The sequence below is a fragment of the Canis lupus genome, chromosome 13 (assembly GCF_003254725.2).
Source record: "Canis lupus dingo isolate Sandy chromosome 13, ASM325472v2, whole genome shotgun sequence".
Taxonomy (NCBI): domain Eukaryota; kingdom Metazoa; phylum Chordata; class Mammalia; order Carnivora; family Canidae; genus Canis; species Canis lupus.
The window spans coordinates 32,041,954-32,114,042 of NC_064255.1; the positions used below are offsets into that span (position 1 = coordinate 32,041,954).

Here is a 72,089-nt window from a genome sequence, read left to right on the forward strand (position 1 = left end):
TATGGCCTCTCTGTCTAGGACTTAAGTGAAGAGAAGAAGCTAGAGAGGTCTGGTATTAGGAGATTCACAGAACTCATGATCCTTAGAAGTTAGGACCCTAAACTGGGGAGCTAATATTTATTGACTACTTATTATGTGCTAAGTGATGTGCCAGTTCCTTATATGGTAACTTGCTGCCTTTTAAAAATGTCCCTATTAAACCAATATGATTACTTCCATTTTTCAGGTAAAGATACTAAGGTTCAAGAAAGGATGAGTGAGGGGATCCCTGGGTGGCTCAGCGGTTTAGAGCCTGCCTTCAGCCCAGGGTGGGATACTGGAGACCTGGAATCAAGTCCCGAGTCAGGTTTCCTGCATGGAGTCTGCTTCTCCCTCTGCCCATGTCTCTGCCTTTCTCTCTCTCTCTCTACATCTCTTGTGAATAAATGAATAAAATCTTAAAAAAAAAAAAAAAAAAAAGGAAAGGATGAATGACTTGGCCAGGCCAAGTAGATGGCAGATCCAAGTACTGATATTAGATTTGTCTGATCTTAATACTCATATTCATTTCTGCTTAATAAGGTTTTACTAGTTTGAAATGAAGTATATCTTGGATGCCTTTGAGGTGAAAAGCATTGAATAACTTCTCTGATTTATTTTCTTCAGCTAAGCCTCATTCAAGATTAATTTTCACATAGGTTCTCTGAGCTCTGTCCCACTAGGGAAAAAAAAAGAAAAAAAGGAAATAAGAATTGCATTTTAAGGCTTTATTGGGAGGTGTAATATCAGGGCAGCAAGAAAAAGGGTAAAGGGAAAGTGGGACAAGAAGGCGAAAAAGCAAGTACAAGGCGGTTCATTGGAGCTGGCCAATGAACCTGTGGGTTCATAGGAAAACATAGCTCATTTTTGGCACGGAGGACATCTTTAGGTAGGCAGAACAGCAGTGTTTCCCTGCAGGAAGTTAGTCTGGGAGGGAGCAGGACATTGTCTTGCTGGTCAACATTTACCTTAGAGAGTGTTACATTACCTTCCAGGTGGTGTTGTCTTACCTCTCTCCAGGTAGACAGTGAAAGAGCTGATCATGTGTCATGGTAAAACCTTTCATCTGAGATCAGAAGGGGCCAGAAGAGTCAGATCTTATGTGGGTCCAGTTGGGTGGGATCTGATATGGGAGGTACAGTGGTAGGTGTGACAGAGGACATGCCAGGGCCTGACCCACAGCCAAGTAAGGATGAGACATCCAATAGCATTAGGAGATGAGATACTGGGAGCTAGCATCCTACACCTGGGACGTAGGTGAGCCATAGGAATCTGAGGAAGTAAATAAATGAGGATATGTAAATCTATCTTCTGTGTGCTCAGATCCATTCGCTACCTTAGAACATCTGGATCTCACACTATGATAGTAGAACAAGACGGATTCATTTCTTCCACTTCTTCAAGGTGGTGGCCAGTTGTAGTCTCCTTAAAAGATTTAACTAGAACTAACAAATCATTTGCAATCCCTGGTACCATAGCTGATCCTGGAAACATAAGGGATGTCCATCATCTCTTTCCCTATCACTCATTTAAGATTTTCCTTATATTTGGACAGCACTTCAGCTATCCAAGGTTGCTTGACTAGTGACCCAGATCTTCATTCCAGAGGGATCTGAGCCTTTAATTCCTAGTCTTTAATAGGTCATGACTACCAGTTGACCATTTACAATGCACAAGAGTATCAGAGGACACCACAGTGAATACTTGATGTCTAAATAAACTCTTCCTATCTCTCATTAGGTAGAAATCCTGGAACTCAGGGTCAATTACACTCAGCAGGTCAGCGTCTCCTTTCTTTTCCTCCTGGTTTATGGCCATGGGTGTGTGTTGGGGGGGGGGGGGCAAACTGTCCATGTAGTAGTCACAGATTCCTGTTCAGTTTTCTGCTTGGAACTAGGACATTAAACCAGGTAGAGCCTAAAGTGGGGGGGATAGGAAGCAGGTGGCTCACTGGCAGTAACTGCATCAGGGGCAGCCTGTGGTTCCTGTACCCATTTGTTATAGCTATTGAGGACACAGAACTGTATAGCAGGTTGATGCTGGAGCAGGTGAACTTTTTCTTTTCTTTCTTTCTTTCTTTCTTTCTTTCTTTTTTTTATGTTAAAGATTTTTTTTTTGTTTGTTTTTGTTTTTTTTAGATTTCCTTATTTGAAAGAGAGACAGCATGGGAGGAGGGGTGGAGTGGCAGAGGCAGAGGGAGAAGCAGACTCCTGCTGACCAGGGAGCAGGATGCCGGGCTCGATCCCAGAACCCTGAGATCATGACCTGAGCTGAAGGTAGAGGCTTAACCAACTGTGCCACCCAGGCGTGCCCTTAATTTTTTTCTATAAAGGGCCATCTAATAAACATGTTTGACTTTGTGGGCCATACCATCTCTGCTACAGCTTCTCATAGTGACCATGTGAGTATGAAAGTGGCCATAGACAAAGTGCAAACAAGTGAAATGGCTGTTTCAATAAAACTTTATTTACATAGCGACATCTGAACCATGCCTTGGGTCAGACTTGACGTGCAGAGAGTGGCTTGCCAACCCTTAATTAGACACAAATACCAAATCTCAGAAACAAGCATTCAAACTCCATGAGACATTGTCTCCAGGTTGATGTCTTAGCTTTGCCTTTGAGCATGTAAGCACTGAATCTTTCAGATCACATGTTTTTGGTTATGGCACACAGGGTTAGACCATGGAAGCTTATGGCTCTGGGCCCATCGTTGCCTCTTCATATTGAATGGCTCCTTTGGTCTACTTCAAGGTGGTGTGAAATAATATGGATTGTAAGTTCTGGGCTGCTGCTGCTGCTGAGGGAGGCATGGCAGCCATGAAGGAAAACTAATATCTGGAGTGTGCATCAATTCCAGGAAGGACAAATCACTACTCCTACAGGGTAGAAGGCATCTGATATAATCAACCACCCATTTAATAGTTCACTATCTCCCTGAAGAATAATGCCATAGAGAGGATTTGTGTTGGTTTCTGCCGGCGTGTCGGGCATCCAATAGTATCAGTGGCTATCCCCCTAGATAGAGGAGACCTGTAAGTTCCTGCATAAACCCCATCTGTGTCACCACAGACAATATGTTCATGGGCCCACAGTGCAAGAATTTGGAGCCATACACAAGATAAGTTATTCTATTCACTGGATTATTGAGTGATTCCTATGTGGTGAATGAGCTCTGAGCATTAATTTGAAACATAAAGATCCACCTGCTTTGTAGCCAGTCCTATTAATTCATCCACATGGTATTTCCCAGAATTTCATTTCCATATTCTTTGGGTCATGTGTTTACCGAGCTCCTGACCAATTATCCAAGACATTAACCACTACCCAGGAGGCAGTGTACATCCGTACCTTGGTTCCTCCTCCCTTTGAGTAAAGTGGACGTATGGTTACATATCTGCACGTCTGCTTCTCCTCTGTGGCTTTTCAGAGCCACCCCCGAGTGAGGCCTTAATAAGGCAGCTAAGTTCTTTTCTTGTCTGTCACAGGATCATAGGAATATCTCTCCCCCTTCCTATTGGATCACTGTGAGATCAAGAAGAGATGTCAGTGTAACAGATATTGGTGGCCTAGATGTCTGGTCCATCTTCAGTGAAATTTTCTCAGACACTATGGATCTGCTCCAGTCTGGTTCTGAGCATACCCCACTCACCATGCAATAAATCCTGCTTGCCTGCCTGCACTTATAACTTTATATGGTCAGGTCAGATAGCAGAAGCACTTAGTGTTTCATGGTCGTATTATTGTCTCTACTGCCAGGAGGCAATTTTCAAATGCAGAGTATTTCTTTGAGGCAGAGATTATGGCACTGCTCCAGGGTTTTAGGAGTGTGCCTGTGACTTTCCTAATGGGGCTAGTCAGAGATCCTAGACACCAGCGTTATCTGCTATTATGGAGACCCCAACACTGTGGGATTTGCCAGGTCATAAAGCTCAAGTGATAGAGAAGTTTATACTGATTTTTGGGCCTGTTACACAGTCTTACTCTGGCCTTCAATCAAAAGTGGAAATGTTCACATTGTTCAATCCATGTTTCAGCACCAGATCCCCCAGGGTAATACATACTGCCCCCAAATTAAAAAAAAAAAAAAAAAAACATTGAATGCTGTGTGTTTTCTTTTCTTTTTCTTTCTTTTCTTTCTTTCTTTCTTTCTTTCTTTCTTTCTTTCTTTCTTTCTTTCTTTCTTTCTTTCTTTCTTTCATTCGTGATGAAATTTCTAAGTGGGAACAAATGTGCCCTTTCATTGGAGGGAATGCTCTGGTATATCCCTGAACACTGGACTCCTAAAAGACTTCATGGGGTCATCTTGGAGTTTTTCTCTAATCTTTTGGCTCACATGTAACCCACTAGCTACCTGCAACACTTGCCACTTCCTATTCATTCAGTCTGGTTAGCAGGATGTGCTTAATATGGTGAGCCAGTTTGATGCCTGAGTTGCCAAGATGATCAAAGGCCTAGCAGAATATTTTTGACAGAAAACCGGAGGGTTATAACTTTGAGGTGGGAGATGATGATCTTCTATCTTTGCATATATATGAATTACATTGGATCCTCTTTACCTTTTTTTTAAAGATTTTATTTATTTATTTATTCACGAGAGACACACATACACACAGAGGCAGAGACATAGACAGAGGGAGAAACAGACTCCATGCTGGGAGCCCGACGTGGGACTTGATCCTGGGATTCCAGGATCATGCGCTAAACTGCTGAGCCACCCAGGCATCCCTGGATCCTCTTTACTAATGCTGTAGAGAGTAAAGTTCACCCAATCAACGGCCATGTATCAAATTGCATAAGCCGTGTTGCCCAGCTTCAGTATCCAGCCTCGTCATTGTGAATGAGACATAGAATAATCTCTAGACACTATTCCCCCACTGTTAGTCCCCTAGCCATTCCTCCCCCATACCCATCTCTGGCATCGTTCATGTCCCAATGCCAAGATTACATTATCTTCCCTTTATTTTGCAAGCTGTTACCCACTCTTCAGGGCTCTATCTACCCCATGGAGGCTGAAGTTCTCTTCTCTCAGATCCTATTGAAATCTTGTCCATTGCACCATTACACTGTATACATTTATCTAAGTCCTGTCTCTTCTAATTTCTGAACTTCAAAGGAGCATGAATATATCTTAGTCATCCTGAAATCCTCAAGGAATAGCAGAAGGGTTGACATAAATTAGGTGCTCACTCAACATTTGTTGAATAAAATCAATGAATGACTTTATGATGTTATACAGGAGTTTACCTTTATGATATTCAGGGTATTATCTTTTCTGTTCAAAACTAGGGATGAGAAAGGACTTTATAACAATTTAGGATATGCCCACTCTATCTTAAAAGAATATTGGCCAAATTAAAATGACAAGCTAAGCCATTCAGGTTCAGGGTGTAAGTCAACTCCAGCAAATTGAAGGGGAGAAGAATTGATACTATTTGTTTTGAAACCTATAGTAATTAAAACAGTATGGTGTTGACATAAAGACAGACATATAGACCAATGGAACAGAGGGCTTAGAAATGAGTCCATGCCTATATGGTCAGTCATTGACAAGCTGCTGAGAACACACACAGGGAAAGGATAGTCTCTCCAACAAATGGTGTTGGTAAAATTGGATGTCTACTTGCAAAAGAATAAAATTGGACCCTTATCTTACACCACACAAAAATCAAATCAAAATGTATTAGACTTACATGTAAGACCCAGAAATGTAGAAAAAACAGGGAGAAAAGCTTAATGGCTTTGGTCTTGTTACTGTATTTCGTGGATTTGACATCAAATGTAGAGGTAAAAAATGCAAAATTAGACATGTGGGAATACATGAAAGTAAAAGAGCTTTTGTACAGCAAAGGAGACTATTGACAGAATGAAAAAACAACCTGTGAAATGGGAGAAATATTTTCAAATCGTGTATATATATATATGTGTGTGTGTGTGTGTGTGTATATATATATATATATATATATATATATATATATATATATGATATGATATAGCATATATCTGATACCTGGTTAATGTCCAAAACATGTAAGGAAAACCTACAACTCAATAGTAAAAACAAAGATGAAAACACAAACAAAAACAAACCCAAACCAAACCAAAGCCTAATAACCTGACTTTAAAAATGGACTAAATATTTTAACAGAAATTTCTCTAAAAAAGGTGTACAAAATGACAAGATGCTTAATATCACTAATTCAACATCATCTTCTGGGGAATGCAAATCAAAATCACAATGAGATGTAACCTTACACATGTAGGATGGCTATTATCAAAAAACCCCAAACACCACAAGGATTGGCAAGGATGTGGAGAAATTGGAACTCTTATAACTGTTGGTAGGAATGCAAAAAGATATAGCCACCAAGGAAACAAGTATGAAGGGTCTTAAAAATTAAAAATAGAACTTCTGTGTGATCTAGCAATCCCACTTTTGAGTATTTGCCCAAAAGACTTGAAATCTAGCTCTCAAAGGCATTTCTGCACTTCAGTGTACATTGCAGCATTATTCATAATAACCAAGTTATGAAAATAAGCCAAATGTCTATCCACAAATGAGTGGATAGAATAAAGTGGCATATACATACAATGGGATATTTTATTCAGCCTTAAAAAAATAAGAATATCTTGCCTTTTACAACAACATAGACAAATCTGGAGGACATTATGCTAAGTGAAGTAAGCATGCATGGAAGAACAAATACCGCATGGTTCCATTAATATGAGGTATCTAAAATAGACCAACTCATAGAAGCAAAGAATAGAATGGTGGTTGCCAGGCACTGAAGGAGGAGGAAATAAGAAGTTGCTAATCAATATGTATAGAGTTTCGGTTATGCAAGATGAATAAGTCCTAGGGATCTAATGTGCCAATACATAACACTACTGTATTGTGCACTTAAAAAAAAAAACTGCTAGGAGGGTAATCTGTTGAATGTTCTTACCAAAATAAGAAAAGTAATTAAAAATTTTAATTAAAAAGAGAAAAACTGGAAGAGGAATCTAAATCACTCATAAGTGGTCTTTTCATTTACTTGAACCTAGCTGAAATCCTTGCTAATCTATTCACTTCAAATTTGGTCTTCCCATTGAGATTGTGACATTTTAGCATACGCTAGAAGGAATGTAGGAGTTTGGAAGCAGTGAGTTGCATGTATGTGGAACCGGAGGTGGGAAAGGACAGGTTATCAGTATAGAATTTACACAGAAGGCTATTTCTGGGTGCGGACGCAGAGATTCGTGGATCCGTATTCAGAGGGACCTTAGAGTGGTTCTGTATGGCTGAGAGGTCATCAGAAAGTGGGGGGATGGTAAGAGAGATTGGTAGACAGGTGGGGAGGGGTCACATAGGAAAAGTCTTTTTTCCATTATTCATAACAATTTGAATTTGATCCCAAGTTTAGGTCTTGGGGACATATTGAAATATTTAAGCCATCCAGCAACATCATGGATTTCAGTACTGAGAATGAAAAGCAGAATTAGTGTTGGAAATCTGTGGATGCCAACCACTTGCCCCTCCTTCCCATGGGTATCTAACAACATAAGAAGTGGACTTGGAGGTCAGAGTGCGATCTCACTTGTGATTGGGTCAGATTAGTTTCCATTATTTCTTTGTGTTCAGACCTCCCTGTTAGAACTAAATTCAAGAAGACAGCTTGAATCCATGTCAGAATGAGGCTTCCTCCTACCTCCCCCAACTCACAAAGACAAATCTAAAGCGGCGAGAGCGTGCCCTACCAACAAGACACTTGTCCAGTCCTTGAAATACAGGAGATACTCTTGTTCACACATCCACAGTCTGATGGAGCAGAGGGGATGAGACAGCCAATGTCCAGGGCTCTTCTGGCTTTTTAGGGCAGTGACTCTGCCCTCAGCTCCCATGGTCTAGTGTGCATGATGCCTCTGAGACACATTAGTCGGGTCACTCCCTTTCCAATGGGATGAGTAGGCAAAGTAGGTGGGCCTAGATGACCTGGAACACATGTCAATGCTGGGAGTGATATGAGGATCTCCTCATCTTTACAGAGACTGAGCTGCTATAAGGACAGAGGGGGAAGGGTGGGGGACACATAAAAGTGGTGTTCACAGACTTAGAAAGGCCAGTGGAAAGAATATGGCATCCATAGCCTGCCCAAGAGATGACAAAGCCCTCAGTTAGGGTACATGTTACTGAACGGTGACACTGTATCAGACAAAGAAGCAGGTGCACACACTCACAAAAGTAGCATCATTGGAATCTGCCTTCCTGGATGATAACCCCATCTTTCCCATCAACTCATCATGTGACCACCCCGTGTCTTCATCTACCCAACAAGCAGATTCCAGCTGATAATCTGTAAGGTCCCTTCTCACAAACACTTCAGCTTGTTGACACTTTTTCCCTGAGTCAAACTTTTTGAATGTTCTCCTGCTATCAAAAGCTGTACAGCATAAAACTTAAATGACCAAGAACCTATTAAAAAATTAGTAGTTGCAGCCCCAAGGAAATGAAAAGTTTAACAAGGGTACAGCCGGAGCTGGTGTTGAAATGGAGGAGAAGCGTTCACACAGAACCCTTAATTGGTAACTGGGGCAGCCAGAGTTACGCAGCTAACAAGCTAAACAATTTTGATGACATAAAATTAACACCAGGACATAGGAAAAGCCTGTTTTATTTGCTATTTTATGTGTTATGTGACAATTTAATTAAACTTTGAAGGAATCCAAGCAGTTAATTCCCCAGAGAAATAAACCAAGAATGACATTCAGGCCTGTCTCCCAAGGAGTTAGGCAAGGGAGTATTTCTGCATTTTATAATGCTATAAACCCAACTTTTACTTTGAAATTAATGAGTGTGATTAAATACTCTTGGCTTTGCCTACACCCCTTCGTCTTTCCCCTTCAGGGATTGACTTGAGGCTGGGGTCTTAAATAGAATATGGTAAAGGCAATTTGAATCACATGTCCTGGTCTGTAAAATGAATCTCCAATTTGGGTAGCATGGAGGCCTGCCCTGAGCACTTCCACTTTCTCCTTACAAATACTTGTGAGGTGGTGCAACATAATGATAGTCATGATAGCAACAATAGCAGCAACAAAAACACTGGCCAGGAGAGGGTAGGCTTTGGTGCAGAAATAAGCAACCCCAACATCTCGATGCTTCAAACAGCAAAAGTCTATTTCTCACTCATACTTCTCATCTACCCAGGGATTCCAACATCTCTCTAGGACCCAGGCAGATGGAACAGCCATTACCTGGGTCGTTTTGGTCTCAATGGTGTAAGGAAAGCAAGAACACTGAAGGAGGTACCGGCTATAAAATCTTTCTTCTGGAATTGACATATGCCAATTCTATTCACATCTCATTGGCTGAAGCCAGTCCTGTGATCAGCCCTAGCCAAGGATTTACAGAGGATTCTCTCTTCTGTGTGCCTGAAGGAAGGAAAAATGAAAATATTTGGTGGGCAGCACTTCCTGCGTGCCAGGCTTTATCCTAGACAACATATGTATGAGCGTGCATATGTGTGCATATACATGTGTGTATCTAGATAGCTCATATACGTGTGTGCACACATACACATATATCCATAGGTATTCACTTCAATAATTTGAATAATATAAAAATATTCGTGTAGTAGGTTCAAAAGATCTTGAAATCTGGAGTCTCACTATGAGCCAAAACGCTGAGCTCTGTGTCCTGGGCAAGCAAATTAGCTCTTAGTTCCTCTATTTTTCATTTTTGGAATGGAAAGGATCAATTTGCCTACTTCTCAGGGCTGGTGTAAATATTTAACGCATATGACATTGCTTCATAAGTGATCAACAAGTATTAGTTGTTTTTATCTGCAAAGAAGGTTCAGCATATTATTCTTTAAAAAAGTGAGTGGAGACTGAAAAGAAAATTTTTCTACTCTGCCCAGAACAAATGTGAGGAAACTATGTTTTCTTTGGAATAAATAAAGGCTTTAATTTACTTTAAGCTTTGTGTATGTTTCCTTCTGCTCTAAGGTGTCATGCCCGTCATCTTGACTTCTAAGTTCTCTCTATGCTTCAGCTGTGTTTTTCTCTGCAATTCTAAAGCATTCAATCTCTGTCCCATTCGGCTTGATTTTAACAGTGCCTTCTTGGATATTGCAATACCCTAAGAGACACTTGAACCACTGTATGGACCTCTGGGTCAGTTTGAAAGCCCTGGAGAGTAGCCATCAGTCCAGGTGTGTTGGGCAGAAAGGGAACTGACATCAGTGCAGTATCTAACATGCACTTGGTGAATAATATACAAAGCTTTATAAATATATTATCTAATTTGATCTTCACAATAATTCAAAGAATTATGTGTGATCATCTCTGCTATATAGAGAAAACTGATACTCAGGGTTCTTGATATAGTAATGAAAATAGCTGTTATTTATTGAGAACTCGCGATAGGATGAGCACCCACTATTTGTCAGATAATGTAATGATCACACACACACATACATGCATGGGTATCATTTAATACAGGTCTCCACTTAACAAACGTTAAAAGCTGGGCTGGTAAAGAGCATGGAGACAGTTGAACAGCAGGCTAAGGAGCTGGTACTTCCTTCAGTACCGTGTCAGGAGCAGAGTGGTGCAGGATGGGTAGGGAAGGGGAGACAGACACTAAGGAGAGAGGTCATTTAAGAGACTGGTGAAAGAGTTCACGCCAGTGGTAGTAAGCCCCCGGACCTGGGACGTGACAAGGGAAATGGTGCTGGACAGCATGGTGTGAGGCTTCATAAAAGACTCCATAAAGTCAGAGAGAGAGAAGAACCATGTGCACTGATTGATGTGAGAGTCAGGGAGGGCAGTGGCATCCAAGGCCAGTCAGCTGTAGAGTTTGGGTACCCAGCAGGGGAATGGTGCTACTTCTAGCAAGTGGGAGGCCCAGAAAATAAACTAGTTTGGGGAATAAAAATTGATTCCTAGGTGTATCTCATTTGAAGCTTAGACAAATAGTCAAATAGAAGTAGCTAGCAGAGTGGGTCCTCCAGAATCAGGGATTCAGGGGACAGAATTGGCTGGATCTGGGTATTTGTGTATAAACTACAGAGGGTTGGATGTCAAAGTGTAGGAATAAGGTAGAGTCCCCGGTAGGGTGTAGATACAGAAGGGGAGAGAAGGGGATGCAGAGCCTAGAGGAAGTGGCGGCCAGGAGATGGGGATATGACTACAAGTTGGGAGGAACGTGGGAGTCGGGCTGCCTAACCCAGACTCAGTTCCTCAGGCTCTGACACAGCCCAGGTCTTTGGAGTATGAGGTTGTTGTAGAAGGCAGAGGAAAGCCAACCACTAAGAACAGGGTGTGACCTTGGGTGGAGGGGCATTGAGGCCAAGGAAAGTGCTCTTCGGGAAAGGTGGCATCGAGCCACCTGGACTCTTCCAGATGTATGGAAGGGGGTGAAGGATGGGACAAGAGTAACTCAGCTGGGAACAAGGACAGCCTGAGCACCTCTTACAGCCGAGGAAAAGGGTCCCAGCAGGGCAGAAGGAGAGTGAAGACAGATGTGGAGCCAGGCACTGACAGATGGCATGGCCAGCACCCAGACCGGTCCTGAATGCAGAAGAAATGGCCCTATAGGCTTTGGTACCAGAGGGTGGAAGAGAGTGAGTGACCAGCAGGATCCCTTGGCAGGAGCGATAGAGGCTGAAGCTGCTCGGTGCAGTCCTCATCTCTTCAGTGAAGGTTTGATTCTTTGGCCAATAGTCACAGCCTTGGATTAAAAGGATGTTAACTTGATGGTTATGGTGAGGTCCGAAACACCTGCTGGTGCTGCATGCCTACAGCCCACTCTGAGTGCTGGATCGCGAGTGAGGCCTGCACATGGCAACACTCAATACACGCCTGTATTTAACAGTATTTGAATTTGACTGATCTTATCTCTAACCTTCCTTCCTTTCTGAACTCCCAAGTAGATGCTAAGATGAGGAAGGAAAATTATTTCTGAGACACCTACTCTGTGTTACGATCATTTATGTACATTGTCCTAGACCCCAGGTTTCCTGGATTCTCCTCCAACTCATGTGGTCAGCAAGTGGCACATCCACGGTTCTGACCATTATTCACGTGTCTCGGAAAAGCATATGCATCCCGCCAGCATGAGAACACTACACTGTTAATTTTAATGATTAGTGCACTGTGTCACATACAGTCAATACTTAACGCATGCTCTTCAGTGGACTTGGAACTCTTTTTCCTCTTTTTAGGTTTGTTCTCTCTCTCTCTCTCTCTCTTTGGACCCCTACCCAACACTAATTTCCTGCATTTCCAGGAAGAGCTGACCATGAATTTATTACTGGCGTTAAGAATCATACTGTGTCAGCATGTGGATCTCTCTCTCAGCTTATCAAAAGAAAACAGCTTTTATTTTTAATGCTGAGAAAAGATTGGGATGGTAGCAGGAGAAGTAAGGAGAAGTGTGGAGGGAAGAAGAGATAAGAGTAATAGGGAGTTGTGAGCAAGGTTGGGCAAGGAGGGACCAGTGGGAGTGGGGGAAGGCAAGTGTCTCTGGGAGGTGAGAAGAAGAAATGGAAGGGAAGAGCGGGTTGGGGCATGCGGACCTCTGAGGAAAGGAGTGTAGACAGAGGTCAAGGACAGGTGAGAGAACTAGCCAAGGGCTACCGTTTACTATTGGGAACCTCATCCCCACTACTGTGAATTTTTGTTACTTAGACACCCCAGCAGATCAAGTCTGTGCAGATAGGAGCCAGTCTGTTGGACGCTTAATGATTTATAACAAGTACACGAGAATGCCATTAAAAACTAATTCATCACCGACAGGCTAAATGATTTGCAAACATCTGCTCTGCAACAGGACCCTCTTGGGAAGAGAATTTCTAAGGGTTGAGAAGTTCTTCTAATGTAGATATTACAGATGGGAGTTAAGATACAGACACCGGCATGTGGGTCACCAGCTTTCCGTCCAAAGTGATTAATTAGAGTGATGCTTAAATGTTGCCCTTTGACCTGCCTAGTTCATGTGCTGGAACTTTCTCTAAAGTGAGACACCCTCCAGAATAATATGCAGGTTCAGACATGGCTGTCTTCCACCCTGGCTGCTCAGTTCTCTGAGACGACTAAGTTTCCCAGAACTGGTAGGTCTCTACCTTTGACGCTGCTGACCTCATCTATCAAACAGCAAATCACCATATGAATGAGCTCTTAGGCTCAATAGGTTACTTCTCGTGGAGGACTTGACTGTGGGTCACATCTCCTGGGATTGGCCTTGGTTCTCCTCCCACTCCTCAGGCAATTTTCATTCCAGGCAATCCTTAAGTTGACTGGTTCAGGCGGTCACATACAGCTGTTGCTGTCTTGCCCTGCATACCCAGTGCTTACCCCCGAGTTCACCTGCGGCCACTTCCTAACATGCTTACAATTTCCCATATGTTACAGGTTGAATTGTGTTCCCTAAGAAGGTATTCCGATGTCCTAACCGCCAGGACCTCAGAAGGTGACCTTATTTGGAAATGGGGTTGTTATAGATGAAATCTGCAAAGTCCTAGACTCCTTGTTGTTTATATTCTATCAGGAAACAAAGCATAAACAAAACAAGAAAATTCATGTAGGACATAACGTCAAGTAGTGATAGCTACGATGATAAATAAAGTGGTATAAGGAATTAATAGGGTAATGGGTATGTTACCTGGATAGGTGGCATAAAGGAGGTGTCTTTGAGGATGTCACATTCGATCAGGGGCATATATGGTATGATCAGCTCCATCATCATTGTCGTCATTCTCAGCATAGCTGGGATTGAACACAGGCTCTTGAAGCCCAGGGTAATAATATACTTTCAGCAACATTGTGCTGCCTCCCAGTGACTGAGTAGCAGAAAAGAATTTGAAGGCAACAAACAAACAAACAAATAATAAAATCTACTCTACAAAGCTAGTCTCTGCCCATACCCCTGAGTCCAGAGAAAGCTACACAAGTAGGTCAATAAAAATAAATTCTCTTTCCAGAATATATAAAATATTAATGTTTGAAAAAGTGATCATTTCTGATTCCTGCAGCCATTCAGCATGACCGCAGCTCACAAATGCTATCATGGATATTTTCTCCTTCCTGGCTGAATGTGTGTGTGTGTGTGGGGGGGGGGAGTGGGGGTCTCCAAGGTGAGGAACATCTCATTGCGCCTTATTGTTATGGAGAACAAACTACCATAAGGCACAGTGGTTAGCAGCACAGGGTTTGGAGCCAGAGAGAAATAAATTATAATTCTAGTGCTACCACTTACTTGTGGTGTGACTGGGCAAGAAGATAAATAGCTGACATGTGAACTCCATGGAGTCAGGACTCCCTTACCTAAGTAGCATGGTGCAGACACAGAAGAGGAGCTCAGGGGATCCGTGAGTGAGGACCTGCATGCATTCACCTTATATCTCTAAGATTCAATTTTCACATGTGTGAAATGGAAATGACAATACGCACCTCAGGTTTTTGTAAATTAAATGATTATATAGCACTTAGCACAATGCCTGGCACATAGTAAGCATGTGCCAATACCTAATAGCTTTATCATTCACTGTTTCTAGAGTGAATACAATTATGCATAAATGAGAACTATCCATGCTAATGGGAGATATGAGGTGCAGTCTTCTAATGAACAGGAGGGCCAAAGCTAGAAACATCTTTGGAAATGGTTATAAAATAAAATGCAGATCAATAAAGTGCAGGAGCCTTAGTCAAAGGTATCTGAGAAAGATTCCCTAAAATATTTAGGTAAAAAAAAGAGTCTGGACTGAGATGACATTTAAGGATCAGACATGCCAAGGACTGGGGTACATATAATTTCCTTAAAAATCTTGTTTCTAGACAGATATGGTTATGGTCTAACTTCACAGATCTGGTAAGGGACAGACGTAGGGACTGAGCCAATATGGAAAATATGAGAGTGGTATTAACTTCTAGAGTACATCAGTTTTCATGCCAGTCTTTCTGTATGATATCATATGGGTCCATACAGGTCCTTAGACATCTGGAAACCATTCTGAGTTCTATGAAAAACCCATCCCTTGGGTTTTCTAATTCATCAAAAGGGGGAAAAAAAAAAACAATAATGTGCCCATCTACCTCCCAGAATTGTTCAGAGAACCAAACAAAAAACTGGTAAGCATTATGAAAGGATAAAAGCCCAAATGGAATATTATTATTACTAAATTAAGGTAATGATGCTTTATTCCTCATAATTTTTAAAGAAATCTTGGAAAGTAATTTTTTTACTGGCTTTTTTTTCCCCCTCCAAGTGTATCTGGTACACAGATGTGAGACTTTCCAGAATGTGACATTCAGTTACAAGAAGTGCAAATTGTCCGTCCACAATCAATAAATCCTTGTATAGACTTTGCAATCTCTAAAGTTCATTCATATTCATTTTCTCATTTGTAATTCATAACATCATACAGAAGAGTCCCTGTGATTATTTCTGTAAGCAGGTGAGAACATCAAGAATGAGAGAGGTAAATGACTTGCCCAAGGTCCCACGCTCCCAAGTGGCAGGTGCATACACAGCTCTTCCAACTCTTGACACAACTGACATCTCCCCTGAGCCTCCCATCAGCTTTTCTTAGGTTCAAGGGGGCATAATTAGGCTAATTATTGACAATGTCTTTTTGCATGATTTCTTTTGCTACATTGTCCCAAAGCATAGATTCCGAACATAGATATGCAGAAAATAGCCTCTTTTAATTTGTTCTGCTATATTTGCATATTTTGGAAATATTAAGAGAAAATAAAGCCATGAGCCCTTTAGAAAGGGTATATTGATCTGAATACGTTGTCAAATCGTGGGGCTTTGCACTGACGTGGCCACGTTAATTGAATCCATGAAGGCTCGGAGGACTTCATCAGCTGGGTTAGTAAGTTAGTTGCTAAGATAGTTCTTCACTTACTGGAATCAGGAAAAGTTGGTTTGAACACAACTCTAAGAACTGGATATTGTCCGTTAGCTCCTCCCAGCTTCCCTATCCCGCTTCGCACCATGGGAGGCTGACCCCAAAGGACTGCTTCAACCTCACTTCTTTGCCCTCCTGTGTTTTGATTGGATTCTACCAATGGGAAGCAGCAGGACAGGAGAAGATAGAGAGTTTGGGGTATTTATTCCTCTGGGCGGCTGTTGACGGTGGGGTGCTCCTGCCGGATGCTCTACCTCCTACCAGGAGTGCGTCTCTGCAGCAGTAGGACAGTTGCAACACACTTCAGGTCCCCTCACTGCTCCCTACTCTGCCCCTTCGGACCTCAGAAGAAGACAACCACTCCTGTCTCTCTATCTCTGTGGTCATCAACCCAGAAGGTTCCTTCACCCCTCGCTGGTTGTCCTTAGCTCTGCCCATGTCTTAGTAACAGTTGTGGCGTGAAACCCTTCTATCGTCCCTGTTGACTGTGACACCTGTTTCCCGCTGGGAGTAAGTCACGATGGGAGATGACAGATGCACAATCGTCTTGTCTCAGTCATTCATGCTCCGGCACAGAAGAGGAAAGTGCCCTTCCCCAACACAACAGTGCAAGTGAATAGGCAATGGCAATGGGTAGCACGGGACAAGCAGCAGCACTTGATCCATTCCCTGGAAGGCCTTCGTGACGGACTGAGGTGCCCCCATGAGGCAAAGCCTCCAGGAACAGTCCTCAGTGAAAATGACAGCAGAAAGAATGTCCACAAGGACTCCTGTGCCCAAGCCGCTCGTATCCATCAGCGACTATCAATAGTTTTGAGGCCCAGAGCTCCTCAATCTAAAAGCACGGGAGGTGGAAGGAGGTTACAAAGAACCCCTGAAAGTAGAAAGGCAGCCAAGCATTTGGTTGAGTAGTGATTGGAAATAGCAAAGGACAAAATTCATGGCTACTCCTATTTTTTAATCTTATTTTATATATATATATATATGTATATATATATATCCTTAACTATATCTTATGCCATATACAATCAAATAGTTTCTACTGAGATTTTTTTTCATAATATGTTTTATTTAACTGAATATGTCCAAAATATTACCATTTCAACATGTGGTCAATATAAATCATTGTTAATGGCATTTTGGGGCCTTCTTTTCTTTTCGCTATGTCTTAGAAATCCCACATCCATTCTTACGCTCAGGGAACTTCCCAGTTCCCAGGGTGGCCACATTTCCAGTGCTCAGTGAGCCACCACATCTTGGACAATGCAGGCCTAGGCTTCCTCACACTCTGGGCAGCTGGCTTTTCTGCATTTCTGATAGACATTTACCCATGGGAGCTAGAAATAGACACCATGAGTGGTATTTCCTAATGGTGATGCGAGCATGGGTTTCCAGGCATAGGCTGGAGAAATGACCTGCAGGATTATTCCTTCCATCTTCAGGGGTGACTGTTAAGAATCTCCAGGCCTTCCAAGTCCTACAGAAAGTTTTCCACAAAGCCAGAAGCCCTGCCATCTGCTGAGATTTTAAGCAAGAATTGTATTTAGAGAGAGAAAAGATGACCACTGCTTCTCCTTTGCGGTGTCTTTGTATTGAGTCAACCCAAGTGTACTTACTACATTGTCTAGAATCTTCTCTCCAGCATATTGCAGGAACGGAGGTGGGGGGGGGGCGGGAGCACAAGAGAGATTCTAGTGCAAAATTGGGAGGCAAGGTGACCAACAATCTCTGTTTGCCCAGGACTGAGGGGTTTTTCTAGACATGGGACTTTCTATGCTAAACCAGGACAGTTCCAGGTAAACAGGGACAACTGGCCACCCTTCGGGGGGCGGGGGTGGAAATGGAGCAGCACGTGGCACCTGATCTTATTTACCTGCTGGCTCAGGGCAGAGGTGGGGGCCTGTCACTGCTTCGCCTCCCCACCCCTCTGCAGCTTCTCTTGGGCCGCTTGTGCTCTTAGCTCTGAGAAGAAGGGAGTTGCTTCTCCTGTGTAAGTCCCCCTGCTTGTCTGACCTGCCGCCTGCCCATCTGGTGTGCCTGCCCCTTCCTTCCCTGGGTCCCTGCTGGGCTGGTGTGAGAATCAACAATCTTGGCCACCACAGCACAACCTGCTATCTTGCAGCAAAGGACACAGGAAATTTGGACACAAAACAGTATCGGAAAACTGCAAATATCAGAAGAAAGGAGTGAGGGTTCTCATAGTCTTCTCCTTCTGTTCAATGTTATACGGCCCCAAACAACTTTCTATTCTTATGTGTAATGCAAAAATATATGCTGACTTGATAATTAACCTCTTGCTTTTAGCCATAGGTCGCATAGAAATATCAGAAGAGAAAACATGCTCATTGTTGTGCCGTACTCTTATTGAAACTTGGGAATCAAACTATATGCTTTTTTTTCTCAAACGACAAAACATTTGCCCAATTAATCTCTGCCTTGAATTTTGTTTGTCTGAGCCTCAATCCGTGTCATTATGCATCATCCAAATCTTGAGAATGCAGTAAAACCAGAGACTGTGTTTCAGCCTCCATTGATCAACGTAATGATTCTAAACGTATTGCATATAAAATAATGTACTAATTTTGCTTACTCTTCATTTTTTCTTCACAAACAGAGGAAAACCATGGTGCCTCAGGGGAACTGGAACTCTGCAGTCTCTGCACTTGGACTATAATGAGTTCCAGTGCTGAGTCTCTGCTGCCCTGACTGGCTGGGAGGAGAACTCGGGCCCTTTCCTCTGCTGCAGGGTGAGCCAGAGACCCTGTGGGGCCAGGGGTCTCGGGCCAGTCAGTTAGGAGCCAGTGACAAAGAGGCTGTGGTCATTGGTTTACTCTCCAAATATATTATTTTAAACACTTAATTTGGTGTCACAGCACATTCTTTTAGCCTGCTGTTAGATTACTGGCCAGTTTGCTGGAAAAGAGCACTGTACTAGGAGCCAAAACACCTGCCTTCTCAAATTTGATCTGCCACTAAATACGGTGATGTTGGGAAAGTCATTTACTTTTATAGTCTTGTTTCTCCGTAAACTGACGGAGCTGGACTAGCCAAGTGTTTCATACACTGTGGTCCATGGATCTACTGGGATTTGCGAACATACTCTTGGTATAGTTGAGTATTCAGTGAGGATTTTTAAATTTCATGTTTTTGTTTAGATAATTTATGGAAAGCTAAAAGTGATGTCTTAGTCGAGTATATGAATAACTAAGAGCCAAGTTCTTCCCCTAATTTAGCTCCAGCATTTGCACTGGGTAAATTAACTCCCTCAAGTGGAAATCTTGTGTCAAAGTTTGACTGGTACTGTCCTTATATCCCTTAGGGGCACATAAGAAATCTCAGGATTGAGAATCCCTGAACTAGACACCTTTCTCCAACATTTGGTGATTTTCTTTTCTTCTGTTTTTTTAAAGTTTTATTTATTTAAGTAATCTCTACATCCCACGTGGGGCTCAAATTCACAACCCTGAGATCAAAAGTCATACACTCTTCTGACTGAGCCAGCCAGGCACCCCATATTTGGTGATTTTCGACAATAACAGAGTGCTTGATTCCACTTATTCACTCATTTATTATTTTAATCATTCATGTGTTTATTATATATTTTATTGCACACCCGTGGCAAGCCAGACACTATTCTAACCACAGAATGAAGGAGAGCCTCTGTGTGCTCTGAAATCTCTCAGCTTCCTTGGGGAGACACACAAGTCCATAAGAGAGTTATTTGACAAGCAATTTTATTTTTGTTATTGTTTTATTTTTTTTAATTATTTTATTTATTTATTTCAGAGAGAGAGGGCATGAGCAGGAGGAGAGCTGGAGGGAGAGAGAGAAGCAGACTCCCTGCAGCACAGGGAACCCGATGAGGGAACTGATCCCAGGACCCCGTAATCATGACCTGAGCTGAAGGCGGATGCTTAAGTGACTGAGCCAGCCAGGCGCCCTGGATACGCAATTTTAAATTGTATACAATGGAATATTACTCGGCTATTAGAAATGACAAATACCCACCATTTGCTTCAACGTGGATGGAACTGGAGGGTATTATGCTGAGTGAAGTAAGTCAGTCGGAGAAGGACAAACATTATATGTTCTCATTCATTTGGGGAATATAAATAATAGTGAAAGGGAAAATAAGGGAAGGGAGAAGAAATGTGTGGGAAATATCAGAAAGGGAGACAGAACGTAAAGACTGCTAACTCTGGGAAACGAACTAGGGGTGGTGGAAGGGGAGGAGGGCGGGGGGTGGGAGTGAATGGGTGACAGGCACTGGGTGTTATTCTGTATGTTAGTAAATTGAACACCAATTAAAAAAAAAAAAAAAAAAAAAGAAAATATCTTTAAACTACCTTATAGTAAATCGCTCTGTAACTCTCAACTTAACCTCTGACGTCTTGGCCGGCTGATTCCTGCTTTACTGAGACCTCTCCACCGTCTGGGTGCCCTGAGCAGTTTCCTTGCCCACATTCAGAAGTTGCCATGACAATGAAACGAGCCATTCTTAGGAAAATGGCCTTGAAAACAAAAGGTTTTATGCTTCCTTGAAGGCAAGAACAACTGGTAACTATTTTTATTTATTAAGTTGTGTCTTTCCCAAAAGATCTGTGCTAAAATAGAACTGATCCAACCTGCAGAAGAAAGGAAAGGAGGGACATTTTCTCAGTCCACGGCCAGCTAGGCGTGGGATGTACTGCCAAGTGCCTCAGCCTCAGGGAAGCACTGGGGGGTCCCTGGCGGGTCCCTCCTAGCCCAGCAGGTCCACCCCAAAGACTTCACATGTCTTGTCACCTCGCAGCTCTGTTTGCACATCTGTATGCTGGTCTTACGGGCTCTACTTCAGTGAGGATTAAGTGACATATAAATGTGAAGCCTCAGTGAATAACTTTCACAAATTCTAATGTTTGTCTTTCTCTCTTCCTTATGCCTGGACTCCGAGCTGAGACTCCCGGGGTTGACCCTTTGCATTCTGTCTTGGTTACAGTCTTCTCACGCTGCTCTGTGGACCCCTGCTCATCCAGCACTTTCACATCCTTGCTCCAGTCCCTGATGGGTAGAGAACCAACTGCTCAAGATTAGTTGGAGGTAAAAATGCAAGTGTGAATACACATCTGAATAGTTTCATTTGTACAAGGGGAAGTGATGAGGCCTTGCATTTATGTCAGACAGCAGAGATGGAACACAGGGACTCTGGGACTCCGTCTTCCTGTTGCACCCCTGCCCCCAAGCTGTTCTTTCTGGAAGCTACCACCACCCACTGTAAGGGTGGACTTTCTCTTCTGCTCACATTACTTTGGAATGGGACATGGTTTCAAAAGCTCTTCATTTCCTTCTTTTGGATATTTTTAAAACTAAAAGTGGTTTTCTCTAATGATCCATAGAGGTAAAGAGACAAGATCACTAGGGAAAAGCCAGACGCTGGCTTTCCTACCTCTCTGACAGGAGTTCTTAAATCTCACAGGATTGTCACAGTCATCCCTACACATACGTTTTGGGAACATAGTTCCTAGAATTTCCTTTGGGATTTTCCTCTCTCGTTCTAGGATGGGTCTTCATGAACCTTCTTCCTTCTCTAGATCACTTTTGAACACTTTTACTAGGAAATCCACCTTAGAAGGTATAATATTTATTTTTTATCTGTCAGGCTATTTTTGATATCATTTCATATATTCTTCACAAAATCTTATAAGCCTGATAAAATGAGCCTTGATGTGAAGGCTATCAATTATAGTTGCGTTATTTCTTTTATAATGTTTCTTTTCCTCATAAGCCAATGTTTGTTGGGTAGAAGAAAAAGATGTTTGTACAGTTCTGTTGGCAAACCAGGTCTGAGCCCAGGGCAGAAAAACACAGCAGCTTCTTTAGCCTGAGTAATGCTCCGGCTTACAGATTCCATCCATCCCTTGCTTCCGACTTAGAACGGATTTGGTTGTAGGAAGGGGTGTGTGGCTGATACGACCTGTGGTTTTTTAGGAAAAGGGTCCACAGACATCCTCTGGCCTTGGCCTCCCATGGTAGACAGAACCCTCCACACCCCAATATGTCCATGCTCTGGTCCCTGAATTCTGAGATTATGCTACTTTCTGTGGCAAGAAGGACTTTGCAGATACAGTGAAGGTTATAGACTTCACCATCTGGAGATTATCTTGGATTTTCAGTCTAATCACATGAACCCTTAAAAGCAGAGAATTTTTTCCAGCTGGAGTGAAAGGGATGTAGCAGGAGAAGTCCGAGTAATTCAGAGTGTGACAAGGATTGGATCCTCTAATGCTGGAGGGGCCACATGCAAAGCATGAGAAGGCGGAGAGGGCAGTCTCTAAAAGCAAAGGCGGGCCCTGCTGACTGTCGGCAAGGATGGGGACTTCAGTTCTACAGCCACATGGAACTGAATGCGGCCAAATTCCTGAGCGGGGTTGGAAGTAGATTGATCACCAGAGCCTCTAGGAAGGAAGGCAAGTCTGCTGACACATTTATTTTGACCTTGTAAGAGCCCAGAGGACTGCTGATCCGCACTATCTCCAGACTTTTGACCTTAAGGAATGAAATAATAAGTGGGTATTGTTTTAGGTACAATCTATGGCAATTTGTTGTGGTAGCACTAGAAAACAAGTACACTGCCTCCCAGGTGGGCACTCTTTTCCATTCAGGGGGCTATTTTGCTGTGTGTGGTCCTATGTGCTTGTGGCCCTTTGTAGGGAGGTCTTGGCACCCACCATGGGAGCCCAGGATCATGACTCTTTTCTCCTGCTTGTGTTAACAATCCTAAACTTCCTCAAAGATCTGGAAGCCTCTGACTCAATAGGTAGGAAATCATTTCCAAAAAAGAACCAAAGAGAAAAAGTATCTTCATGTTTCAGAAAATATGACTCCACTACCCAGGAAATCGCCATGCGTATATTAGGTGCCACCAAACAGTGGCGGTATTTAGAAAGAATATGTACGCACACGCACGTGTATCCATGTTGGGGCAGGGAAGGGTAGGCTGAGATGTCAGGGGGAGCTCTCTGGAGGGATCTGCTTCTAAGCTGAGACTCGAAAGAAGGAGTCTGAGGAAGGGACCTCTAGGGAGAAGATGCTGCATGGACAAAGGCCCAGGGGTGAGGATACAGGTGCTGTTGAGGACTGGGGGTAGTTGGGGCCGGCCAGCACACAGAGCACTGCCTCTGAGCTTTGGACATTGTCCAAAGAAGGACATGACACCAGCCAAGTGTTTTGTGACTAAAAGAGCAAAATATTAGGACATGTTTTAGAAGGATCACTCTGGTGATAAAAAGGACCCGGAGGAGACAATGGGAGGAGGGAGAACCATTATCTTCAGAGGATTGTGGTGCCTCGTTTACAGGAGAGCTTGTCTCAGAAAAGTGTTATTACACCCAGGAGGGTCTGGATGACTGTTATCATCACCTGGCACTCAGGCCCCATTTCCTACAGGAGCGAGGGGCCCTCATCGCTTTAGCTAAAGCTCAGGTCAAAGCTTGAGCATCAGAAGATGCTTATTTTTGTTTCTCTTTCTCCCTGGTAAAGGCAGTGGAACAATAGAAGAGAGAGAAGAGAAAACAGGTTTCACATTAGCCTCCACTTCGTCACCTCCTAACGATGACTTTCATTCTCATGGGTTTATCTCTTGGCTTTTCCAAACGCCTATATAATCTTCTACCATTGCAATCTGGCTATAGGTAGTTTTCCATCATGCTTTGGGAAGTGGCTCTAGCACCTTTATGGGGTCATTTTTAATGCCTACCTAACACTATCCCAGAGAGAGTCTCAATGGTTTTAATGAACTATTCTCTTTCTGTTAGACGTCAGGTTCTTCCCGAATTTTTGCACTTGTAAATAACATCTCCAGCAAATAGTGGTGTTTGGGGGGCAGGAGCCATTCTTTAGGTTAGATTTCTTCCAACGTTATTAGTAGGTTGAATATTAGAAATCTTTTTCGGCTCCTGATACCTATTGCTAAATGGCCCAGAGGTGCTACTTGGATCAGTCACTCTACCCCCATTGCTGGAGATCACTGAGGGGTCGGGAAGAGGAAAGAGGAGGCAACTGCTCCTGAGCACCTAGTCCCAGGGGCCTTGTGTTGTGTGTCTTCCTGACTCTTTACAACAACTCTGTGAGTCGTTTTATTTATTTGAGGCCTTACTTCATGCAGGGAACTTTGCTAAATGCTTTTAGCTCTTCATCTCATTTAATCATCAAAAGAGCGCAGTGGGGAAGATGCCCTGTGTCCATTTTGCAGATTAGGAAAACTGCAGAGAGGTTAAACCTCAGAGAGGTTAAATCACTCTTCAAATCAGGTGCTTACAAAATAGCAGAGCTTGGGGGTGCCTGGGTGGCTCTGTCGGCTAAGCAACCGACTCTTGATCTCAGTTCAGGTCTCAATCTCATCATTGTGAGTTCAAGCCGTGCACTGGCTCCACGCTGGGCATGGACCCTACTTGAAGGAAAAAAAAGAAAATAGTAATTTTTCTACTACATGGGTTAGCAACACACCCTCTCTGTACCTGTTCATCATTAGGTTCATATTTGCAGAAGCATCAGGAGGCAAAAGCAGCAAAACAATCTAGAGATTGAAAAGTAAAGGGCATGCTAGGAGCCACGAGCACTTACAACTTCTTTTGAAGAGTCATAATTAGCGTCTGTTGTTCAGCCTAGATCAAGAGCTGTCAGGGCTATTGTCTATTGTTTATAAACTGTATTCAAAGAGTAAATTCTTACTCCTAGGTTAAGGACAATTTCAATAGCATCTGCGTGAAAGGACTAGTAAGCCCTTGACTGAATACATCTCTGGATTCGTAAGAATGACCAGGCACACAGAATTCTCGGCAATGGGATCCTCCAGCCTCGAATCTCCACCTGGTGGGGGTCATGAGGATCCCATAAAGGGAGAGGAATATGGGTGTTTTTAGCCTGGGGTGGGAAGGGTGCGAAGGCGGGAAGCGCATGCAATTACACTGTGCCTGGATGCTACACTGGATTCCGACTTTGGAGGAAGCAGAGGGTGCTACATAATCCATCTGCTCCTGGTTAGCTTGCCAGGAACAAAAGTGTGCACAGAAGGCGAGAAGAGGGAACACCATGGGGACTTGGGATAAATCCCCCCTGTTGCTATTTTGCCTGATGTCATGACACGTCTGAAAAGACTAGGTTGTTGTCTTTGGGAAAGATGATAATTTTGTGATGATGTAAGCTTATTTGCTTGTTTGTCTGTCTCATTATTTCATGTGTTTAAGTTCTGTCTGCCCAGTGCATTGGAGCGACAGCATCTTCTCGGCTTTACGGTCGTGCAGTTTGACAAAGTGACAGCATTGATTCTGTGCCCATGTCTTTGCCACACGGGAGATGAATACACCAGAGAGAGAGGGGCAGTGGTTTGGGTGTGGTTGGTGCCCAGAAGGGCCCAGAACTGGGCTTGTTAACTCTTCCCAGGGCAGGAATGGGCAAAAGAGATAAGGTAAATCTTCAAAGAGGTGACAGAGATGGGCTTTGGAAGCCTTCGAGGAATTTGCCAGGGAGGGAAGCAGGTCATGACATTTCAGGCAGAAGAAATAGCCCAGATAAGGGCATGGTTTGTTTGGGGATAATGCAAGCAGTAGGGGGATATTAAGATCTAAAATGTGTAGTAGTGATGGTGGGAGTTTGGAAGAGGTGAAGGAACGAGGGGAAAAGGATGGGCTGAGAAGAGAGATGGGACACAGAGAGGTCTTGTAGGTGGGGCCCTGGTTTGACTCATTATGAAGCAATTTGACCCAACAGTGCCAACCACCCATACTATGACAAGGTGCTATGTCCTAGAAGCGAGCATTAGGACACCAGGGTGAAACCCTGTGGGGTCACCCACTAACCATTCTTGTTACATTAGGTAAAGTATTTCATCTCTTTGAGCCTTAGTCTTCTTCTTTTTACTTATTTTTTTAAAGATTTTATTTATTTATTCATGAGAGACACACACACACAGAGAGAGAGAGAGAGAGAGAGAGAGGCAGAGACACAGGCAGAGGGAGAAGCAGGCTCCATGCAGGGAGCCCGATGCGGGACTCGATCCGGGGACCCTGGGATCACACCCTGGGCTGAAGGCAGGCACCAAACTGCTGAGTGGGTTTGGGGACCCAGGGATCCCCAGTCTTCTTCTTTTTAAAACAAGTACATCAGTATTTATCTTACAGGGTTTGCCTGGCAGATTAAAAAAAAAAAAATCCAAAGGCATAAAATACCCAGCACCGTTCCTGACAAGTTAGTATTGCTTTCTTCCCCAGGCATTCAGGGTTGCCCAGTAAATTTGGACTGAATATCATTTCATTAAGTAAACATAAATAAATTAAAAATGATCAGTATCATTAATACAGGAATGTGGACGAAATGTCTATCACCGAACAAGACTGCCTCCTGCGGGCCCACAGGGCAGGGGAGGGCAGAGCCGAGTTTAGGAGAGAGCAGTGAGGCCCAAGGTTCCTGGCACGATATATTGATTCCAAACAGGGAAGCGCTTTCCCTGAACCCTAAGCTGAGAGACCTGGTTATAGAGACCCCATCGCAGGAGCACCCTTTGTGATGTGACCCTCCCGGACGCCCGAGAGCAAGTCAGAGCCTCTGTCACAGGTTCTCGATTTCGTTCTTTCCCTCTGTCCCCCCGAGTCAGGGAGCAATAATTCTCTCTAAGCTGGCTCCTGAACATGCAGTTAATTTAGATCTATTGAGTTTACAGGGATTACCTTGCTTCCTTTGTAGTAAATAAAGCCGTAAACAGCTGGCGGAATTGATTAATGACTCCAGGCGAGCTGCAGCATTTAATCAATGGCAAAAGCTGTTCATTGGGTGCAGCCCAGAGCAGACAGGAGCCCAGGGCAAGGACTTCAGCCTTGGGCAGCCCAGGTAAGCCCAGGTAGGAGCTGCAACCTGGGCAGGGCAGGGAAGAAGGGTCTCTAGATGGTCTTTATCCAATCCAGACACGATGGCCTCATGCGTCGTCTTGTCCTATTTTGTTTGCCTTGGGATAATTATTTGAATTATTATTTTTTAACAACTATAATTACAGGGAAAACAAGAAGAGAAACTCAAATAGATCATGTTTAAAACACCAGATCTCGCTATTTTTTATATTCCCCAAATGAATGAGACCATATAATGTTTGTCCTTCTCCGGTTGACTTATTTCACTCAGCATAATACCCTCCAGTTCCATCCACATCGAAGCAAATGGTGGGTATTTGTCGTTTCTAATGGCTGAGGAATATTCCAGTGTATACAGAGACCACAGCTTCTTTATCCATTCATCTTTCGATGGACACCGAGGCTCCTTAGGGGAAAAGAGAAAAAATGAGTGGGAAATATCAGAAAGGGAGACAGAACATGAGAGACTCCTAACTCTGGGAAACGAACTAGGGGTGGGGGAAGGGGAGGAGGGCGGGGGGTGGGGGTGACTGGGTGACGGGCACTGAGGTGGGCACTTGACGGGATGAGCACTGGGTGTTTTTCTATATGTTGGCAAATTGAACGCCAATAAAAAATAAATCTATAAAAAACAAAATAAAAAGAATATCAATAGATGAAAAAAAAATAAAACACCAGATCTCATCTACAATAAATCAAAGTAGTTGAATTTTCTCATGTTCGTATCATGGTACTGGTCACACATGTACATCATATTTGCATTTTTAGTTTGCTCCCCAATAACCCGTTCTCCCAGGCAATCAGAGACATTGTCTAAAAATGTCAACTCAGTCACACTATGCTCTGCTTATGTTCTGCAGGAGCTTCTTCAGGGTCTTCAGAATAGTATCTCAACTCCTTAGAGAGTCCGAAAAACACAGCCTCCACGGTGGGGTCTGGCTCATGTCTCTGACTTTTATGTTTCACCAATATCTTTATTATTTGCCAGAAACCTGCCACGGTGCTCTTCCAGGTTCTCAAACATCCCGTGGGTTTGCTGTCACTGCTAGATCTCTGTGCCCTGCTTTGTCCTCTGCCCACAACATTCTCCCTCTATTAATTCCTTGATGATTCCAATGCACATACATGTGTCAGAACTGTCTCTTGCCCCAGTTCAAATTAGATTCTTCTCATTAAACTATTTTCAGGGGGAGGGTGGTGGTGCTGGGGTGGCTCAGTCGGTTGAGTATCTGCCTACAGTTCAGGTCATGATCCCAGGGTCCTGGGATCGAGGCCCACATGAGGCTCTCTGCTCAAGGGGAAGCTCTCACTCTCCCTCTGTGCTCTCCTCCTCTTTCTTAAATAAATAAATAAATAAATAAATAAATAAATAAATAAATAAACAAAATCTTAAAATCTTAAAAAAAACCTAAACTATCTCTGGGCACCTTGTACTTTACTTTTGCTTCACCACAGTTACAGTTGGGTTGCTTTTTGTCCCATGTCCTTTTCCCCTCTAGAGTGTAAGCCACCTGAAGGTGGAAAATATCTATTTATTCATCATTGTATATGCAGTCCCTGACAGAAAATCCGGATCATAGTTGAATCATTATTGACAATTGCATTTTTTTAAAGATTTTATTTATTTTTTTGACACACACACACAGAGAGAGAGAGAGTGCACAAGCAGGCAGAGTGGCAGGAAGTGGGGGAGGGAGAAGCAGGCTCCCACTGAGCAGAGAGCCAGACGTGGGGCTTGATCCCACAACCCCAGGATCAGGATCTGAGCTCAAGGCAGACACTTAACTCCTTGAGCCACCCAGGTATCCCAAACTATTGGATTTCATTATAAAAACATACTTTTATAATCTGCCCTTTTCGCTTAGCATTACATCATAAACATCAGACCTCAGTGATGCTTTCAATTGGTTACTTACTATTCCACCAAATAAACAACTTATTTTGCTTAATCATCCCCTTGTTGTTGGGCAATCAGTTTTAATCTTTTATTTTATAGTGTTTATCTTTTAGCTTCCTGTGACTAACACATTCAAGAATTATTTCTAGGGAAAATGGGTTAAATTGAACAGAATATGTTCTTTGTTGTATAGTCAGAAATGCAATCATCAAAGTACTTGCCACACAGAAGGTTTGGCAGCAGAATCCCTGCCTGGTGTGTGTGTGTGTGTGTGGGGGGGGGAACAATGAGGTCTTCCAGGCAGCTTGGGGAATGGCAGGAAGTACCAGGAAGAGTAGCTCTCCATCTATTCTTCTAAACGCGATGGTTGGGACAAACTCAGACTCTGACCAAGTGGTGAAATCCACACAGGCAGTATGTAAATAAAAGGCCTAACTCTGGGAAATGAACAAGGGGTGGTAAAAAGGGAGGGGTAGGGGTTGGGGTGACTGGGTGACAGGCACTGAGGGGGGCACTTGATGGGATGAACACTGGGTGTTATGCTGTATGTTGGCAAATTGAACTCCAATAAAAAAAAAAAGGCCATGGTTGTGTTCTAATAAAAGTGTATTTATAAAAACAGGGGCAGACTGTACCTGCCCTTGGGCTGCGTATTGCCAACCTTTGGTCAAGAGAATTGAATACGATGCTATTTGGAAAATGCTTAGCTCAATGTCTGGAACCTAGAAAGTACCTAATAAAATAATAGTTATTATAGAGATTATGATGCTGATGCTGATGATTGGCATCTGTCAATCTATTGGACTTGGCCACCTGCCCTCATCCTGAGATTTCTTGGATTCTGGCATCTGTAATAACAGACTCTGGTGGCTCTTTCTGCCAGCACAGCTTTGCAGAGCATAGTATTTCCCTCAACAAAACTCAGTAACTCCCCTCTCTTTAGGTATATTCCATCATCATGCAACAATTCCTAGATTCCTTTGCAAATTCCAACCCTCTCAATTTGGACGCATTAGTTTAAAGTGTATAATTACTTCTAATTGGATTCACGGTCAATGTGCTGCAGCACTATTAGAGGCATAATCGATAATCACTGTATGGAGCAATTCTAGCTCAATATCATCTCTTGCCCAAGCCTTCTCTGATCAGTTGAAATTTGACTGCATATTAGGTAACACCCAACAAATGAGATCTGTGGCCTTGCACCCAGCCTGTGATTACTGCTGGATTTTCCATCTGCTTCAGTGGAAAATTGTTGGCTACATGCACAAGGAGAAGAAACTCCTGGCAAGGTGTAAAAACAGGACAGTTGTCCATCTTCTGTGTCCTTACAGCTCCAGAGGCAGAGACTGACATGATTGCTTGGAGGAGGAAAAGCCGCAGTCACATTTATTGATGTATTTAGCTCAGCAAACCTCTGGAAGATTCTTGAGGGCTTATTTAGGCTAATTCTAAGCCCCTTTTAGAAGCACCAGAATATATACAGCCTTCTTCTTGCTCAGAACATTTCATACAAAAGGAGGGTCTTTGGTCCCATCAGCCCTCTCACCTGCTCTCCAGCAACCTCCTCAAGCAAGAAGCAAAGATATTATTCCTTGATCTTATCCTTGACTATTGTAGCTCTGCAGTGCTTTTATTTTTTTCCAGTGATCATTTTCCTTTAAACATTACCCACAGAGGACTACAGCTGAAGACAGAAGAGAGAGCTGAGATTCTGACTCTAAGATTCACCAGTTCTGTGACCTGAGTGACCCAACCCGGGCCTCTGTTTGGAGGCTAGATTAAAACCAAGGTCATTCTAGCTCTAGCCAGCTGGGTTAATGAGTGGTGTCGGAACCTGCCTTGCATCCATAAATGGGTTTATGCATCTTCTTCATGAATTAACCTGTCTGGAGTCCGGAATCTGAACTACTGAACATTGAATACAATCAAGGTTGAATGGTTTGAAGTATACATTGTTTTATAAATTAATCCATCCTTTCTATAGAATTTTTTATAGGAAGTTAATATTTTTTTTTTTTTTTACTAAGTTAAACGAAGCCAGACAAGTAAATTCAATGAAAGGATCAAGTAACGTGCTGGTTCTTAAGCTCCTAGTGTCAGCCCTATTGCAGTAAATAATGGAAGAAACGGTTAAGAAATGAGTAAGGTGCCACGCCCCAGTCTAAGCTCAGTGGCAGGCACATGATTTTTGCTTACATGAGTGGATAAATGGTACACTCCCCAAGTACAAGTTAAACTCCATTCAGTCCAAGAATGAGTACTGATTCAAAGTAGAAACCACCGTAATATTGTTTATTAGGTGCTGACCATTTGGCAGGTATCATGCTAAGCCCACTGAAGACATGAATTACTTTGTCATAACCCACCTCCCATCATGAGACTGGTTACAACCTTCTAATTTTACAGATAAGAAAAAGAAGACTCAGGCCCTACTGAGTAACTTAAGGACATGCTACAGGAAATCAGTAGTAGAATCAAGGTTCGACTAAGTAAGTACTGCTCTGACCCCAAGGTCTGTCCTGTCATGCCTCCCTGCAAGCTGGTGGCATGCAGGCCTGACCACCTCTGCTTCTGTGGACATGGTGGCTGACTTGTCCCAAGAGAATGTGAGTACCTCTCCTCAAGCCCTGCCATATGGCTTGGTTCCCACCTTAGTTTCTTAAGTTCTTCTGATCTTTCACTTGATCTGAAATTTTCACTCTGAATCTACTTAGTTGTCTAAAGTCTTGAAAAATTGCCTATTTCTTGTTAGTTCATGCTTCTTTGGACCCAAGCTGGTGATTCTTGTACCACCAGCCCCTGCGTGAGGTCAGCTACTAAGAGGTTATTGGCCAACCAGAATTGATGGGCTTGCAGAAGAGACCTCCTCCTCCATGTCTATCTTTCTATGTGCCTGGCTATTGCCAGGTCAGTTATTACCATGGTTAACCATGAGTACCACTAACACCACTGGACTCTTGATACTAGATTGCTATCCACCCAACTTTCGGGCCATCGCTATAAGAACATCTTTCTGGAACAGAAATAGTTTTGGAGTTACTTCCTAGCTGTAGGATCTTGGGAAGACCACTTAACACACTATGAGACTGATCGCCTGTCTCTGAAGTGGGTATGATACTGACACCTTCCTTACAGGTGATGGCAAGGATGAGAAGCCAAGTTTGAAGAGCTCTTGACACATAGTGGTTGCTTAGTGAGTGGTGACTTTGTCATGGTGGAGGTTGTTGCTAATTGTTCTTTCTTGGGGGTTCTGCTGCTCTGCTCTTGTGATGGTGGTCATAGCGTCTTTTACCCCTTTGCTGTAAAGTCAGCCTCCCTGTTTCATACTTCCAAACCTTCCAAATTTACACAGACCCAAGGAAACAAATCCAGCATGCACATAAGTTAATTAAGAAAATGAACGAGATCAAAGGAGACAGAGGTAGTTAGGAAGGAAAAAAGAAAGAGAATCGGGTTCAAAGTGTGGTTGTTAATTACTTGCTCTGGATTTATAATGCCAAGAGGGTCCATCAACCAGAATACAGAATGAAGAAATGAAATAAATTAGCAGAGAAACTTCGCCTTGTGTTGACTCTCTGTAATAGGCCAGAGTCCTTGTGAGTAATTAATAGCAAGTAAGGAAGCCAATTTATTTAGCAACTGAAGGGGTCCTTGTAGAAACCTTTTTAAGGATAAAAACAGCGATTGTGGAAGCAACTGCAAGCTACGTCATAGGAATGAATCACCATTATTAATTCCTAAGGGAAGTCATGCTATAAGAGTGGGGCTTCATTGGCAACAGGGGGATTTAAACTTGAGGGTGGCACAGAACAGGGGAGATGAGCTGAATGGAGATCCTATGGCCAGAGATGGAAGCTGAGATCTTCCTCTATTTGCTCTGTGTCTTTGGGCAACCAACTAACCTCTTTGAGTCTCATATTTTTATTCTAAGTGGAAGACAATTGCCTGGGTGATGGGCACTGAAGGGGGCACTTGATGGGATGAGCACTGGGTGTTATACTATAGGTTGGCAGGTCGAACTCCCATAAGGAACATACAAAAAGAAAGAAAGAAAATTCGCTCTCCATACAACTCTCAAGGCTCTTGTGAGGATCAAAAATGAGAAAGGATTTTGTAAATTGTTAAGGCCCTGAGATCTGAGCAACCGCAATGATAAAGACAATGGTAATCATGATGAGGAAGATGTTGGGAAGGATTCAAGATCAGGCTAATGTGGAGCCAAAGTTGACTCCTAGGTGTTACAATCTAAGTACAATGCCAGGGCCTAATATGTACCCCAAATACTATCCCCCTGGCTCCCTGGTGCCTCCATTATTTACCTTGGTACAGCACATAACCCTTGATACTCAGTTTCTTCTTTTCATTGCATTGCCATTGTGTTTTCTTTCCTTCACCAATCTCTCATTATATTTTTTTCTGTAATCCACCCTAATTTTTCTTGGGTAAGTGTCAGGGAATAAGGGGATGAATCTATTATGTGCTGTGCCATATGCAAGGCCAGGATTTGTGCATTCCTCACACCACACCACCACATCCTTTTAGCAAAATGATGAAATAGACTATTTTATTAATCCAATTTTGCATTTCAGAAAAGTGAAGCAGGTCCAGCATGATACAAGTATTAAATTATAGAGTATAGAGTTAAGATCACATCTGTTTCATTCATACTGATAAATAACTCTTTTAATGTGTTTGACCTTGTTCTGTTCAGCTACGTTGTTTTAAACTCTTCACGAGGAAGTAATGATGGATTCTGTATAAAGATCATATTAAAAGGCCCAAAGCTACACCTTGAGTCTTTAGGAACAAGGAGTTTTAATCTTTAGTCTAAAGGCATGTTCATTGTAGTGAAGGGTTAGCTATCCCCAGAAATTAACTACCAGTGCTAATAGGAAATGTCTAGGTCAACTAAAAGCATGTTACTTTGGTAGATGCTGGTGGCATCATTGTACACTTGCACTGTCACCCCCACCTCTGGTCACCAAGAACTATTTTCACCAGGAACTATTTGTGGAGTTAGTTAGTCACATTTGAGCTGTGATGTCTGCCCAAAGAAGTGATGGTTTTTGTAAGCAGACCTCATCCTGGTTGTGATTTGTAGACACTGTTGATGCCTCCTTTCGATAAGGGTACCATGGGGCTTCCCATGCTAATGTACAAGCCTCTTGGGAAAGCTAACACTTAGATGGGATTTTTACTTTCTGAAAACATAGATGATATAGAGCAAAACCTCCTAGAGAGAAGAAAGGATAGAAAGGGTCTAAAAAGCAGTGATTGATAACAAAGGCTGAACGAACACCCAAGCTTGCAGGTGTTCTGTGGGAGAATTAAGTGTTGCATACGATGGGGGTTCTATGTGCACACAGATGTGATCCAACTCATATTTAAATCCTGTTAAACACTTGCAATAGTGCAGCACTTGTCAAAGATTCCTAAATTTACTTACTCCCGCTTTCCCACACTCCACCCCTCCCCAGTAGTGTCTCTCTGTTCCATCTCTGCTCTAGTGTTCAGTGGGACATAATCAGAAAGGGTGGGAATAGGCTCAGCAGGTAAGCCCAGCAGGTGCTGCAGACAGGCTGTTTGTATCCAAGCTCTTAGAGGGGACTGCTAGCTGTTTAATTTGTTATTTTACATAAAAAGTGGTTTAGAAAAGAAAATGTCTTATTTATAGGCCTGAATTGCATGCTTTCACCTCTTCAATTGGGTCTTCCTATAGTCAACCTCAGGAATGTTACCCTGTGACCCTTGGTTATGGGGGAAACACATGCACATATCCCCCTGGAAGTGTTCTGTATATAATTTGCTTATATATATTTGATATATTTGCTAGTCTCAAGGAGCTTGGAGTGTGGCATATGGGGGAGAAGCAGAAATAAGCAAACAAAAAAATAGTCATTTGTAAAACCCTGTGATCAAATGCTATGATGGGAATAAGCCTAAAGGCATAGAAAGGATATACAACCTACCTTAGGTGAGAGCATTCTAGAAATGAGAAACTAGTTCACCTAGTAAACTGAAGAAGACGCATATGAAATAGTTTCAAAGAAGCTTCTAGATCAATGTAATTACATTACTGATGGATTCTGAAACTGAGGTCTCCCCAGTGGAACTTGGAAGATTATGTGCTTCCCTTCAAACCTCCCTGGTTTTCTTCTCCGACTTAGATTTTGCATCTTGGGTGACATAATTAAACTACTCTCATGTGGGTGTGATTGGGTCTGTTGAAAGAAACCCAAATGCAGGCAGTTACTGATTTCTCTATAAAACACAAGTATTTTATTCCTGTGTAAATTGTTAATAATCAAAAAGAAATTGTTAATAATCTGTAAGTATTAGTTTTGCTTAAGTAATGAGCCAATGAGGAAAAAGATTTGGACAACTACCACTTCTAAGTAGAAATGCATTCGCTTCTTCTCTAAATATTGTGGTTATCATTCACTGATGTTATTAGAAGCTTCTTGTTAAAGTCTTAGCTGATTTCAGCCTGTCCCATTTTCCTCATGATGAAGCTGTGCTTTTGTGGAGGGTTTCCACATCTGACTTCTATAAAAAAAAAACTAAATTTGTGCAGTGGCATTTGAATTGAAGATAGTGTTTTGGTGTTTACATGGGAATGTGAATGAAACTCACTTAGAGGAACATGGAAGGAAAAGTTCTTACCATATATTGTTTCCCAGACAGAAAATGATTTTCAAAGGAGGGTTGGGAAAGCATAGCGAGCTTTGGTAAAGCAAGCATTTCAGAGAAGGAGCAGCTAACCCCTGGGACTTAAAGTTCTACAGGTTAGCAGGCATGGGACACTGGCAGTGCCTGGTATACAGTAGGGGCTCAATAACCCATTTTATTTTTTATTTTTTTATTTTTATTTATTTTTTATTTTATTTTCAATAACCCATTTTATTTTATTTTATTTTTATTTTATTTTATTTTTTTTAATTTATTTTTTTATTGGTATTCAATTTACTAACATACAGAATAACACCCAGTGCCCGTCACCCATTCACTCCCACCCCCCGCCCTCCTCCCCTTCTACCACCCCTAGTTCGTTTCCCAGAGTTAGCAGCCTTTATGTTCTGTCTCCCTTTCTGATATTTCCCACATATTTCTTCTCCCTTCCCTTATTTTCCCTTTCACTATTATTTATATTCCCCAAATGAATGAGAACATATAATGTTTGTCCTTCTCCGACTGACTTACTTCACTCAGCATAATACCCTCCAGTTCCATCCACGTTGAAGCAAATGGTGGGTATTTGTCATTTCTAATAGCTGAGTAATATTCCATTGTATACATAAACCACATCTTCTTTATCCATTCATCTTTCGTTGGACACCGAGGCTCCTTCCACAGTTTGGCTATCGTGGCCATTGCTGCTAGAAACATCGGGGTGCAGGTGTCCCGGCGTTTCATTGCATTTGTATCTTTGGGGTAAATCCCCAACAGTGCAATTGCTGGGTCGTAGGGCAGGTATATTTTCAACTGTTTGAGGAACCTCCACACAGTTTTCCAGAGTGGCTGCACCAGTTCACATTCCCACCAACAGTGTAAGAGGGTTCCCTTTTCTCCGCATCCTCTCCAACATTTGTTGTTTCCTGCCTTGTTAATTTTCCCCATTCTCACTGGTGTGAGGTGGTATCTCATTGTAGTTTTCATTTGTATTTCCCTGATGGCAAGTGATGCAGAGCATTTTCTCATATGCATGTTGGCCATGTCTATGTCTTCCTCTGTGAGATTTCTGTTCATGTCTTTTGCCCATTTCATGATTGGATTGTTTGTTTCTTTGGTGTTGAGTTTAATAAGTTCTTTATAGATCTTGGAAACTAGCCCTTTATCTGATATGTCATTTGCAAATATATTCTCCCATTCTGTAGGTTGTCTTTGAGTTTTGTTGACTGTATCCTTTGCTGTGCAAAAGCTTCTTATCTTGATGAAGTCCCAATAGTTCATTTTTGCTTTTGTTTCTTTTGCCTTCGTGGATGTATCTTGCAAGAAGTTACTGTGGCCGAGTTCAAAAAGGGTGTTGCCTGTGTTCTTCTCTAGGATTTTGATGGAATCTTGTCTCACATTTAGATCTTTCATCCATTTTGAGTTTATCTTTGTGTATGGTGAAAGAGAGTGGTCTAGTTTCATTCTTCTGCATGTGGATGTCCAATTTTCCCAGCACCATTTATTGAAGAGACTGTCTTTCTTCCAATGGATAGTCTTTCCTCCTTTATCGAATATTAGTTGCCCATAAAGTTCAGGGTCCACTTCTGGATTCTCTATTCTGTTCCACTGATCTATGTGTCTGGTTTTGTGCCAGTACCACACTGTCTTGATGACCACAGCTTTGTAGTACAACCTGAAATCTGGCATTGTGATGCCCCCAGATATGGTTTTCTTTTTTAAAATTCCCCTGGCTATTCGGGGTCTTTTCTGATTCCACACAAATCTTAAAATAATTTGTTCTAACTCTCTGAAGAAAGTCCATGGTATTTTGATAGGGATTGCATTAAACGTGTATATTGCCCTGGGTAACATTGACATTTTCACAATATTAATTCTACCAATCCATGAGCATGGAATATTTTTCCATCTCTTTGTGTCTTCCTCAATTTCTTTCAGAAGTGTTCTATAGTTTTGAGGGTATAGATCCTTTACATCTTTGGTGAGGTTTATTCCTAGGTATCTTATGCTTTTGGGTGCAATTGTAAATGGGATTGACTCCTTAATTTCTCTTTCTTCAGTCTCATTGTTAGTGTATAGAAATGCCACTGACTTCTGGGCATTGATTTTGTATCCTGCCACGCTACCGAATTGCTGTATGAGTTCTAGCAATCTTGGGGTGGAGACTTTTGGGTTTTCTATGTAGAGTATCATGTCATCGGCGAAGAGGGAGAGTTTGACTTCTTCTTTGCCAATTTGAATGCCTTTAATGTCTTTTTGTTGTCTGATTGCTGAGGCTAGGACTTCCAGTACTATGTTGAATAGCAGTGGTGAGAGTGGACATCCCTGTCTTGTTCCTGATCTTAGGGGAAAGGCTCCCAGTGCTTCCCCATTGAGAATGATATTTGCTGTGGGCTTTTCATAGATGGCTTTTAAGATGTCGAGGAATGTTCCCTCTATCCCTACACTCTGAAGAGTTTTGATCAGGAATGGATGCTGTATTTTGTCAAATGCTTTCTCTGCATCCAATGAGAGGATCATATGGTTCTTGGTTTTTCTCTTGCTGATATGATGAATCACATTGATTGTTTTACGGGTGTTGAACCAGCCTTGTGTCCCAGGGATAAATCCTACTTGGTCATGGTGAATAATTTTCTTAATGTACTGTTGGATCCTATTGGCCAGTATCTTGTTGAGAATTTTTGCATCCATGTTCATCAGGGATATTGGTCTGTAATTCTCCTTTTTGGCGGGGTCTTTGTCTGGCTTTGGAATTAAGGTGATGCTGGCTTCATAGAACGAATTTGGAAGTACTCCATCTCTTTCTATCTTTCCAAACAACTTTAGGAGAATAGGTATGATTTCTTCTTTAAACGTTTGATAAAATTCTCCTGGGAAGCCATCTGGCCCTGGACTCTTGTGTCTTGGGAGGTTTTTGATGACTGCTTCAATTTCCTCCCTGGTTATTGGCCTGTTCAGGTTTTCTATTTCTTCCTGTTCCAGTTTTGGTAGTTTGTGGCTTTCCAGGAATGCGTCCATTTCTTCTAGATTGCTTAATTTATTGGCGTATAGCTGTTCATAATATGTTTTTAAAATCGTTTGTATTTCCTTGGTGTTGGTAGTGATCTCTCCTTTCTCATTCATGATTTTATTAATTTGAGTCTTCTCTCTCTTCTTTTAATAAGGCTGGCTAATGGTTTATCTATCTTATTAATTCTTTCAAAGAACCAACTCCTGGTTCTGTTGATCTGTTCCACAGTTCTTCTGGTCTCGATTTCGTTGAGTTCTGCTCGAATCTTTATTAACTCCCTTCTTCTCTTGGGTGTAGGATCTATTTGCTGTTTTTTCTCTAGCTCCTTTATGTGTAAGGTTAGCTTTTGTATTTGAGTTCTTTCCAGTTTTTGAATGGATGCTTGTATTGCGATGTATTTCCCCCTTAGGACTGCTTTTGCTGCATCCCAAAGATTTTGAACGGTTGTATCTTCATTCTCATTAGTTTCCATGAATCTTTTTAATTCTTCCTTAATTTCCTGGTTGACCCTTTTATCTTTTAGCAGGATGGTCCTTAACCTCCACGTGTTTGAGGTCCTTCCAAACTTCTTGTTGTGATTTAGTTCTAATTTCAAGGCATTATGGTCTGAGAATATGCAGGGGACAATCCCAATCTTTTGGTATCAGTTCAGACCCGATTTGTGTCCCAATATGTGGTCTATTCTGGAGAAAGTTCCATGTGCGCTTGAGAAGAATGTGTATTCAGTTGAGTTTGGATGTAAAGTTCTGTAGATATCTGTGAAATCCATCTGGTCCAGTGTATCATTTAAAGCTCTCGTTTCTTTGGAGATGTTGTGCTTAGAAGACCTATCGAGTATAGAAAGAGCTAGATTGAAGTCACCAAGTATAAGTGTATTATTATCTAAGTATTTCTTCACTTTGGTTAATAATTGATTTATATATTTGGCAGCTCCCACATTCGGAGCATATATATTGAGGATTGTTAAGTCCTCTTGTTGAATAGATCCTTTAAGTATGATATAGTGTCCCTCTTCATCTCTCACTACAGTCTTTGGGGTAAATTTTAGTTTATCTGATATAAGGATGGCTACCCCTGCTTTCTTTTGAGGACCATTCGAATGGTAAATGGTTCTCCAACCTTTTATTTTCAGGCTGCAGGTGTCCTTCTGTCTAAAATGAGTCTCTTGTAGACAGCAAATAGATGGGTCCTGCTTTTTTATCCAGTCTGAAACCCTGCGCCTTTTGATGGGGTCATTAAGCCCGTTCACATTCAGAGTTACTATTGAGAGATATGAGTTTAGTGTCATCATGATATCTATTCAGTCTTTGTTTTTGTGGACTGTTCCACTGAACTTCTTCTTAAAGGGGAATTTTAAGAGTCCCCCTTAAAATTTCTTGCAGAGCTGGTTTGGAGGTCACATATTCTTTTAGTTGCTGCCTGTCTTGGAAGCTCTTTATCTCTCCTTCCATTTTGAATGAGAGCCTTGCTGGATAAAGTATTCTTGGTTGCATGTTGTTCTCATTTAGGACCCTGAATATATCCTGCCAGCCCTTTCTGGCCTGCCAGGTCTCTGTGGAGAGGTCTGCTGTTACCCTAATACTCCTCCCCATAAAAGTCAGGGATTTCTTGTCTCTTGCTGCTTTAAGGATCTTCTCCTTATCTTTGGAATTTGCAAGCTTCACAATTAAATGTCGAGGTGTTGAACGGTTTTTATTGATTTTAGGGGGGGATCTCTCTATTTCCTGGATCTGAATGCCTGTTTCCCTTCCCAGATTAGGAAAGTTTTCAGCTAGAATTTGTTCAAATACATATTCTGGCCCTCTGTCCCTTTCGGCGCCCTCGGGAACCCCAATTAAACGTAGGTTTTTCTTCCTCAGGCTGTCGTTTATTTCCCTTAATCTATCTTCATGGTCTTTTAATTGTTTGTCTCTTTTTTCCTCAGTTTCCCTCTTTGCTATCAACTTGTCTTCTAGGTCACTCACTCGTTCTTCCACCTCGTTAACCCTCGACGTTAGGACTTCTAGTTTGGATTGCATCTCATTCAATTGATTTTTAATTTCTGCCTGATTAGCTCTAAATTCTGCAGTCATGAAGTCTCTTCAGTCCTTTATACTTTTTTCTAGAGCCACCAGTAGCTGTATAATAGTGCTTCTGAATTGGCTTTCTGACATTGAATTGTAATCCAGATTTTGTAACTCTGTGGGAGAGAGGACTGTTTCTGATTCTTTCTTTTGAGGTGAGGTTTTCCTTCTAGTCATTTTGCTCAGTGCAGAGTGGCCAAAAGCAAATTGTATTGGGAAAAAGAGAAAAAGAGAGGAGAGAAAGAAGGAAAGAAAAGAGAAAGAGAAAAAAAAAGGGAAGAAAAGAAAAAAAAACGAGAAAAAAGAAAAAAAAAAGAAGAAAAAGAGAACGAAAAAGAAAGGAGAAAAAAGGGGGTGGGGGAAGGAAACAAATCAAAAAGCAAAACAAAACAAAAACAAAAACAAAAACAAAAACAAAAACAAACAAAAAAAAAGAACCACCGGGGAGTATCTTCTGATTCTGTGTTCTTTAAGTCCCTTGGCTTCTCCTGGAATTTGTCAGTCTAGCTGGTGTTCTGGGGGAGGGGCCTGTTGTGCTGATTTTCAGGTGTTAGCAGTTGGGGGAGCTGCTGTGCCCCTGCCTGGTGCAGGGCTCGGTGGGGGTTGTTTACCCCGTGAGGCCGCAGGAGGAACAGCCCCAGTGGCGGGGCAGCTCTGGAGCCCTGGATTCAGCTCCGGCAGGAACTCCGTCTGCAGGGCCTGGAGGCTCCGGGGCGGGGCCGCTGATGTGCTCAGCTGGGGCAGGAGCGTCCTTGCTGTCCTGGGCCCTCCCGGCCTCTGCCTGTCCCGGGGGAGGCGGGATCCTGGGCTGTGTCCCGGCGCCCTGTGCTCCGGGGCCTGCGCTGGTGGATTCGCGCTCCTGCCCCGCAGCCCCCTCCGCGGAGCCGCCCCCCGAGCCCCCACGAGCTGCTCCTGGAACCGCGCAGCCCCCTCCGCACGGAGCCTCTTCCTCTGCCCGAGCCCCTCCGAGCTGCTCCCGGGGCCGCGCAGCCCCCTCCGCGGAGCCGCCGCCCGAGCCCCTTCAGCTGCTCCGGGTCCCGCCAGGTCCCGCCGTGGCGCTGCAGCCCTTAGGGAGCTCGGCGCACTCTCCTGGGCGCGCAGTTGCTGTTACTGTCCCCGGGAGCCCGAGGGCATCCCCGCCCTCCTGGGTCCTGCTCCACCTCCCCGCGAGCCCCTTTCCCCCGGGAAGGTCGGTGCAGCTCCTGCTCCTCCGGGACGGGGCTCTCCTGTCCTGGGGACACTCGCCCCGGCCTCAGCCCGGCTCCTCGCGGGGCCCCTCCCCCTTGGAGGCCTTTGTTCCTTTATTTCTCTTTCCCCGTCTTCCTACCTTGATAGATGCGCGAACTCTTCTCACTGTAGCATTCCAGCTGGTCTCTCTTTAAATCTCAGGCCGAATTCATAGATTTTCAGGATAATTTGAAGGTTTTCTAGGTAGTTTGGTGGAGACAGGTGATTTGGAGACCCTACTCTTCCGCCGTCTTGCTCCTCCCCTCAATAACCCATTTTAAATGAGTGGGGGTGAATGGACTTTTCAGTTCTTTGATGATCACAAATCACTTGGTAGTATCTCTGATATTTATGCGGGACATTCCCAGAGATTAACTCTTTGCTTCTTTGCTGTTTTGCAGTTTTGCAAAGTGTCTATGGGAGAACTGGCTGCTTCCTTCTCCAGCCGTTTCAAGGCCCTGGCAATCATTCCAACCATCCCTGTGAGCATGTTCAGGGTATGTCATAGCTGGGCTCAGACCCTCTCTCCTTCCCTGACAGCTTTAATGGCCTAACTGGTGCTATGAGGAAACTCAGACTGTTTTAGCTCTTCCCACTGCTGCATGGCTTGGTTCCCTGGAGGGGTCCCAGACATCTTTCCCTCCCTGCTGGTGGCTCTCCCACTCTTTTCCACTCTAGATGCCCAGTTTATGCCCCAAACTCTTTTGATTTGACTTGCATTGCATGCCACTTCTCAGCCCTTCCTTTCCAGACCCTCTATTACTCATTCTCCATATTAGAGCTTCTATTCACTCCTAAGTCAGGCTATTTGAGATGGGGAAGCCATCTCTGATTTTGAACCTGCTCCCACATTGTGTTGCTACATGGATTTGTTCACGCTTCTTTCTCTGTGTCTGTGCACTGGGGTAGCTCCTACCATGCGGCCACTGAACTTGAGCATGCAACGTTTTAGCCAATAGGATGACAGCGAATATGACAGACCCCAACTTAGAAGCTGCCTTTGGACTTGCCTTCCCAGTTTCACATCTCCAAGTCACCCACATCTGACCTATTGCTTTTTTGCCCATCCTCCCTTGTCCCCCATCCTAACTATTTGGACCTTTGTCTCCCAGCTTCATCTGGTCTCATCCATCCCACCATTGCCTGCTCCTCGGTCTTGACTTTGTCAGATGCTGCAGACAACAGCTAGCAGCAGAGTCCCTGCTGTGTGCTGCTGGGGGTGCCTCCAGGGAAGAAACTGTAGACGAGTCGGAAAAAAATAGCTTGGGGAGCAGAGGTGCCTCCGCAGAATGCTGACTTGATGTTCTGTTGATGAACAGTTTAAGGGGTCAAGAGAATAAACAGGTGTGGGGGAGGCATGAGCTGTGAACCACAGGTCTTAGAGTGAGACAGGCCAGCCCACTTCTGAAGCAGCTCTGCACACTGCTGGGCTCACGGATCTAGAAAGGGCAGGCTTGGGAGAGGCATATCCATCACAGGAGGCGGACTGCGGCCTCTGGACTCACTAAATGTTAGCACATCCTGTACAGTCAAGCAACATAAATTGGGTCAAACCTTGACGAGTGCTGAAGTTTTGCAGCACAGGGGAAGAGAGTTTTCCCAGTGTCAGACTTCAACTACTGACTTAAGGCTGCTTTCATGTTAATTAAACATATTAATATAATTCAACTGCAAGAGAATCTGTATAGCTTTTCAGATTTTCCTCAAAAGGGCTAAAAGCGGGAAGATGCCAATTCAGAAAATTTTCATGAAGGTAATTACATCATGGCAGACATCCAGGCAAGATGTACACACACGAGGGGTTCGGAAGCAACTTTTTTTTTTTTAATAAATCTGCACCCACTGCATTTTATTTTATTTAGCTTCACCACACATTATGGGTTACATCGAGACAAACACCAATCAGATTTGTGGAGTAAACTGATTTGGATTTGAGTGTCAATAATGCCATTTACTAGTTAGTGTGTGGCACTGAAGAAGCTACTTCAGCATTGGAGGTTCTGTTTCCTGGAAAATGAGGAGCCAAGTTATTTCAGACAGGGAGTCTGAGGACTGGAGTAGATTAAAGCACGCACGCATGCACACACACACACACACACACATGCACACACACACACACAAGTACAGTAGGAGGCACCAACAAAAAATGTGTTACTATTCCTATTATCCTGTGCAATTTAAAGCTGGTCATTTCACCACAATTTTCAGAATATTATAAAAAGAAAGCAGAACTCTGACCTACCCACCGGCCCCGGATGTACTTCTCACTCTGGATGTCTGTTGTTATGACTGCCATGTGGATTCATTTTTGTTCTGTTCTCTTGAGTGTGAGAACAGAGATGATCAATCACCTTCTCCCATGACAGAGCTGAGTGGAGGCAGCTCAGAGATGAATGGTGGAAGAACATGAGAATAATGACATTTACATATACATATATGAGAAACACTTTAAAATTGCTTTCAGAAGAAAGGACAGAGAGAGAGAAAAAAAATCCCCCTATTGAAAATTATAAAACATGCTGACTCTTTCATAGCAGAATTGTACCCCAGGTTGATGCTATTCATAATAAATTATATGGTGGTGATTTATTTATACCAAATGTTTAAGAAACTTGCCAGATTGATGAAAAATGCATAGGCATGCACTTTAGTCTGACGCCACGCATTCAATGGGGGAAAGAAGAGCAAATGTAGAAAGGAAGAGAGGTAGAGGAACCAAGACAAGGCCTATGGGGTGGTGGAGTGATGGAGAAAAAAAACTTTGTATTTAAAATGACACAAAGAACATGAGCAAAATTTTCATGTGGTTGTCCCCAGTCACCCATTCCTAAAATCATGATAAGCTGTAAGTTTCAGGATGGACCCAAGGGCACAGAGAAGGTGGAAATGTCTGGCTGGGGAAGTTTCCAGACTGACCTGATTCAAATCTCAGCTCCGGGGCAGCCTGGGTGGCTTAGCGGTTTAGCACCTGCCTTCAACCCAGGGAGTGATCCTGGAGTCCTGGGTTCGAGTCCTGCGTCAGGCTCCCTGAATGGAGCCTGCTCCTCCCTCTGCCTGTGTCTCTGCCTCTCAATCTCTCTCTCTCTCTCTCTCAAGAATAAATCAATAAAATCTTTTAAAACAAATCTCAGCTCCATCAGCATTTGTGGTGTGACTCTGGGGTGTTACCCACCTTCTCAAGCTCCCTTTCCTTTGTAACATTGACTCTAATTATATTGGTGAAACCAGATGAAAACCCAGTCAGCATCATCAGCACAAGCTTGGGCTGGAAAGTTGAATAGCAGAAGTAAAGTTCAAACAGAGTTTCTTCAGGAACCCAAGACTCCAACAAGAAATTCAAGGTCAAATTCAACCAAGGGTTGACCTGGAGGACAGACACAGAAACCACAAGTGTGGGAGCCAGCTTGTGGCTAAATCCCATTGGCATTTCACAGCACCACGCTCTCTTGCTCTGTCTTCCAGAGTTTACGTCTGCGTATATAGTGAAAAATTAGGCCATGCCATTAGCTAACTCTGTAAAGAGTACAAAATAGTGAATGAAACACTCTTTCGGGCTGTATCCTGGCCCAGATTCCTGTTACCCACCCGTCAAACATGATTAGCAACTTCTTAGATACTTTTCTGGAGATTTTAAGTCACAGGTAAGAATAGACGCATGTGTAGACGTAGGTGAGAAGTAGACAAAGACGGATGTGCAGGTGGAGGTAGAGATGCAGTCGCACAGATTTAAACATAGATGTAAGATACAGATGCGTGTGGAGTTAGGTGTGTGGTGTAGAGAGAGCCACCACTATCAGTGTAGATGCGGATGTAGATGAGTGATGGGGGGACGTGAGGATGGGCACGGATGTGCTTCTAGATGCAGGTGTTGACGTAGATACAATTGCACACGTAGATGTAGATGCAGATGTAGGTCAGACGTCAATGTGAAAATGCATGTAGGTCCAGGATGTCGCTGCAGGTTGAGGAGTGGACATCGGGGTGGACACGGCTGGGGCTGCAGGTGGAACTGTTTCAGCACGCTTCCCCCCATGGGCAGGGTGTAGCGCACCGTGTGCTCTCTCCCATAGGTTCTCTCTCCCCTTTCATTCTGGGGATCGCTCCACCACACTCCGGAGAGACCGACTTAGCCTTGCCAAGTGCTGACAGTTCTCGTTACATAAACGAACTGTGACTAATCTTCCCAGGGCCCTGCTGCAGAACATTTCAGTTCCATCTCGTGTTTGATCTTACAAAACAATAATTTTTTTGTACTAGCATTTTTGGAGTATGTGCCCGTCAACAAGTAGATGAGGTGAAATTGTTGTGTCAAATGATGTAAGCCTCAAAAACTTTTATGGAGAGTTCCGAAGTGCAGGGCCCCAAATCCCTGGTGATTGGCTGAAGCAGAGCTGGAAAAGCAGAGCCCTCCAGCCCTGGCACCTGACGGGAGTCAATGCGAGCAGGTCCACATGACCTGTTCTTACAGGAAGCTTCATCGTCTCACTTTGCAAGTTAATGCTCCATCACCAGAGAGCCGCTGACTGCGGTCCACAGAGCTTTGTCTGCATCACATTCTAGAGACTTACTGCTGAAAAATCATGTTAGTTGAATTTCAAATGCAACTCTCTCTGGAAAGTGCAAATATTAAATCATGGAAATGTTAGCTATATGTGGGACACTTTGACAGAAATAACCATTTAGGTAAATACACATTTTTCGCTAATTCTTTATATATGTCGGTGATACCTGGATTGAATATGTGTCATTTATAAAATAAAATGCTCCTTTCTAAATATTTCTGCGGACCCCTGGATGTCTTTCACTGTTAGGAAAAGACTGTTAGATTTTAGGCCAAATTGGATATAAAATTATGTAAGTTTCTATAAAACAGAAATTTCTTTAGGGAATGATGCGGCCTGTTTACTTTTTTTGTTGTTGTTTTGTTTTTTTATAAATTTATTTTTTATTGGTGTTCAATTTGTCAACATATAGAATAACACCCAGTGCTCATCCCGTCAAGTGCCCACCTCAGTGCCTGCCACCCAGTCACCCCCACCCCCCACCCACCTCCCCTTCCACCACCCCTAGTTCATTTCCAGTGCTCATCCCGTCAAGTCAACACCCAGTGCTCATCCTGTCAAGTGCCCACCTCAGTGCCCGCCACCCAGTCACCCCCACTCCCCGCCCACCTCCCCTTCCACCACCCCTAGTTCGTTTCCCAGAGTTAGGAGTCTTTCGTGTTTTGTCTCCCTTTCTGATATTTCCTACTTATTTTTTCTCCTTTCCCCTTTATTCCCTTTCACTATTTTTTATATTCCCCAAATGAATGAGACCATATAATGTTTGTCCTTCTCCGATTGACTCATTTCACTCAGCATAATACCCTCCAGTTCCATCATGTCAGCCTGTTTACTTTGATCAAAGGAGGCTAGGGTGGCAGCCAGGAGTGTATAGGACTGGTTTGCACTCACGCTTCTTACTTAGGGTATCCTGGCTGAATGTCTACCTACCTTGTAATAACTTTTATTTATTTATTTTGAAAGATTTTATTTTTTTATTTATTCATGAGAGACACAGACAGAGAGACAGAGACATAGGCAGAGGGAGAAGCAGGCTCCCTGTGGGGAACCCAATACAGAACTCGATCCCAGGACCCTGGGATCACGACCTGAGCCAAAGGCAGATGCTCACTCACGGAGCCACCCGGGTGCCCCTAGAACTTTTAAATGCGCTTTCAAATTTCTATCTCACTTTGAGATTTTGTTATTCACATTGCAAAGGGCTTAGAGAGTTTTGGGATCCGTTAGGTAGTGGTTCTCAAAGGGTGACCCCACAATTAGGAGCAGCTTCAGCATCTCCTAGAACTTGCTAGATATGCACATTTTTTAGCCCCTTCCTCTGCTCTAAAGCCTCTAGAGAAAGGCTGGGACAGAGGCTGGTGTTCTTCTGCCCACCCAGGGCTCCTCCACCAGGGTACCTGGTGATGAAGCTGAGAGCTACTGGGTAGTTTGTGTCTTGCCTCATTTCACACTTTCCAGTGACATTTCTCTTTATCTGCGGGGCCATCCTTAGGTTTGTTCTTATCCATCCTCCAAATGTGAGAAGATGAAGCAGAAGAGAAAATTGCAATAAAAATAGGCCCACACTGCATGCTTGTATACAGATGATATTTTCGATTCAATCAGAAGTATCTACTTCTTTATGTTATTATTTAAAAAAACCAGAGAAGTATTTTATTCCTTGCATGTTTTTAGAGAGGAAGTTTGGCATTAGCCAAAAGTTAAATATTTCTCCCTAGCAACAGAGGCAACTTTCTGGCTATATTTACAAATTGCCTTTGACACAAATGTTCCCAGGAGCTGTTTGTTAATGTTCTAAAACATAAATTTAAACAAGGTATTTGGACATAGATTAGAGCTGGTTTATCCACAAAAGCAAATGACACAAAAACAAATGACATCGGGATTTTTCCACCTCACCTGGACATACCAGACACGAGAGGTATGTGGGATGGAGAGGATTTCTGCCTCAGACAGGAATTCTTTTTATACTTCCTGACAGACGAATTCAGAGGTGGGAAAAAAGTGAGTAGAGTCACACAGAGGTTTTCATGCCTTTCCTGTGTACGAGCTCCTGGGTGGCTTCCTTCAGCAGGTAAAATACAAGCCTAAAGCACCTTTTCTTTTTTTTTTTCTAAAGCACCTCTGCATTCATGTTTCCGAGTTATTTGCCAGTTACAAGGAGGGACACATCAGCCAGTGCCCTTCAGAATTCCCTTCTTGCCTTGTCAATAGGATGGACCACGGACACCTCCTCTGTGACCTCAGGGAGATGTCCTGCCTGCTTTCCCCACCCCCACATTCTCAGGCCTAGGCAAGCCCAAGACCTGCTCAGCATCTCTTTGTGTTTTTTAAAAAAAGGATTTTATTTATTCATGAAAGACACACACAGAGAGAGAGAAGCAGAGACACAGGCAGAGGGAGAAGCAGGCTCCATGCAGGGAGCCTGACTTGGGACTTGATCCCAGGACTCCAGGATCACACCCTGGGCTGAAGGGGGCACTAAACCGCTGAGCCACCCAGGCTGCCCCCAGTCAGCATCTCCTATGGCATATCACCCCAAACTGAAATCTGTCTCTCACTTGTTTTTTTCCCTCTAATTTATCATGAACACTTTTGGCAGAGGTCATCTCTTGGTGACCACTGAGCCTCCAGACCTTCCAGCAGATTCCTCACATTTCAGGAACCCTACAAATACATTTGTTGGATGCAAAAATAAGACTCTTGAGCATGGAATGTGGGGAAGATAAAGAGGAGTCAGAGTTAACACGTTCCTATTCTCAAGATGGTTTCTCTCATTGCTTGCTGCCTCAGGGTCTATACCACAGCATCGGTAGAATGGACAGGGTGCCAACACGTTATTCACTCAAAACAAACAACAAACAGTTATTTTATGTTTCTCATTGATTGACCCAATCCACTTGGAAGCTCCTCATACAGCAAAGTTAGGACACTCTTCCCAGTAGCACGTGAGTTCCATTTGTTCCATTTGCCAGCTGAGGCTCCTCATGGGGAGGGGAAACCTACCAGAGGGACCAAGGACTAGCAAAGGGTCGCTTTGGGGATGGTCTGGGAAGCAGTGCATGGGCATGTCCTGAAATAAGGTGGGACCAGGGAAGCATTTCCTTTTCATTTCATTCAAGTAAATTCGACAGAGATGCATTGAGTTGTAAAGGCTTAAAAATAAAGGATTGATAAGCACATACTCACACATACATGTTCTATCCAAATATGTACCTGTCACACCTAACTGCACACATCTCTAGTGCAGAGTGCACCCAGTTTACATAAACAACATGATAATCAATAAATATACCATCCTCTATAGTCATCTCCTACGTGCCTCCAAACCTGGAACACACACACCCTCACCTCGCACAGGCATTCATGTGTGCACACCCAAAATTACAGGTGTGATTTACACACACATATCACACCAGCACATCTACTTGTACTATGCACGAAACTCGCCCACATTACTCACATTGTGTGCACACAGCTATTGCTCAGGTACAAAAACACAATCAATAAATATTTACACACCACAAACAGAAGGGCCTTCGAACTTCCTTCGACTACATATCCCACACATATTCACAGCCATCCTCCACGCCCCAGCATCTATGTCCTACGTAGCTAGCCCCCGTCCCCTTGCCACATATCCCAACATATCCCATTCCTCAGTTGTGATACACACACACACTTTTATACTAGCAAACATACACACACCCGTTCACCCGTGAGGATACAGCTGGCAGGTACTCACACACAAGAGGAGCTCTTTGACACTGTAACAAGCAAGATCCATGCACGTCTGAAAGGGATGGTTTTGAATAGCAGGCTGTCTGAAACCGGGTGTATGAAACATCCATACACGTCTGACCAAAGCTTCTCTGCTGCTAGAAGCTTCTAAAAGCACAAAGAGAACACACTGCAATGGTCACCTTTGTTGTCATCATTGCTGTCACTGTCCCTTTATCGTGTGTTGTAATTGACTGAACATGTTCAAACATGTTGTTATGTTCAGTCCTTCTAATGTGCATTCGGCATGAGACACCAGGAGTCTAAGAAAGGAGGTGGCTTTTGTAGTGTGACAGTCGTAAGAGGTCAGAGTCGGGGCAGACATGACCCCCTTCTCCTTGTCCCACCAGATCAGCGATTCTCAACTGAGCAGGGAAGGTGATTTGCCCCCTAGGGGACATTTGGCAATGTCTGGAGACATTTTTGGTTGTCACGACTTTGGTGGGGAGGTTACTACTGGCAGTTAATGGGTAGATTTCAGAGATGCCTTTGAACATCTTACAACGCTCAGAACAGCTCGCTATAATAAAGAATCATCTGACCCCAAGTGTCACTAGCGCTGAGACTGAGAAAGCCTGAGTTTGACCCAGGTGGCTTCCTGACATCCGTGTGAAGGAGCTGGGAGGGAGCTGCCTGGCCTGACACAGCCAGGCTCTTCAGATGAAGATGGGAAAGGGGGAGTGTGTGCTTCTCCACGGGCCATGTGGGCATACACCTGGCTGAGTTTAAAGGCCAGGAATAAGGTAGACACATAAACGGCTTTTCTCTGCTGGCATTATTTCTGCACATGCCCTCCAGAAGTCATCCCTCTAAGAAATGAGAATTTTATTAAATCTGAAGGACCGAAACCTCAACATGAGCTATTGCTGAGTTGATGAATGACTGCCCTACTCTTAAAGTTACATGCCTTCCCTTCAGTAGCAATTAAAAGAGAAACCAGGAAGAGCAAATATAAGTTTCTCCTTGCATGACATAAATCAGCTGGACAGGCCCTTGCGGAGCTGAAATACATCTATCAGGGTCTCCCATTAAATCAATTAGCAAGCAAGAGGGAGGACAGAGGAGGCCTGCAAGGTTCCCAGCAGCCTTCTCTAACAAAAGAGCCTGCCATTCTGGAATCTGAATCCTCCCCTTGTCCTCATTTCTTTGGGCACAGAAACTGCTGGGAGTCAGGCAAAATGGATCATTTCATAGGGGAAAAAAAAAAAAAAAAACAACCAGCTATCATATGATTCACTAGGAACTCTCTGAACAGTGAGAGTCATTCTTAGGCTCAGCTTGAACCCAGATCCTTCTATGGTCTGCTGCGAAGCAGGAGTGGTAGGAGTCCCTTTTGTCAGAAGATCAGTAGTTTGTGTATTTATTTCCAGGCGATTGGAATGATGTGCTTCGAACCATGTATGTTCTCGCTTCTTGGCCTTCTAATGACTAAGGGACCTCAACAGGCATGGTTAGTGACATCGTAACATCTCCCCAGCAGTGCACTGTTCACAGAGATCACTCAGGCCATTCAGGTTGATCTCACAACAATCCAATTATTATTCCTACTTAATAAATGATGAGATGAACGAAGACTGTGAGATAGAAAGTAACTTGACCTCAGACACTCAAAGTGACAACAGAGTGATCATAACGCACGGATATTAGAAGTTTGGGGAGTGAGCAGCTAATAGTTCACATTCATGGCACTAAACCAGAGGTTCTCAGTGTGACTTGCCTACTGCTGGAAGTAGAGGGAGGCTTCAAGACATACTGGTGTCTGGGTCCCACCTGACATATTCTGATAAAACCAATGAGGTTTCAGCCTGAGCATCAGGGTTTGGGAGTTCTCTAGATGAATCTAACATGCAGTCAAGTTTGAGAATCACTGCACTAGATATTCACTACACTGCAGGTTGAGAAAAAAGGGCTCTGGGTTTTTAGGATTCATTACAGTGGACCGGTTGTGATTGGAGCCCAGTGACATCTGATTTCAAAGTTCATATTCCTTCCAACCTGCTCAAGAATAAACTCTAGCACCTGTTGGGTGCCCAGTGATCTCCCCCAAGCTCTCTTGGCTCATGTTGCTTTAGTTCTCACAAGCACCGTGAAATGGAGCAGCGTGGGCATTGAGAGCATCATGTTACAGATAACAGAGTTTCGACATTTTTAATTTTCAGAAAAGAGATATTCGCGGTAAATCCTATTCTTTCCATTCCTTGCTCTTGAACATTAAACCTCAGGCTTCTAACTACACAATGCTCTGAAGTCTGGCCATGAGCAAAATGAAACCACAATCTGATCCCCATGGCTTTGGAAAGAGGGGGCAAGAGAGGCATCTGTTTCTTCTGTTACCTGGGGGCACGTAGCTGGCACTAATCAAGGGAGGCAAAGAGGGAATGATTAGGGTCCAGGACCTCTGCCCTACTTCTCAGGCCACTGCTCTATCCTAAGGTGACTCAACAATGATATTGATTGGATCTGACAAGTCAAGGGCTGAGGGCACAAGTCTGTATTCATCCCAAGTTATGAGCTTCTGCAGGGAACATGAGATGTAAGAAAGAAAAGCAGACAAGCTGGCTATGCAGTTTACAATAAGAATGTAATCAAGATAGGAAGAACTTGAGTGATTGAGCCACTTTCCAGGTCAGAACATCTTTGTTCTCAGATCCAAAGGGATACCATGCAAAATGGAAATTGCATTGTGGTAAAATAATGCAGTACTGTGGGCCAACATGTTTTCCTAATTGATTAGCTTGTCTGAGCTTGTATGGAGCCTGGGGACTTGGGACTAACATGGGGGTCATTGAATCCTTCTGAGTCCGTGGATTGCTCTTCTGTGTTTGTATCCTCAGGCCCACAGAACTCCTGACGATGGCAGGGGCTCAGGGGGTGATTCTGAATGAATGCCTGCCAGGATAGTCTGAGCCCATGGTGTGCATTTCCATAGACAAAGTTAGAGTAAACTTTCTGCTTTTTTTCCTTTAGACTCAAATATAGCTACAGCAATCAAATACTTGGTATAGTGGGATTTGCTCTTTCAGGAACTAAGCACAGTTCCTGGGCTACTGAAGTACAGCCAGTACCATTGTCATAGCAAAGGGCCTTGGGCAATTGTGACACATATGTCTTCAGGCACTCAATTAGACTATTCCTGAGTATGGTCATTGGAGAATGATGGATCAAAGGGTCAGAAGATGTGTCAATGTAGCTGCATTTCTATTTCATAAAGCTAAAGATGCAGGAAAGGGCATTTATTTATTTATTTATTTATTTATTTAGGAAAGGGCTTTTAGATTAAACAACAATAATAAAAATGTATGTCTGGCTGCATGGAAGACTAAGTCAAGGCACTATGTGTCACCTCATTGATAGGCCACCATGTCATTTCTTCTCATTGAGTTGGAAATGATCAGAGTAGTTATTCTCAAAAAAAAAAAAAAAAAAAAAAAACCTCTTATGACTTCATTGTTATATCCCTCCATGGTTCCTAAATGACCTAGGATTCAGCTAAGATTCTTCAAGATCTCATAAAACATCTACCTCCTTTCTCTCCAGCATGAGCACCCTCTGCCCTGGGAAGCTTCACGTGGTCTCTTGTGGGATTCTACAAGCTCTTATTTGCACAAATCTTACATTTTCAACCTGTTCCTAAATTCTTGAAGGTGAAAAACAACAACGAATGTTTACTAACTCTTAATATGCGCCAATCCCTCTTGTAAGCTTCCCACATGCATTTATTCATTTGATCCTCACAATAACCTCACAATTAGTATAGGTGCCATAATTACACCCAGAGAAAACTGGGACAGAGAGAGGATAGAGCAGCACATTCAGCATGTGCACTCTCCAGTCTAGCTCCAGAGCCTACACTTACCTCATAGACTTTCCTGTTTCTCTAAGAAGAGAGCAAAGACCAACTTGCTCTTACTCCCCAGCTCACACTTGGTGAATACTTTGTGTACTTCAGAGGCAATGAACATTTTCTACTCTGCTCTAGGAAATATGCTAGACTTTTTACAAACATGCTCTCACATATTTCTGATCAAAATGTTGGGAGATAAATATTATTTCTATTTTTCCCATTTCTCAAATCTGGAAACCAGGATTCAGGGAACTTCAGTGACTTCCAGTGCTTGTGGGGGCCACAGAGCTATGATTCCTAGTCTATATGATTCTAAAACAAATGCTTATAAATAGTAGTTACCCTAGAAATACATAATAGATTCAACTTTGCTTGTGCAAACAAATTTCATTTACCACTTCAGGAAGACCCAAACATCACTGAGGTGGAGCAAATACCCAAGTAAGCAGCTAAAAGGGAAGGGAGTAATTGTCTCAGAGAGGGGGAGAATGGAGTGCATTGGACACCTCTTTGTTCCTTTCTATCAGGAGGCCGGGAGAGCAGTCAGGAAGCATTTGCAGTGGTCCAGAGGAGAGATAACAGAAACCCACCCAAGGACAGAAAGCATAGTGATGGAGAGGAAGCATCTAGATGCCTGGGCAACATCTAGACAGTGAGTGCACTGTGAGTGATTGCCAACCACTGGGAGACATAGGACAACAGGAAACACAGATGATCCCCAAGTGTCTAACAGGAGAGACCCATTGCAGCTACCACCGGGCAGAGAGATCTGCAGAGACCAGAGGTATTTGGTGGGATGGGGGGTACTGAAGAATTAAATTGTGGGTTGATTGTATTGCCTCTGGAAAGAAGTGTTGCATTTCCAGTACAGGACACAACTGTAATCTCTTCCTCTGATGACATTGGCCAAGGAAGCACAGAGAAGATATAGACAACATTTACCTGAGTTTTTGAGTGAAGACAACATGCAACAAAAGACCCCATCAGCCCAAGTGGGATATGTAGTGATGAGGTTGTAAACCCCAGTTGTGTCAAGTTGCCGAGATGGTGGAGCTATCATCTCAGCCTATCCTAACTGCCAACCCAAGAGACAATGAAACATAGGCACTTCTCTCCACTTGACATCGTCAGTGCTATGATCTATCCCGTGTCTTCACTTCTCTGTGACTCAGTTATTTTATCTGTAAAATGGAGGTACCGTGTACCTCGTAGCTTTGTTTTGAAGTTGAAATTAGTTACTTTAGAACAGTGCCTGGAGCTTATTTGGTGTGTATCACTCTCATTACTATTATTGTTATTATTATTATTATTACTGTTGTGATATTTGAACAAATATGGGTACATCTTGCAGTGGAGGAGAGTGGAAAGGCAGACCATGTGGAAGGGAGACCATTGAGTTTTCAGGTGGGTGAACCAGACTCTAGCCCAGTTAGATCACTGGTATTTTGGAGAATGTAATCCCAGGTTAGACAAGAAGCTCACCGCTCCTTCCACCTGAGAGTGAGATATTTAGACTGACCATCTTTGCAAGGCCATAAATACTTCGCTCTGGCCAGCATGGGATGCTGTGGGAGGTGCTGGGTGAGAGGTCTCCAGGGAGAGCACATGTCGTCATGTGCCCATTCTAGGCTGGGAGGGCGGGTGGGGTGACACGCCTCACTTAGAGACAGAGTATGGTGTAGGTGCTCCATCAGTGTTTGGGGACAAAGCTTAAAAAGCTCTGTATTCATGCTAAACTGTCACTTTTTTGTGGTGCTGTGAATTGCTTTGGTTCTGGTCACCTTGTCTCCCAGCTCTTTTCAATAATGTGCAAAGGTGAGGGCGCGGAAGGAGCTATAGCTAATGATATTTTACATCAGATATACCTTATACGATCTGGGGGCCTTTCCAAGCCATAATGAACAATTGTGAGCAACAAAGGAAGCAATTATGGGTTTGCCCTGTCGGATGCATTTAAGCTGTGATTTATTGTTGTCAACTGACTCAAAGTCTGCTTCTGTTCACCTTCTATTCACAAGAAAAGGTACCATAAGCAGTTCTGAGCCAGTCCTCCTACTACAAGCTTTTAGGTCAAAGCATCATTCATTCCTCATTTATATTTGGCACCAGCCCTAAAAGGATTTAAGTCAGGCAGCCACAACAAAAACAGTGATCCTAAAAATAACATCCCAAGCAGCTCTGACACCACTAAAACTTGGTCGAACTGTGTGTCAAACATTTCCTTTGTACTGGACTATGCTGAGTGGATTACTAACATCATCTCATTTATTCCTCTGGATGTCCACAGGACATAGATACCATGACATAGATATTATCAATCTCATTTTATGGATAAAGAAACTGAGGCTCAAAGAGACAAGTTAGCTGACCCAAGTTTGCCGTTCGTGGATTCCACTATCAGCCCTTTAACTACTTTTAATCTCCATTGTGTCCATATAGGATCATGTGCTCTGGACAAGTGTAGAATTGGGGCAGGTTACAGGATGGTTCTACCCCTCAGTTTGTCTTTCATTAGCTACCTCAAAGTGTATAATGAAGATTACATATGTTTTAATAAAATATAAGATACTTAACAGATACACTCAATGTGTTGATAATTATCTCTGTCCTTCCTCCACTCCATCCTTTGTTTCTTCCTTTTTTTCAACAACGTGTATGGAGCCATTGATCCACACCAGGCACCAGTACATATAAGACAGATTCCCCACACGACAAAGGCACCTTTTTCCAGCATTTGCTCTAGCACAGACAAGTTCTTGTTAGCCAGAGATCCGCATAATTCAGCCTTTTCTGCTTGAGAAAAGGCAGAAGAATGGACTACACTGAGCCTGACATACAGCACTAGATTTTAAAAATAGTAATGGCATATCATGACATTTGTCCAATCAGCCTCATTGCAAAGCACACAGCAGAATCAGGTGATCTTCTGTCTGTATTTCCTGCAAACAAATTTGTCGTGTACTTTGGGTAATTTTAGAAGCAGGATTAACTTCCAATTTGTTGGCACTTTACCGAGGAGAAAAAGTAGAGGAAAATGAGACATCAAAATTAAATTAGCTCCCAATGCTGATATTCTAACCTTAATATCAAGCACAGAGTGTCCACACACCCACAGAGCTAAGAGTTAATCAAATTCCCAATAATAAAATATTTTTCTTCAGGTTGAAGTGATTACTCATCAGCAAATGAAACAGAGTGGGAGAAAAACCTGGTGTCTTAAACACACACATAACAAATAGACATATACTAGCTGCCATTCTCCATTGGCTTCAGGAAATGCCCCCTTTTGAGGAACCTGTTCTCCGCAGGTAAAGTCCTTTGTAGGTTTCGGACCTATGAAGATGTAACGTGGTCCCTGCCCTCAAGGTCTACACAGTATGGTCTGGGAACAGACACAAGAAAGATCCCATCCCTGACTGAGCATGCTGCAATGGAAGAATAGGCAAGCTGTAATAGGAGGTCAAGGGAATGAGGGCTCATGGGTGTCTCGGGCCTGCAGGAAGTCTTCTCAGTGGAGTGGATGCTGCTGTAAGGAAGAAAAGAGACCAGTTCAGGCAGGGAGCAGTGTGAGCTCAGCACACTCTCCTAAGAACTAAGCAGGGGGTGAGGGGGGCAGTCAGAGAGTTTCAACCTGGTATGACATGTCTCCTGTGCTGCCTCCATTCTCACCCAAGGCCAGGGAAAGGGAAGTTTGCTCTTCTAATTGCTTAGGGAATTTTGGATAACCAAAGAACATCCTGTCTCAAAATGAAAATCTCAACTTGCCTTTTTGTGATCTAATTTTTGAGTTTCTTTGGGATCTGCCCCTTTGTTCTGAAACATTGCTATTTTCTTAAACCTCAGTTTCCAGAGTACAACTGTCTAAGACATGGACATTTATATCAGGAGGCTTTTTCTCTGAAACTGCTCACCAGTATGCCTGGCCCGAGTGGCTGACATCTTCCTTCTTTGGGAATTAAGGGCAAGAATGATTACTAAGCTTTGAAGTTTTAAGCTCAACAGATATCCCGAGCTTCATCATCCAAAAAATCCTACTTCCTAGACTTCATACTCTAACCATGCTCATTCAAATAAAGACTTACTGGTTTTTGAGCTGACTTACACATAGTCTTGTGTTTCATGAACTTGCTTTCCCTGTTTGTCCCAGTCTGGCTGTCATATCTGCTAATATTGCAAATTAGATTATTGGTTCATCTAGGAAACAATAGAACTCACCTACTGAGTCTTTGGATGCTGATAAGGCTTGATATTAGTCTAATTTCATTTCCCTCTCTGAGTCCCAGATCCTTGATCTTTGAAGGTCAAAATTATTCCCTCATTTGAATGTAAAAGATAATCATTAATAAGCAAAAGAACTGGCCACACAGGCTGATCACATAAAAAGACTTCAATAAAATTATAACTTCCACCAAAATATGGGGAGATTGTGCTTGAAATCCAATTACTCATCTTCTAGATTATGTCCAAATTCATTGGTTAACCTATTTAGGCTAAAATCTTCTCTATGCAGATTCTCACCCCAATCCCTGCCCATCAGATTTAGACATTGTTCACGTTGGTCTGTGGGAACAGGACTATAGTCAGTGATTCACAATCAGTAATATTGGAAATCATAAATCAACTGTTGACATATTTATTTTAGAAATAGGAAATTTGTGCCTCTGTAACTCCTGTCCCAATGATGCCAAATTCTGAACTCTATAATCTTCTTTTTATTTATAATTTCACTGTATCTGCTTGTGAAAATACAAGTTCAAAGCCACTTATCTGAACTCCTTGGAGTCAGATGTATTTGAAATTCAATTGTTTAAAATATTGAATGGGTACACTATATGTCACATATACTCAAGGGGTCTGGGGCAACACTGCCATCAAACAAAGCAATACCATACTGCATACATAATATACACTTCTGGGACTCTCAGTTTTCCATGGTTCTTGTTTTAGGGGATCTTTTGTCCTAGGCTAGAGCTATTACCTTAAGGGAACGGGATCATGGTTTTCTCTTCTTCCAAAGAAATGGAAGTAAACATCTTCTCTAAATACTCAGTATAAAACATTTATAAATATAGCATTTACAAGTCAAAATCTGACTACCCAACCCTCATAATTGGTTCCTTATCTGTGCTACCCATAGAATCTACCAGAATACTCTTTACTGCTTAGATATCTTCCCTGGCTGCCATTTTGTTCATTCATTCATTCATTCATTCATTCATTCATTCAATAATTATTTATTAAGTACTTAGCAAGTATCAGGCATTATTTGAAGCATTAGGAATACAGCAGTGAACAAAACACACAAAATCCCTGCTTTCATGGAATTTATAATCTGGTGTGGAGAGTGGGATAATAATTAAAAGAAATGTGTGTGTGTGTGTGTGTGTGTGTGTGTGTGTGTTTAGATGTTGAATGTTAAGAAAAAGCGAAAGCATGGAAGAGGTTGGGATATGAGGGGCTGAAGGGGTTGTAATTGTAAGTAATATATTTTTGGAAAGCCTCATTGAGAAGGCAGCATTTGAAAGAGCAAAAAACAGCAAGTGTTGAAACAGAGACCCTAAGTGAGAGGTATACTTGCAGAGTTTGAGCGATAATAAGATGAATGTGGCTGAATAAAATGATAAGAAAAGTCAGAGATGCAGCCAGGGAGCTGGAGAAGGTAGCACAGATTCCGTAGCTGGGGAAGGTAGCGCAGATCTGTCAAACCCTATGTTGTTCTTTACTCGAATCAGTGCGAGCCCGCAGAAGGCTTTGAGGAGAACAATGTCTTCCCACTGTGTTGAGAAGAGACTAGAGAAGACTGAAGGCAGAATCAGGAAGGCTATGGAGTGAACATGTCTTAGACTTACCTGCCTGACTCTTTCCATCCTGCAGTTTGAGCATAAGGGGACCTGGCCCTACCTCTGGTTCTAGAGTTAATGTTTCCTACCTGAAACTTCCCCTAAATACCCAGAGTTGGAGAGGTCAGATAAGTCAAAGCAACAGAGGAGTTAAGATTTAAATCAAAGGAAAATCATTCATCATAGGAAAATCATTGAGAAACTCCATGGTCCAAGTTTTGGTCTATAAATCAGACTAAACCTGGTGCCAACACTCAGAGTCCAGTTTGGATGAAATGAGGTCAGGAGACAGAAGGTGAACCTAGATGATGGAGGGAAACAACAGTGGTTATTTCCCACTTAATCTGTAGGGCCAGCTGGTATGGGGCACGTTGTTGGGCTGGGATGGCTTAAAGGGCCCAAGCAAAGGAGACTCCTCCCTCAGTGTCTCACTGAAGTGAGGCAAGGAGAGTAAGAAAAATGAAAAGTATGCTAGCAGGTACTACAATAACATCTTAGATCCTTCAGTGGGCCCTGCTTTGCTCAATAACCATACCAAAATGAGGACAGCCACAAGATTGGGAGCAGCAGTGTGTTGTGGGAAAATCATATATTTGTTGTGAGACTTGTGTGGAGTCTTGGATCTACCATCCCTAGCTGAGAGGCCTGAGGCAAGGCAAAAGTTCTCTACTTTTTCCAAGTCTTGGTTTTCTTATATGTGTAGGGAAATAATCATATTAGTATTTTTTTGAACAAACAACAATATTTTATTCTACATAAATCCCATTGCCTCTATTGATGCTACTCAATGAATGCAATTACTATTATTACTGTGAGTTGCTCAGCCCCAAAATCTGTCCATTACAGAAGAAGTCTTATGCAGGCATCCTTCTCCATGGGAAAAACCTTAAAGCCTGTGGGGTTCCTACTAACATACTTTTCTTAATAAATTATAAATTTAAAAACTATATAACAAGGCACCTGGGTGGCTCAGCGGTTGAGCATCTGCCTTTGGCTCAGACCGTGATCCCAGAGTTCTGGGATTGAGTCCTGCATCAGGCTCCCCACATCAGGCTCCCTGCCTCTCTTTCTGTGTCTTTAATGAAAAAATAAATAAAATCTTTAAAATATATATATATATATATACATATATCATAACATATATATAACATAATATATTCAATATGTAAAAAGTGTAAAATTATAAATTCTTTGATCATGAACATTTGAATTTGTTATTTTATATTTGAGAGCTTGTTTTCTTTTTTTGTTTGTTTTTTTTTTGTTGTTGTTTTTTTTTGTTTTTTTTGTTATCCTGCGTAGAGAATATCCAGGTCTGAGATGAGCTTTTCTGGCCTCCAGGGCCTAGAGCATGGGATTTTTTAGTGGTGTTAAAGAAGCAACATTTCCTACTGAGTGTCTCTGGCATCCAAATTAATTATATTCTATGACTCCATATGCATGAAAATTTGTTGTTCAAAGCAGTTCACAGTTTGCTTTCATGAAAAGCAGCATACATTGTCATGTCTTGTCTAGAGAGTACCATGGAGGATTCCACAGGGTATAAAATGAAGGTAGTATTTGAGGTTGGATGGATGCTCTGCTACCACTTGGCATGTATATCTAGCTGTGATTCTGTGACTTCCTGTTATATGAGTCAATTGTCCTCAAGGGATCTTAATCTCCCTATCTATAAAATCAAAATAACAATATGTACTGAGATCATTGTTGTGTGAATTAAGTGCAAATAAATTACATATGTATAAGACAAATTCCAAAATATATAAAACCATGGTGACAGGAGTCATTTTAAAGTAGTTGGGACAATACAGTTATTTGATACATAGTGTTGGAATAATGAGTTAATCATATAAAAATTGCAAAGTGGGATCTGAAACTCATACCATAAACTGGGTTAAAATTAGGAGAGATTGAAGATTTAAATATAAAAATGAAACCATAAACATAGTGGAAAAAAATATTTTTTTCATTCAAGAAGTATTACTGGGTGCCAGTCATATGCCAGGATATAGAAGAAGTGCTGGGGGTATTGTGTTGATCAAAAGAAACAAAACCCCTCTTCCTTTTAGGCCTACATAGTGGAGAAGTTAGGAGATGGACAACAAACTAATGAATAAGATAAATTGATAAACTAAAATGCACATAAAAGAGATGAACAATTGCTATGGAGAGAAAGAAAGGAGAATGAGACAACAGGGATTGCATGGGGAGAGAGTTTGCATTTTCAAGTAGGGCTAATGGACATCTTTGAGAAGATGACATTTGAGCTAAAACCTTCACAAGGTGTGATCCTGAGCTATGTGGTGGTCTGGGGTCAATGAAAGAAGGCCTAGGGGAGAAGAAGTACTTGGTCATCTTGGAATGTGAAAGAAATTTCTAATCGGAATTCAAACTCCAGAAGAAACCATCAAATAAAAAAGTAAAATCATTTGCATTGGTAAAAAAAAAAAAAACTGAATTAGAGACAAAGAGGAAAACCTTCCATCCATTTTAATAGAGTAAAGGGAAAAATCCTTAATACAAAAGAGATACGAAGAGAAAGTCCACAGAAAGGGTTCTTTAACCTATGAGAAGATGCTTAGCATCACTCGCAATAAGACACATGGAAGTCAAAACTATGCTGAGTTGTCATGTTTACCTATTGTCAAAGGTTGAAAAAGTAGGGATTGTATTTTTTGACAAAACTGTGGGGAAACAGGGACGCCTGGGGCCCAGTAGTTGAGTGTCTGCCTTCGGCTCAGGGTATGATCCTGGGGTCCTGGGATTGAGTCCCGCGTCGGGCTCCCTGCATGGAGCCTGCTTCTCCCTCTGCCTGTGTCTCTGCCTCTCTCTCTCTCTCTCTGTGTTTCTCAGGAATAAATAAAATACTTTTAAAAAAACAACTATGGGGTAACAGACCCTTGTACATATTACTGATAGAAATGTAGAACCCCGTATGAAGGGCAGTGTCTATCACAATTATAAATTCGTATGCTTTTTTGTTCCATGAATTCTACTTCTGGGAATTTATCTTATCATGTTCATTACTCATATGTAAGACTATTTATAAATGATTATTCACCACAGCACTGTTTATAGTAACATGAAAGGAAACCATGTAAATGCCAATTAATAGGGCACTCGTGAAAATAATTATGGTACTTTTATGTAACCAACTACTAAGTTGCCATAAAAGAAAGTGGAGAAAAAATGTCCATGTGAAAATATCTCTAAAATATAGTAAATTTAAGAAAACAAGTTCTGTAGTACCTTTAGTATAAAAATGAAGAAAAATAAGAAGATATATATACTTTTATTTGCTTTCTTATGCATAGAGAAACTCTAGAAAGATACATGAGCAACTATATTAATAGGGGTTACTTGTTCAGGAGAGGGTAGACAGATAAGGGAGAGAAATTTTTCACTGTAGTACTTTTTATCCTTTTTATTTTGAACGAACTTAATGGATTACTTATTCAAAATTAATTAAACTATATGATTAAGTTTAAAATGCAGCACTCAATTTATATCTGCTATTATAATTATTAATATTAAAATTGACATTAATATTAGATACCCTGAGTTCTACTCAGACTCTGATACAAGCTAACTGTTTGGACTCGTAATTACCCTAAACTTTTCTAATTCACAAAATGCTAATTTTTGAGGTTACTTCTTTCTTTAATATCATAGTGACAGGAAACGAATGGGCCTTTGAAGAGCAATGTGGTATGCACTGGGACTTCCTAAATTCTCACTACAGTAATGCCAAGTATTTCTCTTTCTCCATTTCAGAGATGAGGAAATTACAATGTTGATTACTTAAAGAACTTGATCAGAGCCCCAAACTCAATGAATATCAGAATTGAGTCATAGACCCATGCCCTCTGTGACTCCAAAGGTCTTGGTCTTATGACTACCTGGAGGATGCTTTCTGTCCTAAAAGAACCTAATCAAGAATCAGACGGCAGTACTCAGTGAAAGATAGAAGGCACAGTTCCAGGCTTCATTCTTGTGTTAGTTCTGCTTGAATTGGAAGATTGAAAACCAGCAACTGTCAGAATTAGACCTATTGGGTTTCTGTCACATTTTACTGGTCATGCCAATTTATTAACTTTGTCATCCTGGGCAGCAGGGCCAAATTTACCAATGAGTAGAGTGTGGATTTATTTTTCCTTTTGAAACAAGTTCCTCCTTCTGCCATATTCCTTGGATCCAGAGTTCATGCCACCTTCGTCCAATTTTTGCCATGTCCTTTTGGACAGTCTTTGAGACTTACCTGCAGGGCTGTAATAGGTTAGCTGCAAACCCTGACCACAAAGCCCTACATCCAGGATAGAGTCTTCACCATGGGGAGGACTTCACATGTGCAAGCCATTAACCTGTAGAGACCATGGTTGAAATAAGATGAATGAATGTGAAATATGGCTATAAGTGAGGAAATGACTTCAAAGCTAGAAAATTAGTTCTATGGATTGGGCTCAAAGAAGGGCCCAGATCATAATGGAGAGTGAAAGCTAGATGTTAGATTCAGAAAAAGCAGTAAAGGGACCAAGAATGAGGAGAACCTGATTGTATCTGTTATTCTTTGGTACTGGTCACATGTCATGTACTGAGCTTGCTGGTTCTAGGATAAAAAGTTAGACTTCTAGATTGCTTCCAAGCGTATCTCTCTCTCTCTCTCCTGGATCTACCCTTTTCTCCTTCCTTCCCTTGCCCTCCCTCCCTCCTTCCTCTCTCTCTCTCTCTCTCCTTCTCTTTCTTTCTACTTTTTCCTCCTCTGAGATTTATTGAGCCACAATTGACATATAACCTTGTTTAAACTTACAGTGTTCAACAGGATGATTTTCTATTTGTGTATGTTGTGAATTGACCACAATAGGTTAGTCAGCGCATCCATCATATTGCATCACTGCAATATATATATTCGTGTGTATGGTGGAAACATTTAAAATCTACTCTCTTAGCACCTTTCAAGTATATAACATAGCATTGTTAGCTACAGCTACTGTGGTGAATACTAGACTTCTGGAACTTACCCATCTTCTATCTAGAAATTTGCAATCTTTGACCAACATCTCCCCATTTCCCCATGTCCCAGCTCCCGTTTCTCCTCAAACTTTCTCTGTTTCAATGTTAGAGCAAATCTACTATGCTTCTACAAGTCAAAAACATGAATTTTTTTCCTCTTTTCCTTCCACCTCCTGGCTCCCTGTCCTTTACTGTGCACTTTGCTGCTGCCATGTTTGGTAGCAAGAATCAAAGTCACGTGTGTCTGTTTGTTTGTTTGTTCAGACATCAAGCTACTAAAGTAGTTGACGAAGTTTTAAAATCTCAGGAAATCTGAGGGGTGTTTTGGTCCTGGTACATTTCTAACTGTAACCCACACTTAGTATTTGTCTCACGGCTGATATGACTCAGGAGATATATGTGGGATGCATAGAGAGACAGAGAGATATGGGTATTCCAGGGTGGGCCAGGGTTTGAGAGGCATTTACTAAGAAAAATCTTCACACTCTTATTATGTGTCTGGCCAAGACCTATGATTTAAGTGCCTCTCTGTTTCTGAATCAGACAAAACATTCCTAGAGCTTAGATGATGCCTTAATTGTGCCTGGCAATTTAGATGCACTTACAAGTGACAACACCTCCATGTCCAGCCTTTGCTGAAAGGAAAGTATCATTTATCAAAATGGCTTCCAAACTGCTCTGTTTTGTGTAAGCACATCCGAGGTAGTCATCAGTGTCGAGGCCGAGTGCTGTAGGGAATGTTTCTGAGAGCAGCCAGGAGGAAAAGGGTTTACTTAGCTTTCACTTGAAACTCTGAAATAATTTGCTGGTGGTGAATAGCTGCCCCTATATGCTGTGATCCTTCGGAGGGGGAGATGAGGGCTGATGTTTTTAATCTCAGCCTCCGGTATGCTTTGGAAACCAACGATTAATTTCCCAATTGCTGCAGGGTTGCTTTAGGATTTTTTTTTTCATTTTAATTTTATTTTAAAGCTGGGACATTGCAAGCCTCTGTAAACAAAGTAATCGATCAATGGCCATCAGCAATTCTTGTGAGAGGGCAAAACATTTGATGGATTCCAGACAATAGGAGAAAAAATAGTGCAAGCAAGTTGAATAAATTAATGGACATGATTATCAGTAGAAATAAAGGTCCCCTTAGGTGTTCTTAAAGGGGTACATTCATTTTTGCCCTGAGGCAACTAACTCTTTCACAGACCACGTGGAGGTGATAATGTGCAGAAGCTTCTCATTTACAACCTTCGGTTCATTCTAGAGTGAGTCTTCTCGCATTTGTGATTAGATTCTGCATCTGGACTACAGGCAGTAGAGATGTTCTTTGTTTAGTTTTAATTTTTGCCAAGCCCCTGGATGTTAGTGCAGAAAGAAGATGCTTCTGTTTTCTTGTACCCTGACTTTCTTCCGTGAGAAATAAAGACTCTGGGTCCCAGAGATGAGAAGTGATTTACTCAAGGTAACAACTGTTTATTGCCGGGGCCAAGCTTGACGTTCAAGTTTCCTACCTTCAAATCCAGTGCTCTTTCTCCTCCATCACATCACACCGCTCTCTGGGTTTTATTTAGGTAACTGTAATGTGAACTCCATTACGCCTGTGACCTCTTACTGTGCCTCTTGCTTCCCCTGATCCCCTTTCTCATCCACCTTTCAAATGGCCTCCTTAATTCCCCAAACAGGTTTTGTCCTTAGCAGGGCCAGAGAGTCTCAAATCAGAGTTGGAAATTCTTTTGTATGCTTCCATTGTTGACTATTTAAATGCTATCTGTACTCTGACATTTACACACTATGCATACCCTTGCATGGTGTGTCCTGATTCACTATTCATCATGCGTGCTCTACACTCCAGCCAGAACATTCTGCTCCTGTGCAGATATGTAAGTTGGCTTGTGCTCTTCCCTAAGCTCTACCCACATCATTCCTTAAAAATCTTACTTGGTTTTAAAGATGTTTATTAGATGGTGTTTCCTTTCTGCATCTGTGGCTACACTCCCTACCTCTAGCCTTCCTTTGCATGGTCTTTTGTGCTTCCCTGTTTCCAGAATGACCTTGGAATCCACTTACTGGAGATGAAATTCCAGGTGGAAAAAAGCTGGATCTCTAAATCTCCTCCACTCCGAGGAGGTTTGCTCCTAGCTAGAACAGCCATTTTGAACTTAATATGAGTAAGAAATAAGTTTCTACTTTGATAGTCATATAATTTTAGGGCTTATCATATCTAATACAAAACAATAATCAACTACAGCAAGGTAATGAGTTATGTAAATGAACTACATAAGGGTGGGGAGTGATCTGACTGAGGATTATCTGGTTTGCTGAATAAATGGTGAATAATTCCCTTTATCTAGAGCTTACTACGGTGCAGGAATCGGATTTAGCTCATCATCTGTTTCGTTAAGTAAAGTTTTATTGGAACAAGGCCACATTTATTTATTTATGTATTACCTGTGGTTGTTTGCATGATATAATGGCAGAGTTGAGTAGTTGTGATAGAACTATATGGTGCATAAATTTGAAAATATTTTCTACCTGGCCTTTCACAGGAAAAAAAAATTTCCTCTGCTGCTCTAGTGTTTTGCCTGTGCAGGCAAAGAAAGAAGAAAGGAGACAAGAAATAGTATTCTTGATGCCACTAGGGAATTTGGACTTTACCTCTCTGTGTCCCCTTTGCCAAACTATCAAATAAGCACAGTAATAGTACCCATCTCATGGGGTTCTCTGAGTTCAGCATGAGTTAACACATAGAAGGTAGCTGAGGGCAATCAAGAAATGTTTACTAGTAATATTACCCTGAAGCCAGAGAGGTAAAATCAAGATAATTTATAGCAGGTGTGTTCCAAATCCTACAGCTCTTCCTCAACTTATGACAAGGTTACATTCCCATAAACCCTCCCTAGGTTGCAAATATCATAAGTTGAAAATGCACATAATACTCCTAACCCATCAAACCTCACAGCTTAGCCACACCCACCTTAACCATGCTCAGAACACTGACATGATCCTACAGCTGGTCAAAATCTGCCAACAGCCCACTTTATAGTAAAGTGTTAACTGTCTCTTGTAATATATTAGATGCTGTGCTGGAAGTAACAAATAGAATGTCTGTGTGAATGCAAAATGGTTGTCTGTTTGTAGGTTGTTGACCCTCGTGATCTCTGGCTGACAGGGAGCCATGGCCGCTGCCACCTCCCAGCACCAGAAGACCGTCCCATACATCGCTTGCCCTGGAAAAGATCCACATTCAAAATTTCAAGTACAGTTTCTACTGGATGTGTATCCCCTTTGCACCACTCTGAGGTCGAAAAATTGAAGTTGAACCATTGTAAATTGGGGACCATCTGTATTCATTTAAAATTAATTACCTTGGCTGCAGCCGAAAGTGGTGTTAGAAATACAGGTGGAAGAAGAGGCTGCTTATAGAGACTTTCTTCCCAAGGAGTCTCTGAAACGAGTTTTACTTAATTTCGTGCTGGTTAAATTGCACCTAGTTATTCTTAATAAAATATACTGATAATGTCTAGAGTGTGCTTGATGGCGCCAAACTGGTAAGCTGCTCTTAATACATCTGCATTCCTCTGCTCCCGAAGAGAGAGCTTTTGCTTCAAAAAAAAAAAAAAAAAAAAAAAGCCAAAAAACAACAAAAAAACCCACTTATATTTGTGTCAGTTGTATCTGTTATGTTTATACATTGAACTAATTACTGTGTAAGTAATGAAATGTGAATCCAAAGACAAAAGTGTTGTTTCTATGGCAATAAATGCTTTGGGAAGATTTGGCAAAGGTGAGTAGTTGAAAAAATTATGGTTGAATCAGTAAAAGACTGGGGGGAAAAGTTGGAAAACCCAGAAATCTGTTTTCATATTATTTTCCAAATATTTTTATGTTTTTACTCTTCTGCCAAAAAATTCATATTGGAAACCAAAGACCATACATTATGGGTATTATTTATGCAAAAGGACCAAGGGAAGAGTAATTAATTGGGGACCTGTTTTCAAATCAAGATCTTGGATGTGTACATCTGAAACTTGGCAAATGAAGGTATCTTTTTATGTTTTAAGTTAATATAAAATGTTTAACTTGTGTATGCATCATTTTTATGATCCTCTCTTTAATGGACTTTTTTGATTAATTAGTCTACTATCGTATCCCTATTTTATTGGCTACCAGGGCCTTGAATGAATTTTGAGACTCTTGTAAGCCACTGCTCCTCTCAGAATTCTGCTCATAGCTAATGCTCCTTTTTTATGCCCCTGGGCATCTAACCTGGGCACACCTCTGCAACATGTGTGCTAAAACAGCTCCAATAACTCCTGTTGATTGTGAGGGACTTGAAGGCAGGACTAAGTCCTTGAGCTTTATTTTCCCACTTCCCTATCCAATGTCTGGTGCATTTTAGTTCCACGATATGCAATATCTACTTATTTATTTTTAAAATATTTAATTTATTTATCTATATATTTATTTATTTAGATAGTGGGGGAGGGGTAGAGGGTGAAGGAGAGAGAATATCAAGCAGACTGTGCTGAGTGAGGACTTCTTGTGGGGCTCTACCCCACAACCCTGAGATCAAGACCTGAGCTGAAATCAAGAGTTAGACACTTAACCCACTGCACTACTCAGATGCCCTTACTGCTATGCAAGTAATTTAACTGATGATCTCCACAGGGACATTTAAGAAACATTTTAAGCATCACCTCCCCATCTTGTTCTTCACACACTCTATTCAGCACAGTGAGCAGACCCAAATCCTCGAGTATCATCCTTGGATATCTTTCTCTTATAAATGGCATCCGATCTTTCATATACCCCTACCAACTCCTGTCCCTTTACAATTGATCCAATTTGGCACTTCTCACCAGCTCCACAGATGCCACAATGGCCCAAGACTCCTTCCTTTCTCATCTGGATCATTGCAACAGCCTCTCAACTGGTTCCTCTGCTGTCACCTTGTCTGTCCCTACCCTCCTCTCAATATAAGAATCAGAATCCTATTTTTGAAATCTATGTTAGAACATATCACCCTTTCCTCAAAGCCCTTCATTAGTTTCCCAGATAAACTCACAGTAAAAGATGTTCAATAAATATTTTTAAATGAATGAATAACTTACTGAGTATTCACTGAATATTCACAATAATTCACAATGCTATTATAACTGTAGTAGTAATTCCCATAGTAATAAAAATAATGCGACTTTATAACTGTAGTAGTACTTGCCATAAGTCTCAGAAGAGATAACAGCAAAGATAATGGGAAAAATAAGAGGCTCTGCATAGAACTGAGATATCTGTATAATGCTCTATAACGCTCACAAGCCCATTTGTCTGCCCAGCATATGGCCACGTGTGGGTTATGATGGTGTCATATCACCGCACAAAGCACAGGAGCCACAGGAGCTCAAGACTGAAAGGCCTGGAACACCATCTTGGGAGGTTTGGATTTTATTTTATGACAAATGCAGAATATCATCAATGCCCAAACCATGATCAGTGAAGGATGGGAATCAAATCATCTCTCTCTGTAAAGGCTACTAATGGTATTAACATTGGACCTAATGATTGTTGGTTAAAATGTATGGGCAAAATGAATGAACGAATGAATGAATGAATATAACAGAATAAGCCATCTGATGATTTGAAAGAAAGGACACTAGAATTTATTTGCCACCTATTAAATTTCAGCCACCTTTCTAGCTGATTTTATGCCATTTCTTCTCTACTAGCTCTTAGTATGCCTAATTTCCACAGGCAATCAGGGAAACTGGGTACAAGAGACTCAAAGTGGTCACAGCATAGTTTGGTTAAAGAGTATGGCTTTTGAGATTATCCAGTATCATACCCTGCTCTGACTCATCTGTCCTTGAAAAGCATACTCAATCTTCCAGAGTTCACGTGGCCTCTCTGTAAAATGATAATATTGGCACCTCTTACTGGTGGATGTGAAGACTGAATGAGTTGAAATAAAATGCTTCCTAGAGTATTAATCACAATTAATGAATGGTCAGCATTGTTATCGTTCACCTAGTATGGTAAAGTTGGGTTTTGAATACTTGTTTGTCTCTGCAAATAGTGCATCAGGCTTTGTGATGGTTTATTTTATGTGTCAAGTTGGAGAGTGTTTTTGGATGAGATTAACATTTAAATAGGTAAACTTTGAGTAAAGCAGGTTGCTTTCAATTCAGCTGAAGTCCTGACTAGAACAAAAAGACTGGCCTCCTCAAACAAGGGACACTCCTGCAGCAGACTGTTTTCAGACTTCATCCGCACAGTGGGCTCTCCTGGGTCTCCAGGTTGCCAGCTGACCCTGCAGATTTTGGACTTGCCAACTTCCATAAAACATACCTTCATGACTGTTGGATAGATATTCTTCTTTTTTTCTAAACTGGTGAACTCCAGTGCGTTGTCACACCCAGCTCAGTTTCCTTCACCTCTCAAGTGTTGTCACATGCCCTTTTTCTCTCTCACTTCTTGCTGCTTCCTCCTTGGATCATCTGCTTTTAGTTCTTTTAAAAAACTTACTTGATTATGTTCATCTTCTACACATTTCTGGGTCATGTCTTCACTGTGAACACCTGGAACTCTGCGCAGCTCCTTAGAGGTGCTTTATGTTAGTAAGCACTCATGTAGTCATGAGCTCACAGAGGCTGGAGCTTCATCATCTCCTCTGAGCCACTTGTGAACATGCCCTGTGGAGCCGCTATCTCTGCAGGATGTCTAGCAGGCTCCTTTCTCACGTGTTCTGTTCAAAACAGACAGCTTGCGTTGTGAGTTGCATCCCTGCACCTTGAAGCCGGCTCTTCCTCTCTCCTCCCAGGGGACACATCTCCATCCATTCCATTTCTGAGTCCCCTTTACCTTTCCTTTTCAATCACAACTCACATACAGTCTGGCAGCAAGCCTTTGACACTCCACACTCCACCAACATCTCACCAACTTCTTGACAGCTACCCTAGCCTGGCTACCATCACCTGCCTCAGAGTACTGTCTGAATTGTCCTCTCAGAGTTGATCATCTTCTCCCCACATCAGCTGGCATGATCATTTCAAATGTAAATCTGCTTTCTCAACATCATCTGTGGTTCCTCTTAAATTATCCAACAATCTCTCTTAGGATGAAAATATGACATTCTTCCCACAGTCTAGGAGGTACTATGTGACCTGCCTTCTGCCCCTTCTCCAGGGGCACCTCCTACTCTATTGCTTTTGCCCATTCTTTCTCAATCTGATGGATTGCTATTCTTCAGAGACCTCCAATAGATTCTTACATTGGGGGTGTCACTTGCTTTTTCTCACTTGAATGATCCCTTCCAGAGCTTCCTTCCACTTGCTTTTTGCTATCAAACTCAAACGCCACCTCTGTAGAGGAGGCTTTCTTGACCATTCTTTGTCTTATGAAAC

At 42.3% G+C, this 72,089-nt stretch overlaps 1 long non-coding RNA gene across 1 annotated transcript; it reads left to right on the plus strand.

The window, feature by feature from the left end:
• The first annotated feature begins 20,264 nt into the window (after positions 1-20,264).
• LOC112662404 (uncharacterized) lies at positions 20,265-43,543 on the plus strand. The gene is made up of 4 exons (XR_003138494.3): positions 20,265-20,473; positions 20,895-20,995; positions 42,067-42,162; positions 42,778-43,543. It is a non-coding gene; the product is annotated as an uncharacterized LOC112662404 (long non-coding RNA).
• Positions 43,544-72,089: the final 28,546 nt, after the last annotated feature.